Source organism: Pipistrellus hanaki, assembly GCF_964339955.1.
Source record: "Pipistrellus hanaki genome assembly, chromosome: 3".
NCBI classification, from domain to species: domain Eukaryota; kingdom Metazoa; phylum Chordata; class Mammalia; order Chiroptera; family Vespertilionidae; genus Pipistrellus; species Pipistrellus hanaki.
This window is the reverse complement of record NC_140505.1, coordinates 54,940,975-55,013,063: the sequence shown is the minus strand read 5'-3', so window position 1 is coordinate 55,013,063 and position 72,089 is coordinate 54,940,975.

Genomic DNA, 72,089 nt, shown 5'->3' with positions numbered 1-72,089 from the left:
AAAATACATAAAGAAATACCACAAATTAATACCAAATAAAAAAAGATAAATATGGGCAAGAGTGAATAAGCACTTGACCAGTTTACCCAAATAGCCAATAAAAATATTAAAGAAACATAACCTTATCTGTCATTAGGGAAGTGCAAAAGAAAAGCACATGGTATTACTACACATGGAGAAAATTGCTAAAGTTAGGAAGATAATATATTGATAGAACCACTTTGGAAAAGTGATATGTAGTGATACTGGACATATGCATTTGAAATCAATAAAAATAGTTTTTAAAACCAAAAGGTAATTACTAGAAATACATTGCTGGTTTTTGTAATAATTAACCAAAAATTTGAAATTAAGAATTTCTATTACTTTAAATTCACTTGAAAATTTTTGCCAAATCAAGAATCAACTTAAGTTCAGAAATTCTTATTCAAACTATTTCCTAGAACTATATTAATCAGCTCAAAATAAGTGTCATTTTTTGTGTACTAACTAAATGGCACCCTTCTTACCAGATGCTCAGTTTTACATGCATCATCTGACTTAATACTTACAATTCTGTAAAGTAGTGATTATTATACTTAACTTAAAGATGAAAAACACAAGGTCAAAAAACTTTGTCAGTTTTGTTTAATGTCACATAATTAATTAAACCCTGAAGCAGGATTAGAAATCAGTCATTCCAATAGTAAATACTTCACTCTTAAAACTGCCATACTCTGCCATCTCTTGTGGGTTCATCAATGATAGTAATTACCCTATGAGTAACTCTTTAGGTAAAATTTCAGTTGATAGAATAATTACCTTGAGCATTGTTGTCACTATGAATAAAGTTAATCAAAAAGCCCCTTGAAAAACCTTATATTAATATATGTATAATAAGGGTTAATAAGAGACTACACTCACTTATGAAGCATTTTTGCTTGATACTCCTGAGCTAGGCACTGTAGCTATGATAATAAACAGATTCCTATCCTCAAAAGATTTATAATCTGGTAGCTGAAGGATTAGGTAACAATTCAATTAATTTATTTTAAATTTAAAATAATTTGGCCGAAACCGGTTTGGCTCAGTGGTAGAGCGTCTGTCTGCGGACTGAAAGGTCCCAGGTTCGATTCCGGTCAAGGGCATGTACATTGGTTCCGGGTGCATCCCCAATAGGAGGTGTGCAAGAGGCAGCTGGTCGATGTTTCTCTCTCATCGACGTTTCTGGCTCTCTCTCTCTCTCTCTCTCCCTTCCTCTCTGTAAGAAATCAATAAAATATATTTAAAATAAATAAATAAATAAATAAATTTAAAATAATTTGACTATTGATTAATAATTAAAATAAATCCATTTAATAAATTCCTATGTGGTTATCACACTCTCCTGGGGTGACACCTTCACACCACAGCAAGCGATCACCAGGAGGCTGTGTGCATGTCCGGGTGGGTGGGGACTTGACACTGCATGCATGGCATGGAAGCTGGTTCTGTGGCTCTGCATGGCGAGGCCTGGGGTTCCCATGGAGTGGAGGCAGGACACCCAGCTTCAGCCTACCTCTTTGGGGCAATCTACTGAGGAGCCCTGGATGGGTAGGCAGGGCCTACCTCTTTGGGACAATTGATTGTGGGACTCCCGCACTATGAGAGGGCACAGGTGGACCCCCCACCAAGTGCACGAATTTTATGCACCGGGCCTCTAGTGAGTTATAACCAAGAAACCTACTTCCTCTGGTTCTGTATTTCCTCCTCCTCCCCATGTTTTAAAAATAAGGAGGTTTATATGAGTAAAGCAAAGCATGTACCTTCTAAATATAAAAGTACATATTTTAAACAAAGGTGTTACAGGTACCCTGAGATTCTGGCCCATTAAATTGCATCCCTTTGAGGAAGAATGGATACTCCCTTGTCACTTCAAAGGTACAGAGATGTCTTCATGAAATGTGACTTATCTGACTTGGAGGCCCGATTGGGAGTAAGAGAGGAAAGGACACAGGGATACAGAGTCAAGAAAAGGATGGATATCTGCAGAGAAAGTCATTTCAGGGGATACATTACCTCTCCACAACATACTGCTTATGATATTAACTTGCCAGAGTTATAAACATTATATTGTATTATAAACATTATATTATAAACATTAACCAAGTTTATCTTCTGAAAGAAAAAGTAGTCCTTAACACGAAACTAATAAGAAACTTTAAAGTCTGGGGATGGAAGGTTTCCATATATATGCTCATTTTTCAATTAAAATGCCTGAGATCTTTGCCTTTTGAATGCAACATATGGGAGACTTCAAAGTGAACCCATTATAAAATCAGGTAATTGACTGAGTCAGAGTCTCTCTCTCTTTCTCTCTCTCTCTTTCTCAGACCATTTCAGTATTAGGGAATGAATATCCAAAATCATTATAAAAGCTGAAGCAAACTTTAAGTAAAACATAGTACTTTCACCTACAAACTAACACTATTATTAACTTCTTTTTCTGTCTAAGGAAATATCAGAGTTATGATTGTGGCACTATATTTCGAAGTACCAACAGGAAGTACATTGTAGAATGAATTAATCTGGGGCATATTTTTACTATTTAGAACAACCTGGTTTCAGTAAATGTCTTGTTGAATTAAGTTATTGATGAATAGTTTAGTGTGTGTTTGGGCCAGAATTTAAACATTGTTACTGGTGAATATTGACAAAAAGCCTAAAAGTAAATATTAATCAAAGATAAATAAAGCCACTGAAACCGGTCTGGCTCAGTGGATAGAGCATCAGCCTGTGGACCGAAAGGTCCCAGGTTCGACTCTGGTCAAGGGCATGCACCTTGGTTGCGGGCACATCCCCAGTAGATGGTGTACAAGAGGTAGCTAATCAATGATTCTCTCTCATCGATGTTTCTAGCTCTCTATCCCTCTCTCTTCCTCTCTGTAAAAAAATCAATAAAATATATATTTTTTAAAAAAAAGATAAATAAAGCCTAAAAATATCCTAAGCAGTCATAATACTTATTATTCCCAGCCTTTGATTATTGGATTTCCAATAAAAATACTACCTATCTGTTATGTAGATCCAAGCATCAACTGTCATTTATAATTTTTTAAAATTACAATTTACATTCAATATTATTTTGTATTAGTTTTAGGTATACAGCATAGTGGTTACACAATCATATATTTTACAAAATGTTCCCCCAGTATTTCCAGTACCCACTTGGCATCATACATAATTATCACCATATTATTGACTATACTAGGGGTCCGGTGCATGAAAATTCATGCACTGGAGGGGGGTCCCTCAGCCCAGCCTGCCCCCCTTTCACATTATGGGAGCCCTCAGGGGCAGGAGGTGACCCAGCGATCAGAGGAAGGTGATGCCCATCAAACCTCTGCTGCTGCCACTGCCGGCAGCATAAACCTTGGCTGGCCCTGGTTACCTGAACTTCGGGCAACCCTGGGCAGCTGGGAAGCCGCCATCGCAGACTTGCCTGCACCTCAGGCTGACCCTGGGTATCTGGGGAGTTGAGGGAAGTTGGAGACTTTGGAGTCAGGTGAGCGGACCAGCTGGAACCACTTGGAGGTGGGCCTGGCCTTGCCGATTGCCTGCTGCCCCTGCAGGGCTGAGAGGACTTGGCATCGCCATCCTGTGGCTGTGGGCACTGCTGTCTTTGAGGGCAAGATAGTCAATTTAGCATAGTCCCTCCTTATTGGCTGTGTGTCCCGCAATCTTTGCAACAGTGTGAAGGTCAATTAGCATATTCCCTCTTTATTAGGTAGGATTATCTGTGCAATACTTTGCATGCATGACTATTTCGTAACTACAAATTTGTACTTCTTAATCTCTTCACCTTTTTCACCCAGTGTCCCAACTCCCCTACTCTCTGGAAACTATCAGTCTGTTCTCTGTATCTATGTATCTGTTTCTGTTTTGTTTAGATTGTTTAGATTCCACATATAAGTACAATTATATGGTATTTCTCTTTCTCTGAATTACTTATTTCACTTAGCCTGATACCTTCTAGGTCCATCCATACTGTCACAAATGGTGAAATTACATTCATTTAAAAGCCAAATAATATTTTATTGTATATATTATATGTACCACCACTATTTTATCCACTCATCCATTGATGGGCACTTGGGGTGCTTCCACTTCATGGTTATTGCAAATAATGCTGCAAAGAACACAAAGATAAATATATTCTTTCAAACTAGTGTTTTGAATTTTTTATGATATACTAGAGGCCCAGTGCATGAAAATTCATGCACTGTAGGGGGGATCTCTCAGCCTGGCCTGCCTCCTCTCACAGTCTGGGAGCCCTCAGGGGTGGGAGGTGACTCAGCAATCAAGGAAAGGCAACACCCCATCACACCTCTGCTGCTGCCACTGCCAACAGCACAAGCCTTGGCTGGCCCTTGTTACTTGAGCCTCTGGCAGCCCTGAGAAGCTGGGAAGCTACCATCTGAGGCTTGCCTGTGCCTCAGGCCTACCCTGGGCAGCTAGGGGGCTGAGGGGACTGGAGGACTCTGGAGGCAGGTGTGCCTGTTGCCCCTGCGGGGCTGAGGGGACTAGGGGCTGTCATCTTGTGGCTGTAGGTGCCACCATCTTTGAGGGTGGGACAGACAATTAGCATATTCCCTCCTTATTATCTGTGGATACCGCCATCTTTGTGATGGTGTGAGGGTCAATTAGCATATTCCCTCTTTATCAAATAGGATATCTAGAAGTGAAATCAATGGTCATAAGACAGTTTCTTTTGTTGATGTTGTTAATCCTCATCTGAAGATTTTTTTTTCATTGATTTTTAGAGAGAGTCAAAGGGAAAGGGAAAGAGAAAAATATTGATAGGAGAGACACCTTGACAGGTTGCCTTCCACCTGTGGCCCTACCAGGGCTGGGGATTGAGCCTGCAAGTGAGGTACATGCTTTTGATCAGAATGGAATGAACTCTAGGAACCTTTAGTCCATTGGGTATCTGGACTAATTAAAAATGGCCCTAGCCAGTTTGGATATCTGGACTAATTAAAATGGCCCTAGCCAGTTTGGGTATCTGGACTAATTAAAATGGCCCTAGCCAGTTTGGCTCAGTGGATTGAACTTTGGGCCAAAGTTCAATCCACTGAGCCAAACTGGCTAGGGCCATTTTTAATTTTTTTAGAGAACTTTATAATGCTTTCCACAGTGGCTACACTATCCTGCATTCTCATGAACAGCACAAGGGTTCCCATTTCTCAACATCTTTTCCAGTACTTGTTCTTTGTTGATTTATTGACAACCATTCTGAGAGGTATAAGGTGATTATCTCATTGTGATTTTAATTTTATCTGATGCTTTGTGATGTTGAGCTTCTTTGCATATATCTATTGGCCATGTCTATGTACTTTTTGAAGAAGTGTTTATTTAGGTCCTCTACCCATGTTTTAATTGGATTGTTTGTTTGATTGGTATTGAGTTATATGAGTTCTTTATGAATTTTGGATAATAGCCCCTTATCTAAACACCAACTGTCTTTAAAGGCCACTAAATTTAGAATGAGTGAAATATTAAATTTTTTAGCATGCAACTGAAATCATGAAATGTTCTTGTAACACTTGCTGAATGTCTAAATTAATTTGACTGAAGAACATTTAATGCTCTAGAGAATACTCTACCAAATGTTATATTTCCAGATAAAATAAAATGTTCTGTTCTTCATTATAAAATGAGCATTTTCTTATAGGAAGCAATTTGTTATTGTGTCTGCACTAGACCACATTATTTATTGACCTCTAAGTACTCTATAGCAAAAATGATACTACACTTTAAAAAAGACTTGAATATGATATAAACTCTTATTCCTTTTAAATTATAACTTAGAAAAGATTTTCCTTAAGGTGAATTTATGGAAAATAATAGTTAAAGGTTGAATTTCTTTAATGCCCAACCAGAATTACCATTTGTTTTAGTAGGAAAAAAATGTTTTGCATCTCACTCCCAACTCCTCCAAAACAAAACACAAACAAACAAACAAACAAACAGAAACACACTCTTTTGCTAATTCAACAAACACTAGTTTTTATTCAGCTGGAAGAACTACTTCAATGGTTAACATGTGTTACAATGCAACTTATTATAGCAATCTGTCTTCATTAATGTGATTTAACTAATATAATTAAATTAATTTAACTTAATGTAGCTGCTTACCTGCTCTAATATGTCCTTTGGGTGCTACTAAGAAACTTAGACTTAACGTACACTTATAAACAAAACACATACATGATACCCTGAATTTCTGTAGTGCTTTATATTGCAACATTTCCCAAATAAAATAGTAAAGACAAAAATAAATCAATAAGCAAAAGAAGTTATGTCAGACTCAATGAACAAGTTGGCATCCAGGAAATCTGATAAAATAATGTATGTGTCTATAAATTAAAGCACTGGACTTTGAGAATTTAAAGCTTGCAACACCTCCACACTCGTGAAAATGACCAGGCTCTAGTTTTGAGCTACTTTTTATGTTGAGGTAAAGGAAATTCTAAAAGCCTCTTGCTCAAATTCTCATAGCCCAATACATTGTACTGCATGACTATACTCAGCCAGGTGGGTTTATTTTTAAAGGTTTGTTTAAGTTATAATGAGTGTTAATCTCCCTACTTTTCCAATTTAACAAATTAGTTATGTTTCTCTTTCACCTTAAAATCCCATAAATAATATTACAATATTTAAAGTAAGAAGCTTAAGAAAATTTATTATTCACAATTTGTATTATTTTTCTCTAAATTATCATCATATATAATTTGGGAGAGAGTGGTGGGAAAACGTTGACTCTATGTGTAAATTTCAATTCAAAATAATATTCATATCCCTGTCTTTCTCCAGTTACCATGCTCTCTCCAATAGCCTTAACAAACAAAATTAAATATATTTTCTACATTTATTGATTTCATCTGCCTTTCCATCCTTAACCTATCCAATGTGACTTTGTTCACATCACACTATGAAAAATTATCTTGTTAGTATGACTAATGACTATTCATGTGACTCTCTGCTCCCAACTTGATTTACTTTTAGCCGTTATCCCCTCATTTGAGCCTTCCCTCCTTCTTGAAATCCTCACATGTTTTGCTTTCCAGAACACTATACTCTTCTAATTTTTCTCTTTCCATGCTGTCTGTTCCTTAACTAACACCTTCTTCTCTACTCAAATTTATAGGTAAACTAGAGGGCCAGTGCATAAATTCATGCACCAGAAGGGGGGTGTCCCTCAGCCTGGCCTGCACCCTCTGGCAGTCCAGGAGTCCTCAGGGGATGTCTGACTGACTGCTTAGAGCTGCCACAGAGGTTGGAGAGGCTCCTGCCACTGCTGCTGAGCTTTCCAGCCATGTGTCTGGCTTCTGGCTAAGTGGTGTTTCCCCTGTGAGAGCACACTGATCACCAGGGGGCAGCTCCTGCATTGAGTGTCTACCCCTTGGTAATCAGAGCATGTCATAGTGACTGGTGTTCCACTGTCAGGTCAAAACCAGCTCTCTGACATCCCCTGAGGGTCCCAGATTGTAAGAGGGCACAGGCCAGGCCAAGGGACCCCAACAATGCAAAATCAGGGCAAGGGAGAAATGTGGGAGGTTGGTCAATGGGGAGGGACTGTCTGAGGGCTCCAGGGCATCTCCAGCCTGTCTTGCTCTGTCCTGATTGACTGGACCCCAACAGCAAGCTAACCTACCCGTCAGAGCGTCTGCCCCCTGGTGGTCAGTGCATGCACAGCAAGCAGTTGAGCACCTTAGTATTCATTACCATATTATGATTTGATTGGTTGAACAGCCAACTGGATGACCAGACACAGCATATTAGGCTTTTATTATACAATATAACATAGCCTATACTTTTCTCTTGAAGATTCAACAATTTCTACTGTCTATAAATATCTTTCCAATCTGTCCATTTCTCTCCTTCCCTATTTTTGTCACATCAGTAAAAATCTAATGTACTCTCCTACCTTGGAAAACAGAACTTCCTTATTGTCCTACCATATCAGCTTTTATTCTTTTACAATTCATTCTTCACATTTATAGTACATTAAAGCATTAAAATGTCAATCTGATTATGTCACTTCTGTTCTTAAAAAATCTTTCATTGATGTCTCAGTGTCCTTAAGAATTCCAAAACCCTTAACATAATGCATCAGATATTCCATAATATGGTGGTCTCTTATTTCCCATTTGATTTGTTATATGTGCTAGCTATATGGCTTAAAAATAATACAAATAAAGTGCAGGAGATGATATCGTTCAGGTAGAAAGAACACCATGTGTAAAATTTTTATGGTATGAGAATAATTTCATATAAAGAACTGACAATTAAATATCAGCATTTAAATACTAGGTTCTGAAATACTTGATACTTAAGCCTAAACTCTTGTTAAGTCTTGTGGATGAATGGTGCTTTCAGCTCATACAAAAGTTGGGGTCATGGAAAATTATAGACTGGGTGAATATGAAACATATGTAGTATAATGGTTAATTTAAAGTATCAATTTGCCTGAGCCAAGGGGTGTCCAAACATTTATTCAAACAGTATTCTGAATGTGTCTCCAAGGTTATTTCTGGAGGAGATTAATATTTAAATCAGTAGACTGAATAAAGTATTATTCACCCTAATGTGCGTGGGCCTCATCTTGTCAACTAAAGTCCTAAATAGAAGAAAAAGGCTGAGTGAGATTGGCTCTTCTTGCATCATGACACTCTCAGCTTGGAAATGATAACATTGATTCTCCTGTTTCTCAGGCCTTTGGACTTGTACTGTGGCTACATCATTGGCTGCCCAGGCACTCCACTTTGTGAACTGCAGATCTTGAAACTTCTCAACTTCTATAATCATATGAGCCATATTGTTATAATATCTCTTTTTCTCTTTCTTTGGGAGATGATAGATAGATAGATAGATAGATAGATAGATAGATAGATAGATAGATAATAGATAGATAGATGATAGATAGATAGATAGATAGATAGATATCAATAGATAGATAGAGATAGATGATAAACAATAGATGGTCACATACCTCATAATGACATTTCAGTCAACAATAGGCCCCATATATGATGATGGTCCTATAAGATTATAATGAAGCTAAAAATTCCTATTGCCTAGTGACATCTTAGCCATCATAACATCATAGCATAGTGCATTAGATTACTGTAGTATTCAGCACAGTGACATCTTACTGTGGTTTGTAGCAACTTTGTTTGTAGCCAAGGAACAATAAAATATACCATATAGCCTAGGTGTATAATAGGCTATACTATTTAGGTTTATGTAAGTGTATTCTATGATCACAAAACAGTGGAGTTGCCTAATAACATATTTTATAGAATATGTCATTGTCATAAATCAATGAATGACTGTATCTAGATATATCTTAAGCCTTATTGAAAATTGCTTTTGAGTCTTAATATCTAATATAATTTTTTTGCCTAGGTTTTGGAGTTGCTTGGGGTCCATCATCCCTGTTTTTCTAATTTATCTAGATCTATCTATTATTTATCTATCTATCTATCTATCTGTCTATCTATTATCATCTATCTATCTATCGATCTATCTAACTACATATCTATAATCTATCTATCTATCATCTATCTATCATCAACTATCCATTTATCCCTTTGGTTTTGTTTCTCTGAAGTACCCTGACTAAAATAGATTTTGTATCAAGAAATGAGGTGCTTCTGTCACAAATATCTAAACACATGGAAGCAATTTTGGAATGGGATAATGGTTATAGCCTGGAAGAGTTTTGAGGTTTATGTTAATAATATGAATGTTAATGGATATTCTAATGAGATTTCAGACAGGCCTGAGGAACATTTATTGGAAATTAAAAGAAAACCACACAAACAAACCTTGTTTGAAAGAGAACACTAAAGGTGTGGCTAAGCAGCCATTTGATGAACAGATCATGGATGTAACTCATGGACTTAATCAGCCCTCTCAAGAGAAGCCAGAAATAGATATGGAATTATGTCAATAAATATGCTGCCAGTTCCTAACGGGGACACAGAAAGTGGGAAAGAATGAAGGAAGGCTGTTGGACAGGAATAGAACATAGAAATATTCAACTGCAAATGTATGCTATTTTTCAAAGAAATGGAAGAATGATCCTAATGACACATCAGAGATCATCAAGGCTGCTACTCCATCATAGGCCAAGGCTTTCAAAGGGTGAAGCTGAATGTGTGGAGCCACCCTCAGAGCTATAGAGGTGATGTTGCCAACCCAATTGGTCTGGAAAACACAGTATTAAACCAGAGAATATTTTCATTTTAAATTTAATTGATTGAGTTTAGAAAGAAACAGGGGGAGAGAGAGAGAGAGAGAGAGAGAGAGAGAGAGAGAGAGAGAGAGAGCGAGAGAGCACTAATTTGTTATTCCACTTATTTATGCATTCATTGGTTGATTCTTCTATGTGCACTTACCAGGGATTGAAACTCAACATTGGCATCTTGGGACAATGCTCTAACCATCTGAGCTACCTGGCCAGGGCTCAAACCAGAAAGGATTAATCTTGAGCCTTAAGTTCTAATGACATTTGTATTGGACTTGCTTGGGACCCCTCACTCTTTCCTTCTGATTTCTCCCTTTTGGATTGAGAATGTTTGTCCTATGCCTGTCTCACCATTGTATTTTGAAGCACATAATTTTTCTGGTTTCACAGGTTCACAGCTGGAGGGGAATTATGTATCAGGATGAATCATACCTTGTCCATGTCTAATTTAGATGACATTTAGATGAGACTTGGGACTATAGACTTTATTATAATTGATGCTGGAATAAGTTAAGACTTTTGGGGCTACTGCAATAAAATGAATGTATAGTGCATGCAATAAGGAAATGAATTTGGAGAGGCCAGAGATGGAATGTAGCATATTGAAATTTATCCTCCCAAAACTCCAGTTGAAGCACTGAGCCCCAAAATGACCTTTCTGGAGATAGGGTCTTTTTTTAAAAAAAATCTTTATTGATTAAAGTATTACATATATGTCCTTATTCCCCCATTACTCCCTACCCCACCCCCCTGTTGTCTGTGTCCATTGATTAGGCTTATATGCATGCAGGTTGAGATAGGGTGTTTAAGAGGTAATTACGTTAAAATGAAGTCATGAGAGTGAGGCCCTAATCCAATAGGACTATGACCTTATATAAAAATTCTCTCTCTCTCTCTCTCTCTCTCTCTCTCGGTGAGGACATAATGAGAAGGCTGTCTGTAAACTAGAAGAATGTTCTCACCACAATCCAATCATGCAGGCACTCTAATCTCAGACTTCCAGCATCTAGAGTTGTGAGAAATAAATTTCTATTGTTTAAGCCATCCAGTCAATGGCATTTTGTTATGCCAGCTGGAGTAGATGAAAACATACAGAAAATAGAGGCTAAACAATATTGCCACAGTGCTTACACAGAGGAATCTGAGAGCTCATGCTAGAGTTTTGTCCTCTATTGGTTGCAAATAATATACCAACAGTATTTTTTATTGCTTTATAATGCATTTTTAAGTTTTCAGTACATTTTTCTGGTAGCAATGAGCTAAAAAGAGGTTGCATGTTTAATGAAAAATTAAACACCAAATTTTTATTTCTCAAGATAGTAAATGATGAATGTGTAACTTGCAAGAATTATTTGTTGACATTTACTACTCACTATGATGGATGGTACAGAAGCAGCTACAGAAGGTATGTTTGTGTATCAATGCATGAAACATGTATTATCATCTAAATCAAATTGCCTGTTATTTTAAATTAATAATGTTTATTTTGATTACACATTTTCTTGAACACATTTGAAGCCTGAAATGGTTGTGGCTAATGTATTGGCTTTATGATCAAAAGACCATCAGAAACAGTTAAAGGATCCCAGGATAACACCACAGTCATTAAATGCTACAGATAGAAAAATAAGTGAATTTCAATAATTTTTTTCATGCAATTCATGAAATAAATGAAAAACCTTTGCAAGTTCATTCTGCTAAAAGTGAAACATCTGCTATTATTGTAAATGTTATTGCAAACTTGATTAAGTTCAAAATTGAACAGAAAATTATTTGTTTTTGTGGCAATTATATGAATGCAATACATGTGTGACAGAGCACAGTACTTTGACAAAAACAATATTCTTACCAAATTAAGGAATTTATGAGGCAGAAATTTTCCTGTATCAGCCATAGTGTTCATATAAGTAATCATTACATTTTCAAGCAGATAGCAATATCTACTAATCAAAATAGAACCTGCACATGTCACATTTTACAATATTGTTATATATGCCCCCACATAAACTGTGATGAAGCAGATGTTGCTTTAATTACAAAATGCTTGAGCAGAGCTGTACATTCTTTCTCACTTTGCTGCTCAGCATTATTTGTATTTTAGAAATGTTTGACCTCTGAAGAACTACTTTGAAGTCAACTTAACTCCTACAAGATAATTAAGCCTTTTTAAAAAAAATTAAATCAGCCCCCTAAATTTTGGTTGCATTTGCTCAAAATCAGTTGGATAATTAATAAAAGTGTTTGACCAAGGGGATTTCAAAATTTTTAGTGTTCAGACTTTTAAAAATTGCAGTCAATGTAACTAAATCTTACAACCAGGTAGACACACATTTGTCCTCACAAAAACAAATATAGTTGTTATAATAATCTGTCAATTGACTCAAGTCAATGCATGGCTCTTTTTTTTTTTCTTCTAGGGCAGCATTAAGGATGCAGTGTAGAATCAAATATTGTGTTAACTGTTGTATTAGTTATCTATTTCTGCATAACAAGTTACCATCAAGCTGAATAGTTTAACACCATAACAATATCTATAGTGTTTACAGGTCAGGAAGTTGGAAACAGCTTGGCTGAGTCCCTCAGGAGATTCTAGTCAAGGTGTTGATAGAGTTTCGTTCATCTGAGGGCTTGACTAGGGCTGAAGGATCCCTTTCCAAAGTGGCTTCCTCACATGATTGGCAGGTAGGTTCTGGCTGTTGTCAGCCTACTTGAGTGGCTCCTGGCTAGAGTGAGCAATTCAAGAAGAAAGGGAAAAGTGACAGTGCCTTCTGTGATCTAGTCTGGAAGATCTCACACAGTCACTTCTACCACGTTCTGTAATCACACAGATCAACCTTGGTTCAGGGTATGCTGGGACCACACATGGGTGTGGATACTAGGAGGTGAGGATAATTGAAGGCATACTGAAGTCTGGCTACCAAACTGGTCATGTCCCTCTTTATCTCTTTTAATTAAAAAGGCATTAAAAAACACACACACAATAAAATGCCAGTGTTTCAATGAACTAGTTCCACCAGTAAAATGAGCAGTCAAATAAATTATTTAATTATGATTCTTACCACTTTGTATCCTCAAATGTCTCCAAGTTTTGACAGTAACTTATACATTTACCTTAGCCTTAACTTAAAAAGCATTTCTTTCTTGAGATTTTTTGTTTATTTTTTTGTTGTTGTTTTGTGTGTGTGTGTGTGTGGGGTGGGTGGGTGTGTGTGCTTTTAAATTTTGTTTTTACAGGGGTAGATGGCAGGAATTTGACTCCCTGTAGGACTATGGTATGTGCTGGGTTTTATTTTTTCATTTACTTAGTTTTAAATCCTTGCCTGAGGATATTTTTCCATTGATTTTTAGAGAGAGTGGGGGAGAGAGGGAAAGGCAGAGAAACATCAATGTGAGAGAAACATATTGATTGGTTGCCTCCTACACAAGTCAGGACCAGGCCCCAGGCCAGGGAGGAGACTGCAACCAATGTACATGCCCTTGACTGGAATAGAATCTGGGACCCTTTGGTCTGCAGGCTGACACTCTATCCACTAAGCCAAACCAGCTAGGGCTCTTTCTGGAGTTTTTAAAAAATCCATCCCATAATCAATTAATTTCTTCCTTTACACTCTCCCTTTGTATCTTGAACTTCCTTTACATGACATTTTTTAACATTGTCTTCTCTTTAAAATGGAACTTCCAGAGAGGCAAAACATATTTAAAATTAATAAACAGATTGAAGGCTATTCTAATGATCAACATTATTATAGTGTTTGATCATTATATTTAATTTGTAATAACAAAATATGTAAGTAGAGTCAGTCAATTAAGATGTCAAACACAAAACCCTTTACTTATTAATTTATTTACTCAGCCTGTGTACTGAGCACCACTGCTGTATGTTAGAGGCTCTCCTAGAGGCTGAGGATTCAGTACTTGGGGGTATATATAAGGGTCTTTCTCTCATGAAGCTTCCATTCAGAAGGAGGGCAACCAAACAGAGCAAAGAATAATTCCAGATTGTGATGAGTGCTACATGTTATAAAATGTCTTACGGTGATATGTAGTTCCTGGAAGTATTGGGAGAAAAGGCTGCTTTGGACTGCTCTGTGCAGGTGGCATTTGAGCTGCGATTGAGTTAGCAAGGAGTCATCTACTCCAAGGGCAACAAGCTCTTTTTCAGGAAGGGATCGTACATGAACTGTAGAATAAAGAATCTGTGTTAGAAATGCCCATGTACTCGAATAGCTAGACATATTAAGTCAGATCCAATGATGAGAAACATTCTCAATGTTCTCAAAATGCATTTGATTTTCTTAAATGTAAAAGCATGTCTCTAGATTATTGCTGTTGCTGTTATTATTACAATATTATTACTTGTCTTTATACAGTTGCTGTTGTCTGGTGAATACAAATGTGGTTAACTGATTTACTCACGAGGCACTCTGTAAATTCAAGCCATCTGTGAGTGCTTAATAATATGTTAATACATGCACCTAGTTGTGTTTCAGCTCATAATAGAGTATGAATCATCACATCCTTAGTTCTGAGGGCTTGCAGAAATCCTTGCCTTTTTCCTGAAGTCGTTCTGTATTCAAACTCCTCAAGCAAATAAGATTCTGATATAAAAAATACAGCCTTAACTCATTCACTTCAGATCATGTTCTTAAGCTGATGCTTTTGACACATGTGTTCTTTACCAGTGGTCGACACATTACTTTATAAACCAACTTTGAAATGGTTTTTTGCATCGGAATGAACAGAAACTTGAATTTTAGATTGCTGAGTATGCATTTGGGTTTATAAATCTTGATCATGTCAATGTTTGCCCATAAATTCTGCCCTGTAAATTATTAAAAATAAACAATATTTGGTTGCATTGGGTTGTGCATATAATTTTATTATTCTAAATCATTTGTTCTTTAATCTTCTCTAAATATTACATTTATTCAAGCACATTTGTACATGGCTCATAGTACTCTGCACAGCACATATATTTCTGTGAGATCCTGTGTAAATCTAACAATTTTAAATTGAATTATTTTCTAAAAGCATACAAAGAGCTTAAATTTTAAAGGAATCCTACAGAATCATTTTTTCTAAGTAAGAGTCTTTTTATATAGTAACTTATCACTACTATTCCATCTGTAAGGAGGTCAGGTTTTCATGGACCAGGTTTTCTTAGAATACATGCAAACACATCACATTCCTTTTCCACAGACACTGCTCTACTTTAAAAAGCACTGCAATATCTGCATGCAATCTGTAATCACCCAACTATTTTAGAAATGATCAAAGATGATGACAAACAGACTCTGTATCTATATTATTCATGAAACAATGTCCACAATATTGCTCTTTGATCTCTGGCCTTTTATAATTGACGTAGCATCTGGATGGCCTCAGTATTGCATGCCAAGAAAGTCTGTTATGCTTTCCTGGATTTGCCCCAATATTTTATGGCAATTTATACCTTTCTTGAAGTTGAACTATAGTGTCTTAAGATTATTATTTTGTTCACACTGTTTTTGCTCATAGTGCTTCCAATTTGACATAAAACAGATACTTCTTAATAGCACATAATAGTGCAAGGAGCATGGATTTTAGATTCCAAAAAATCTCTGCTTAAATAAAGGCTCTGTTTCTTATAAACTGTGTGATCTTCAGCAGTTTATTTACATTCCCTGGACTCTGATCCCTCATCTGAAAGTCAGACAATGATAGCTCGTAGCAATTTTGTGTTGATTAAAGGAATTAAGTGGTTACTATCATTGCTATTAGCAAATGGTACTATTGCTTGAGATATTTTAACACCATTCTTTATATATATGTAAATATAAATATATCAATATATATGCAGGGTGGGGCAAAAGTAGGCTTACAATTGTAAATAGAAGAGTCTTTAAGACTAATACATTACTAGAGATAAAGGTGAACATTTTATTAGTTGTAAGTATGTGAAACTCAGGGATTATTCTTGTATTATTATTTATTAATTATTGTATTATTTTCACAACTATCAACCTATTTTTGCACAACTTTGTACAGTGTGTGTGTGTGTGTGTGTGTGTGTGTGTGTATCTTTTTTCCAAAACATGCTTGTCCAAGGGGGAAAAAATAGATAGTACCACACCAGAATTTCAACCTTCAATTACCTATTAAACTTTTTTTTCCTGAAACTTAAACAAAAAAATAGATGTGTTAAAATAAATATAATTTTTAAATGAGATCATCTTAATATATATGCTAATTAGCTTGGACATCTTTCTGGACGACCTTCCAGATGAAGCCAGGTCTTAAGGTACATACTCTAAATTCTAAATACTTTAGCATTCTCTCATCATTTGAGATACTTCATCTTCCTTGGACAATAGTTTATCTCAGGGTAAACCAATGTGGCTATCTTAACTTAATCTAACTTATAACCTCTTCCATGAGTTTATAAATGTCAAGATACTGCTGTCAATTCCCTACACAACATTTCACCACAAATATTTGTCTGACCTTGTTGAGAGGCTAGTTCATATTTTCTCATTGTAAGGAGTCCTGTAACCATTTTTTTAAGGTATAAATCCTGCATACTTTACTATTTCAGAACATAAACTGATGCTAAAGACAACTTTTCCTGTTGTATTAAGTAATAAAAACATTAAAATGAGAAATAAAAATAGCTTTGCACTGAATGAAAATAAATTTAAAAATATATGTCAAAGAGGTAAATTTCAAGAAAAGCACAACCAACAAAAAATAACCCAAGAAGAAAGAAAATCTAAAACTATTAGAGGAATTTTTTCTTTAAAAATTTTTGCAAAAACATCCAAGTGTAAATGATCTTTTATATTCAAATATATTCTTTAATAATATTAGTTGAAATTTGAACTTTTAATTATAGGTAATATTCTATTAGTGATTGTCTATTAGTGGAATATTTTATAAAAACACACAGTTACAATTACAACCAGTACTAAATCAAGTTAGTGACATTTTTTTCTTGATTTTTTTCAGTTTTATAAAAATTAACTTGGTTACAAAATAGTTATTTATAAAGAATATTATTATGTCAGTGTGAAACCAACCAATAAAACAAAGTTTAAATAATTAGATATATATAGGTAAATATGTGTGTTATTTCTTTTTGTCCTAAAATTATTTGTTCATATGTTGAGAAATCAGTTGTTTTGTAGATAAATTTGTTTAAAAATTTGTAAAGAATTTCAAGTGAAGTAAAACAATATTAAGTCAACAACAGCAACAAGATAATGTCTGACAAAAAAGTATAATTAAAATATCCATGTTACTTTTTTATATTTTAATTTTTTCCAACATAAGTATATATCAGAGTTCAAAAATGGAAAGTTTTCACTGTCCCATTACATCATTTCTAATTTTTTTTTAATTCTTACTAAAAATAATTTAGTTTATAGAGGAAGGGATCGCATTAAAAAGTATTCATTGCAGGTGTCTAATACCCTGAGTGAAAGACAGATAAGTTGGAGTAATAAGAACTTCTCTTTTAAATATATTGTTAAGATAGAAAAAGATAAGACTGAGAATGATATTCATAACACATACAAGGTATTACTAATATGGGCATTATATTCAGAACTAGTGGCCCTATGCACAAAATTTATGCACATTAAATGAGAATTAATTAGAGGAAATATTTTAATATTGTTATTTGCCCTTTATAATAAAAGTGTCAGAGATGAAAGAAAATTAGTAAAATGTGTATGAAAAATCTCCCTCCTATCAGAGTCTGGGGCATGCTAGGGGACCCAGAGTCAAGTTCCCACACACTGCATGTGCCTTGAAATCAAGCAAGACCCAGATCAGGCTGGCCCCACCCACCCCTGTCAAGCCCTGCTGGGTGAGGAGTGCAGCCTCACATCCCCTGGCCCCCACACCAAGGCAGGAGTATGGCCATGGCCACGGGTCCCCTGGCCCTGGTGAGAGGGCACAAGGGCATGATGATCATTTGCATATTAGCTCTTTATTATACAGGACAGTAGGGAATTCCTAAAAATCAATAAGAAAAGAGTAACTCACAAAGGAAACTGGCAAAAATCTTAAACAGCCAATAAAGAGGGAATTCAAATGGTCAATAACTATATAAAATTAATGCAATTACATCTACAATGAGAATCCTACCAGTATCACTAAATGAAAAGAACTGACAATTCCAAGAGTTGATGAAGATATACAGACAAAAAGAATTTTACTCCAATGCAATTGGCAGAGTAAATTGGCATAACCACTTAGGGAAAGTTGAAGACACACATTTTCTATGACCCAGCAATTCCACTCCTAGATACACCAATATCTGTGTAACAGTAGTTTATAAGAATATCTAAAGCAGGTACAACGATATTCACAGCAATATCATTCATAATATCTGAAAACCAGAGTCCACTTAAATGTCCATCAATAATGGATTTACTAATTTGGCTACAATGGAATGCTCTATAGGAATAAAAATAAATATACTATAGTTATAAAGAGCATGGAAACATCTTGAAAAACCAATGATTAGCAAAAGAAATTAGACATTAAAAACAATTGTGTGATTCTTTTCATTAAAAGCAGATTAAATTAAGTTGTAGTTCTGAATAATGCCTATTTACTTAGATGAATGAAGGAAAGTAATAGAAGATTTTCTATTAAAGTCGGGACAGCATTTTTCTTTGAGGAGGACATGGGAGGGGAAGGGAGCATGGGGAAAATCATTTGTTGGCAGTCTTTTGGCGTGGGTTTTTGCTTTATAATAAGTCAATGAGGTGTATATTTTTATTTTGTATACTTTATGTGTGTTTTATTTTACAATATAATGTGGGATTTCTTATTTTTAAAATATTTTTATTGATTTCAGAAAGGAAAGGAGAGGGAGAGAGAGATAAAAACATCAATGGTGAGAGAGAATCATTGATTGGCTGCCTCCTGCATGCCCCCTACTGGTGGGGATTGAGCCAGCAACCCAGGCATGTGCCCTGACTGGGATTCAAACTCTGACCTCCCAGTTCATAGGTCAACTCTCAACCACTGAACCTCACTGTCTGGACTGAGCTTTTTGTTTTGTTTTTTGGTGTTTTTTTTTTTGTTTTTTAAAGAAAGAGCTGTTGCTAATATTTTTTTGGCTTCCATTTCTTGGTATTATTTTTTGTAACACTAGCTGAAAGGTAGAGTGACTCCAGCAGCCATGGCAGTGGAGTTTTTATGAAAACAACAATTAACTCATCAGTCAACAAAACACCAAAACCACAACATCTGGAAGTCATCAAAGTACAAATCAGCTCTAAAGCTCTCTCATTCTTGCAGAATGCATGAGACTTAGAATACAAAAATATACAGGCTTCTACCACGTGATGTCCAAAGTACTGGTGCATTCGAGAGAAAGATCTTACAGGATTTCATTTCAAAGCATACTACAATCCTAGCTAGACTGGTAGAATGTCTTGTGAGTTCCTCAGCTGGCTCTGAGGCACTGTACACATAGCTATACATAACTACAATCCTAAACAGTGGAAGATGGCACACTTTGAAATGTTAAACACTGCTTCCTGGTAGAATAGAGTTTCTTTATAGGGTCTTTTAGTGAACCATGAAAGAGTTATTGATTCCATTCCAATTTAATTTGTAAAGGAACTGGTACCATTCTCTTGCTACAGCAGAATATAGTTCAAAAAATAGGTTCTGAATTATTCAGTGTCCTTTCTGATCTCCAATAGCTTTTTCTTTATTAGTAAATAATTTTCTATGATTAAAAACAGCAACTCTAGAATCCCTAAACATATTCTCTCTATAATAAAAAAGTGACAATAATAAAAACAATTTAAAATTGTGACACATATTGGATATTCATGAGGAAAAAAAAACTAAAAAAAAACTTAGAAAGTGATTGTACTTTAAGCAAAATTTAATTTATTAACAGTAAAACACCAAGGAAACTACAAAAAATAATCAGGATGGCATTATGAAGACAAAACAAAAATGCTCTACAAGTGTGGAAAAGAAAAGAAGATTTTTCGCAGATAAATTAAAAGTACCCTGTTTCCAGTTTTTGTAAGCCAATAGTTCACTTCAATATTTTTAGACAAGGTCTTTGATTTATATCCAACAGTGGAACAAAATTTCTGAAGGGAGAAAATAGTAATATTTCCAGTAAGAAAGAAATCATTTGCCTAGTAAATGAACAGATCAAAACACAAAGGCCCTTTGGAAATAATGACATAAGCTAAATTTTGTTTTAATGTTTAAAAATGTAAAGAGTCAGGCCTAGTGTGAAAAAAATATTGTTTTTACTATCGTGGGCTAAGAAGCATATTCAATAGCAGGAATGGTCAATAGGACTCAAAGAATGTCTTCTACTTGATAAAAACAGGTCAGTTCTTCCACAGTCATCCTGGGACCTCCCTTCTGCTAGGCACTCAACTCCTGCCCTCCCTCTTCTACAGGGTCCCTGGCGAACACTGCTTATGCTCCTCCATCATAGAATTTCTATGCTGCCCCAGTTCAAAAATGTTTTTCATGAAATAGGAATATCTTTTTCCCCCCTTAGCTTTGTTCAAATAAAGGGCAAATTAAATTTATACATTCTTTTTTATAAATGGTGTTAACCATAAAAATCAACATGGTTATATTATTCTTTCTGCCTATTAGGCCCCAACCAATATTTCTAGCTTGATATTTTCTCCATTTTCACCTTTGGAAGTCTATTATTACTCAACCTAAGTGGATGGCTAACCCAGTCATCTTCCAGTCTTGCACTTAAGTGACTATTAGGATGTACTTTATGAAGTTTGAAGTGACCCTCTATTTCTTCTCATATAAAATATCTATAAGATATCAGTAACTGTCAGATATTATTCCTAGGGAAAAACTACTGCATTTTCTCCAAGGTCATAATTGAACTAAAGCATCCAAGGGCACTGTTCTTAGACTGAATTCTATTTTTTTCCTGAAACGTATAAAACAGGTTTGATAAGCCTATAATTCAGAACCCACTTACAAACTTACAGGAAAATTATATATTTCTAAGATTCCTGATGAAAGAACATAGGTCAAAGGCAAAAAGGAAACAGGGGCAAGAAAAGTACAAAGTAGGGGGGGGGAAATCCCTGAATCTATCTTGATTATAGAATAAAATTTTTGGAATTCTGAAGTGCTCTTTTAAAAATTTCTAAGGGCATGCCTTCATAAGCTAGTACATGTGGGAGCTAAGCTTATGGTGAGCACTTCGTGAACATAAAATGGACTGGATTTTGAAAATAAAATAAATTGGTTGGATATCTCTGAATGTCCATGTTAAAGTCTAGCAAAGGCTTCCAGAAGCTGATTGGTTTAGACACATAGTCCTCTGTGAATAGCATTTGATCTCACATATACACTGAGTGGCCAGATTATTATGATCTCTAAATGCATAATAATCTGGCCACTCAGTGTGTGTGTGTGTGTGTGTGTGTGTGTGTGTGTGTGTGTGTGTGTGTACTAGAGGCCTGGTGCATGTATTCATACATGGGTGGAGTCCAGCTAGCCTGTCCAGAGGAAGGGGACATGGATGGTTGGCCAGCTTGCCTGCTGGTAGAGGAGACAATTTGCAAATTTGCCATTTATTTTATAAGATATACACTGAGTGGCCAGATTATTATGCATTTTCTAAATCATCGGAAGCAAGTGAATCTGAATTTATTTAAACTATTTGGGGAAGGAAGGGTTTCTTCAAATGTTTTTTCCTCTTTTTCTAGTTTACTCATTATTTTAATATGAGTTAAATTAAGCCATCAACTATGACACTTATTCACTCTTCACCCCCTCACCTTAGTCCCTACCAAACCAATGCACTTCTCTCATCTAGGTCCACCCCTTCCAAACAGGGGGTGGTTAGACTCCTTGCCAAGGCCAATCTCTCCATCTTTACCCTTGATAACATCCATTTCATATCTTTAAGAATCTTACTCCCTAGATGTTCTCCCTTGTTCTTGCATTTCCTTCTTTTCAACTCTGCAAGCACTTTTCTCTGGGATTATAAAGTACTCAAGTTTCATCCTTAAAAGAAATGTCCTGGCTGCAAATGTATTTTCCATCAATATACTGCACTGTTTTCCTTTTCACTTTCAAGTTGAAAGTGAAACAATTTTTGCTTCAAAAATCAAAAAACAAACACACAAACAAAAAATTGCTTTCTGAATACCCAACTATTGGCCACTTTTTTATACCCTTTTTTACATTAACTACATGTATTTAACTACCTTCTTAAAACAGTCAACTCTTTGTTTTTGTTATTTGTTTTATTTTATATCTTCTATCATGTTTCATTGAGAGTGTCTTTTTAGGCTTTTTAAAATTCTTGTTTTAGAAAGATAGGATTAGGAAAATGATCAATATCTTCAAGTTCATTTGAAAACTGTTAGTTTTGTATGAGACTGATTATACTATTCAAGATGTGGAAATGAGACCTTTTGGGGGAAATCCTCAGGTCGAATCAGGTGCTCCTGTGAAACAATTATTCTTTTTGAAAATATATATGCTTTCCTTGTTTTAGAAGGAGAGGGAGGGAGAGGGCTAAAGAGAAAGAAAAAAAAAACATCAATAAGATAGAAATGTCATTGATCAGCTGCCTCCTGCATGCCCCTAATTGAGGATCGAGCCCACAATTCTGGTATGTGCCCTAACCAGGAATTGAACCAGTGATCTTTTTGGTTCATGGGTGTACATTTAACAACTGAAGCCACTCCATCTGGTCAACACTTATTCTTATTTCCCTAGTAAAGTCACCTGAGAGATGCTTGTTTCAGCAGGTAGTTACTGTCATCTGGATGTGGTGTTTGATGCTTTGAACTATAGTGCTTATAATATTATTTTAAAAGATCAGTTCATTCCTATTCCTATTTTCCCATTGGAGTTTGAAATGACCCCCATTTCCTAGGAAAGAATCTGAAAAAGTATTTTAATCATTTTTCTGAATGCTAACAAGACCAGTGAGTAATATTTCCATGCTCACAATCCAAAGACTCCATATTCCTCAGCTGAGATCATTCCATTAGATGCAACTGCTTTCCTGAGCTGTTGCCTTCTGCAAGGGGCCTAAGAGAACCTGGCCACAGTTTCCCTGTCTATTCGATTCATTCCTAATGCCAGCCTAAAAGTAGCACTGTAATTGCACACCACAAGGCTTGTCTGTATTTTACTCTAGCCTGGAAATTAGCCAAAATATATGCACAAAATTTGGGCTGGTCAGAAAGCCACAAAAGATGAAAATTTACACTCTTGGCAGCCATGACAGCATTGCTGGCTTTAAAGTGCACACTGTTCCTTCCAGCTGGCATGACTGCAGGCCAAAGTCTCACTGGTTTCCATGAACTTCTACTCCCACCCATACATCAAGGATGGGACACATGGAATTGAAAATCACTAGCACCAAGAAAAGTTACAGTTTGAAGTGTCCAGTATTTTCATACTTTGCAAACATTATATTCTGACATTTCCATATTTGAAAAAAAATGTTTTTAAGTTCATATTAATCTTAGTAGTTAGTCATATACAAACTATGACTTAACTAATGACAGATGCACTTTCACACGGTAGTGCCCTGAGTTAAATGATTTCACTGAATAAAATAAATGAGTAATTACAGATAGACAAAATGTTACATTTAATATAAAGTGAAATATATATTACAATATATTAAAACATATATTACATATATATTTAATGTGCATACATCTGTCCATATGTAATATACTTGAAATAAATTAAAATTATTATGTGGAAATAAAGATAGCTGCCAAAATTTTTCCTAAAAAACATACTTGGTTTCCATGACATTTATGTTTTGGCAGCCTTGTAATAATAAATAAAACTCTAAGGGTTAGAATGTTATTCAAAGATAGCCAGTCTACAATTTATTTCAAAACAAAGGAGTCAATATAATTCCTGTGAATTTCATTGTCTGCTGCCAGAAAACCTATTTATTTATAAATAAGAAAGGCTTAGATATGTTGCCTCTTTAAGAATCACAGTTCTTATTTGGAACATAAGACCTTGTAAGACTTAAAAAAAAGATCCATTCTAAGTACAGCTGGCATCCTAGTTCACCATTAGGGAACTGTGCTGGAATAACCCCAGGGCTCCTTGGTATATTGGAAAGATGGTCATGAAAGCACATTTGAGGTTTCCTTGCATTCTCAGAGGTTTGGGGGACTGTGTTTAGTTATTTTTAAACTTGAGTTGGCTTGGTGTGATTTACATATTATGAATTAGATACAGCTGTTCAAATAATAATTTAGACTTACACTTTAAAGGTTTTTCACTGCAAAGATATGTCCGCTAAATCTGTTAGCCTACCATAATATGCCACAGCAATTAAATTAGAACCACAGTTTAAGTACAAAAATAAAAGGTCGTATCCATCTCTGACCCAACTCTCCTAGGTATACTTCAGAAGACCAAGACGTTTCCCAAACTCTGCTCAAGTGTGAGCCTACTTTGTATCAGACATTACCTAATAGGCTGTTAGTTGGCTCCCACGGTGAGAAAATGTTATATGGTTTTAAAACTGTACTTAGTATGCATCACAATTCGGATATACTCAGTCTCAAGTTGCCGAATATATATGAAACCAGAACTTCGCCACCAGTGTGCTACAGTGTTCCATAAATGGATGGCTGGTGGCTGGGATGCTAATTGTAGGTACAGCGATAGTGTCCAGGAAGGGCTGCCTGTGGCAATGAAATCCATGAGCTTCTTGTCTCTGAGAGGATTCTTACCTGTTTACTCCAGTGTGCCATATAAATATGATTTTAGATGTGGTCATAATGTGTAAAGATTGAAAGTACTATCTCAATAATGGACAATTTTCACTAAATCAAGACATCTTTCCAGAATTCATCCCAGAATTGGATCAAGCGTTCAATAATGTCATCAAAGACTCAATCTCATTTCTTTTTCCCATTTTATCATCTCAGCATGTTGACATTTGTCCTCAGGCATGTCACCTCATGATTGCAAGATGGCTGGCAAAGCTCCACAGTTCATAATCTCAAACAAGAGCATCCAGAGCAGGAGACAAGGCAGTGGTCAAAAACAATCTTTTTGTCATGTGGCCTTGTCTTTTATAAGTGCTCTACCACACTTGTATTGATGAAGGGTTGCTTTTGTGTGCACCTTGGCAAAGAGGAATAGGATTGCCATGAATGGCTTGGACAGTCTTGAATTATCAATGGGAGTGGGTATACTGTCCCCAGAATAGAAGAAAACAGGAGCACAATTAGCAAGAAACATAACAGAATGACTGAGAGGTAAGCAACCTTTGTGACTTGGCTAGAGATTAATTTTAAAAAATGAATCAATGCTTTTTTTTTAAAATAATTTTAAGAGCCACACCTATTTCAAATTAAAGTGAATATGTAATTTCTTAAGTCTAACTGACCTAATCTCAAACCTTGAAACACACCTGCTTCAAATTTTTATAACAAATTTAGGGTTTTTATTAATGTATAAATAACTTTCTGATATACTGTTATAGCCACAGCAGTATTTGCAAAAACAGATATGTGATAAAAGACATATCCAAAATATACAAAGAACTCTTAAAACTTAACAATAATAAAACAAGCAATTCAATTTTTAAAACTAGGCAAAGGTTCTGAACAGACATCTTAGGAGAAAAAGAATATATGGATGACAAACACATGAAAAGATGCTCACATTTTTTTTTGTCACCAGGGAACTACAATATGGGATAAAACTACACACCTATTAAGATGAAAATTCAAACTAACAATATCAGCAGCCAGTGATGATATGATCTTCGTTTCTAATATCATTTACCAACAAAAGAATTAAGACTTCTTAGAGAACTGTATGATTCTATAGCTGGGACTGGGCATATACTAGATGTGACTGAGTCACCTGGAAGTGCCAAAAAGTAAGGAAGTGCTCAAAACACAAATAACCACAATGGTAGGGGGCATGTTAAAGGGACAAAGGAACCAACTAAAAGAGTTTCCAATAGCCAAAATCACAATAATTTGATCTGCAAAGCAAACTAGTATTAGATTATAATGCAAAGTATAAACTAAATATTCTGAGTCCAAGAAACAATGCAGCTTTATTTTTGCAAACAGAAGTATCTCCTTTAAAATTGTATTTTTGAAGGCACACATGGTAGGGTAAAAGGGAGAAATCTTTCTACCTATTATATTGTTCATATATTGTCAAGTAATATCACATCTATATATATAAAAGCCTAAGCGATCATTACCACTGGCTGACTGGCTGGTAGCTATGACACTCACTGACAACCATGGGGCAGATGCACAACATAGGAGCTGCCCCTTGGTGGTTAGTATGCGCCCACAGCCAACCTCTCACAGTCAGCCAACTTCCTGGGTTCCTTCCCCCAGCCAGCACCCATTGGCCCTGATTGCCAGCCAGGTTGAGAGACCCCACTAATGCACAAATTCATGCACCAGGCCTCTAGTTTTAAATAATATCACTTTCAGCTCCATAAAATGTTGTGTGCACTGAACAGCCATAACTAAGGTACAAGAGCTAAGTGTGTCATACATTTTCAGTAGAAATAAAAGATTAGGTCTGCTTTTTTTTTTTTTTTTTCTTAAAAGACTGTGATGGAATGAATTAGATAAAGATCTTTCATGATTCATCCCTCTAAATTTGGTGACCTTTACTCCCAGAGAGGTTGCAGGCCACTTGTGAGCCAAATGTAACAGAAAGAAATGAGGGTGGGGCAGGATGGGGGATGGGGCATGAAGGAATTGAGAGAAAAAAAAGAAAAAAAAGAAAAGAAAAGAAAGAAAGAACTCATGGACACAAACAATAGTGTGGTGATTGATTGCAGGGATAGGAGGGGATGGGTAGAGGTGGAAGAGGATATAGGGGGATAAATGATGATGGAAAAAATAAAATAAAATTAGAAGAAAGAAGAACCAACAGCCCAGAACTGCAGTCAGGATGCCTTAATTCTAATCCTGCTCCTTTTGTTATTCAAGCAGCAGTTTCACCTGAGCAAATATTTTAATTTTGCTGAGTTACTTATTTGAAAAATAATGTATTTTTCAAACAAATGGCACTAAAAAATGCTGTGAAATTGCTCCCTTCTTTTGAATAGCAAAGGCTAGGGACAGGTCACTTGTTTGTTCAAGGCAGGCTGAGCTAACCTCTGACCTCTGTGCAGAGCATGTGAGCATCATGGTTAAAGCTGTAAGCCTGGAGAGGCCACAGCCTACCTGGAGGGCAGAGGAAATGATCCAGAAGCAATTGTTTCCATATGCATTTCCAGAGCTGAGAAACAGGAGTGCTTTGGTGCTCCAAAGGCGGGAAGAGGAAGCAATTTATCCTCTTTCACATTCTTCAGAAAGCTTCCAGGGGAGTTCATGACCTTGGTCTACCAAACACCTTTCTGGGTATTGATTCTTGAAGGGGACTCAAAAGCAACCTTAGGAGTTTACAAGCAACCAAACTTTTCATACACAGGTTTGACAACTTCTGTTTAAACAGAATTTGAAAGAGTAATTTTGCCAATGATATTATTAGACAACACATATTAATATCATAAACAATGACATGTGTGTAGTTATCACATTTTGCTTAGGCACAAGTAATGAACATCCTGGTAATAATATTAGAGGCTTTGCCCATTGTATTAGTTCAATCACAAATCAGCAGGTAAAAATTAGTAATGCCTTTTTCTTCGTCCATTAAAAAGCATATAATGTCCAATCAATGTCATATCTAACACACATGGGGAACATTCATTTTCTGACTTTTCTTTATTTTCTTTTCCCAGATACAGGTTCATATCTACCCACACCCTACCAACACAGAGAGGAAGAAAATTGAATTCCCACTAATGATATATACCTTATTTTCCGGCGTATAAGACGACTTTTGAAAAGAAAAAAAGTCAACGAAAATCAGGGTCGTCTTATACGCCGAGTATATCCCGAAAAAAACGTCTCGATATGGCGCTAAACGAATTTTCCAACTCGATCCTGCACCAATCACTGCAAGGCTGCTCAGACCGCCTCTCTAACTCAGCCAATCCAAGCAGGCTTTTTTTGCATGCAAATTATACATGTTCTGTACCCGAAGCTACACTGTGTTCTAGTAAAAAACCTGCTCAGATTGGCCAGAGTCAGAGAGGCGGTCTATTAAAAAAAGAACTGGTGTTGCCTTGGAAGTGGGGGGTAGTCTTATACAGCGAATATAGGCCTAAACCTGTTTTAACTGTAAAATTAAGGGGGTCGTCTTATACGCTGGAAATACGGTATATTTTTTTAAATTCTCGCATCATAACCATAAATGTACACACTAAAAATGATAAGATACTTGTAGCCATGGGTGTCTGCTGCCCTCTGATATTTTTCTCTATCCTTCAATTACATTGGCTTTTGATCGCCATTGGGAAATACATTTTCAGTGGTGCCTGAAGCCAATAATTATGTTCTTCAAATGATGTGCTTGAAATGCATAGCTTTTCCCTTCTCACCTCTCCAGCTGCCACCAAGGTTTCTCACAGTTCCTGTCTCTGGCTTAGTTTTGTGGGCCTCACATAGCAGCAAAGGAACAACACTATCCCTTCAATTTTGGAGGATGTGCAAATATACCACCTTGAAATATAACTAGAATGCCCTATTTGGCAGAGTACAAATAACGGATACATAACAATAGTGTTGGAGGCAATACAACATGTTTGGTTTTGCATAAATGATTAAAATTGTGGCTTGGTTGTTTTTAAGACTAAATGTATATCAGTAGGGAATGCACACACACAGTGACTTTGTTTCTTCAACTACAGCTTGAGAGTGGACTGCTCAGTGTCATATTCAATATAGGAAAGGATATTTCAGATATATAACGATATATATGTGTGCACATATAAGGGTTTTATTTTCTTATCCACTCAACCACTATTTGTTTTTTGATTGGAGCATTTAATCCATTTGCATTTAAAGTAATTGTTGATATTCTTTATTGCTGTTTTATTATTTATATTTTTATCTTTTTCTTCTTCCTCTTCATAAAGAATACCCTTTAGCATTTCTTGCAATACTGATTTGGTGGTGATGAACTCCTTTAACTTTTTATTGTCTGGAAAGCTCTTTATCTGTCCTTCAATTCTAAATGATGGCTTTGCTGGGTAGAGTCAACTTGGTTGTAGGTCCTTGCTATTCATCACTTTGAATATTGCTAGCCAATCCCTTCCGGCCTGCAAAGTTTCTGTTGAGAAATCCATTGGACAATCTTATGAGAGCTCTTTTGCAGGCAATGAATTGCTTTTCTCTTCCTTCTTTTAAGATTCCCTCTTTTCTTTAATATTTGGCATTTTAATTATGATGTGTCTTGGTGTGCACCTCTTTGGATTCATCTTGGATGGGACTCTGCACTTCTTGGACTACATGTTTATTGCATTCACTACATTAGGAAAGTTTTCCATCATTTGTTTCAAATAGACTTTCAGTTCCTTTCTATCTATCTTATCCTTCTGGCACCCCATGATGTAAATGTTGGTATGCTTGAAGTTGTCCCAGAGGTTCCTTAAACTATACTCTTTTTTTACTCTTTTTTATTTTTGCTGTTCTGATTGGTGTTTTCTACTTCAGATTGGTGGTTTGATCATCTGCTTCATCTGTTCTAACATTGATTTCTTCATTTATGACTGGTTATTTTTGTGTTCTCTCTCTACATTTTTATGTTTTCTATCACTTTGTTGACGTTTTTACTAACTTCATTGAGCATCCTTATAATCAGTGTTTTGAACTCTGCATTTGGCACATTGTTTGTCTCCATTTTATTTAGTGATTTTTCTGGAGTTTTGTTCTGTTCTTTCCTTTGAAATGTGTTTCTTTGTCTCCATATTTTGACGACCTCCCTGTGTCTGTTTCTACATATTAGGTAAAACTACTGTGTCTCTGAGTCTTGGTAGAGTGGCTTATATAGTAGATGTCCTGTAGGAGACAATGGCACAGTCTCCCTGGTCACCTTAGCTTAAGTTTTCTTAGTATACCCTTTGTGTGGGCTGTGTGCACCCTACTGTTGTAGTTGAGCTTTGACTGCTATTTGCATATCAATAGAAGGGCCATTTGGCTGGGAGGACTGGCTGTGATTATGGAGGAGGAGCTTCTGTGCAGCAGCCAAACCCACAGAACAGAATGTGTTTCAAGGGGATTCTGCTGCTTGATGATTCTGCCACTTGAGTGAGCCACTCATGGAGGTAGTTGCTTGATGCCCCAGCATGGTCTGAAACTGGCCACCACCAGATGTGCTGGCTCTGAGGCCTCTCAAGAGGTGCAGGCCAAGGTTAGCCACCACCTGTGCCTTGCCCTGGGCCAACTGGCATGATCTATAGATCAATATGTAAATGGCTGCTATTTATGCTGGGCTTAGAGGTTCCTGAGAGAGGCCAACCTACAAATTAAGGCCACCTGTCACCAGTGCCAGGCCTGAAGCTGCTTAACAAGAGGTATTGGGTATGCTGAGGCCAGATGCTGTGTGTTTGGGTTTTGGGAACTGTTGAGAGATTTTAGGAAATCCCAAAGCATAAAACAAGACAACCATCTGTGTGTGTGTGTGTGTGTGTGTGTGTGTGTGTGTGTGTGTGTGTGTGTACTATATATATATATATATATATATATATATATATATATATATATATATATATTAAACAAAAACAGTGTTGGGTCTCAGGAAGTCACAAGGATGGGGCCCGAAGTGTTATAGGGCTCAGCAAAGGAACAATGGCCTCTGCCAGCACTTCCATCAGGAAAATGCTTCCCCTATAACTGTTATTCCAAAGCAAGACAATTCAGCTTCTCCCCATATGTCCCTGGCAACTTTCAAGCTGCTGCCCCAGAGCTGGCGCTCAGAACAAGTGAGTCGGAGTAGGTCATGAGTGGGCCTTTAAGAGTAATGCCTGGGATTCCAGAAGCCCTCCATCTCACTCAGCCATAACCTCCACTAGTTTTCACAGCCAGAAGTTATGGGAACTTCTCTTCCTGGCACTGTAACCCTGGGCTGATACACCTGTGGTGGGGCTGGGACTCCATGTTCCTCAGGGTGGATTTCTGTAGTTAATTTATCCCTCCTGATTTTTAACTGCCATATATGGGTGTGGGATCAGACCATTCAGTCTTCATCCCTCAATTAGCCTCATTGTGGTTTCTTCTTTACATCCTTTGTTATAGGACTTCTGCAAGATTTCAGGTGGTTCTGAATGGTGGCTGTTCTGTAGTTTAGTTGTAATTCTGATGTGATTGTGGAAGGATGAGAATACTGAATTTACCCACTCTGCCATCTTGACTGGAAGCTCCACACAATTTTAAACAGATATTACTCAACTTCAAAAAAAAGAAAGTTCTGTAGAAATTGAAAAGTGATATGAGCTTAAGCATTGCATTAAACAATTATACCTCATAAGGAAAAGGGCGCTATGAGAAAGAACAGTATAAAATTATATAATGATGGAAACAAAAACCCCACAGAACTGTAATATTCTAATAAGTAGTGCACACTATTCCAGTGCGTTGTACAAAGTAAATGCCTTCTTTGGGGTAGGGTACTGGAACAAATCCCAAAGGAGCAAGACTTCACTGGAGAGGACAAGAACCTGAGAGGGTTCCCAGGAATGATTCGTTCAGAAGGCCACGGGTTTCCTGTGGAGCTCCTCTTAACCCCTGGCCTTCAGAAAGAGATATAACCAGGTGTAGCATTTTATACTCTTTAATAAAGAAAAGTCCAAGCCTTTTAAATATATTTTAAATAAGATGTTACTTTCTTAGATTGAGCTCACCCCGTACCATTCAAGGTACATTGTTTTCTCCAGAAAACAGACCTGAAAATAGGGCTGCTGAGAAAAGAGGTAATAGGGACTGACAACTAGAGAATTGAATTGCCTTTAGTTATCAGATGTCTAGTTTTTTTCTTTTTTTTCTTTTAGTGGGTTGGTTCTTCATAAGATGAGAATTATATGTAGAACTGGATAATCAATTGAGAATAGGAACAACCTTATTTTGTTGGAATGGTTCTGAAAAAGAACTGTCAGTTCTACTATTGGGGGTGGGGAGTCTTAATAGTAAGAGACAAATTTAAAAGTAATGATACAAGATAACATTAATTGAGAGATGACTGCAATTTGTATATGTGATTTACTTGAGAAACAGTCTTAACTGCTTCATCAGCTCTCTATTCAATACCTGAATTCAAGTACTTAAATATTATTTCCTTAAGTCCTCAAATATTCTTAATCTCTCTCTCTCTCTCTCTCTCTCTCTCTCTCTCTCTCTCTCTCTCTCTCTCTCCTTCCCTCCCTCTTTCCCTCCTTCTCTCCCTCCATTCCATAAACTGTCATAATGTGATATTGAAGCTGGATAAAGGCACTTTCTACTTCCCTAAAGAAATTCAGAAATATAGGTTCCTATTAATTAAATAAATAAATTAGTCATGCTGTGCTATTAGATATTTTCTATATGACTATAAGCATTAGCCAGTTGGTCAGGGGAAGATGCCACCCTCATCACCCAGCTGCTGCTATCTCTGCCAACCACCACAGCCACCAAGGTGTTTTCATCAACACTGAGTCCACTCCCTTCACCATGAAAAATTTTTTATCCTCACCTGAGGATATTTTTCCATTGATTTTTAGAGAACGTGAAAGAGAGAGGGAAAGACAGAGAGAAACATCAATGTGAGAGGGGCACTTTGATTGGCTGCCTCCTGCATGAGCCCTGACCTGGGCTTTGGCCAGGGAGGAGTCTGCAACATAGGTACATGCCCTTGATCAGAATCAAACCCGCACCCTGTGGTTCACAGGCAAGGCTCCATCCACTGAGCCAAACCAGCTAAAGCAGGATATGACATTTCTTAGCCCCTCCAGCAGCCAAACTTCATTTTTTCCTCCAGGTGGAAGAACCCTAGATCACCTTCTTGGATTCTTATTACCCAAGTTACCAAGAATACTGCGAGTGGCATACAGGGTGCTTAGCCAATGAGCTGTAAGAAAAGGTGTTTCCTCACACACAGAGACGGGACTGCTGGTGTGTTGTCTCCCAGCGAGGGCAGGCCCCTGTGTGTTGTGTCTCTGCTCCAGGTCCATATGCGTATGCAGCCTCCTACTGAGCTGGTTGTGACTGTTACCCCATCCCAGCTAATTTACATATTACCTCTTCATATACATATATATAGATATTATGTTTCATTTCTTAAAGAATAAAAAAAATGCAGTGCATTCATTAATATGCTAGCTTACTAAAACCTAAATGCAACCATTATGTAAAATTGCTTTAATGATTTGAAAGATACATTTTAAAAAATAAGCTTTTCTTTGGGTTCCATTTAAAATGAACCATCATTGTTTTAAACATAGGAGCAATATAAATTAAACTGCATAGTATATGCCAAAAGTGAAATTTCAGAGAAAATAATTTCAAAAGCTTTTTTTTGCCTTTATATTTTTCCTTTGAGGAAAGTTTTATTTTTTTTCTGGAATTTTAACTATTTCATAGACTTTATTCTATGTTAATCAGTGCATTTTCACTAGCCAATCTCAGTTACACAAGAAATTAGGAATGTAATTGTTCAAAAACACTGAAAAATCCAAAAGGTTGGGTTATGTACTCAAATGTGATGTCACCAAGTCTCAAACTCTCTCTCCCTCTCTTTCACCCACACACACACGCACACACACACACACACACACACACACATATCATAGTTGTACTTATCTTCTCTTAAAATCTTATTGTTGTGAGTATTATCAGTTTCTCTTCTTCACTCCCATTGCCTCCGCCCACCTGGTTCCCATCCCAAATTATGCCTTTACTGCCCTATTGTCTGTGTCCAAGGGCAATGTATATATCCATATAAATTCTTTTAAAAAATATATTTTATTAATTTTTTTACAGAGAGGAAGGGGGAGGGATAGAGAGTTAAAAACATCAATGAGAGAGAAACATCAATGAGCTACCTCCTGCACACCCCCTACTGGGGATGTGCCTGCAACCAAGGTACATGCCCTTGACCGGAATCAAACCTGGGACCCCTCAGTATGCAGGCTGATGCTCTATCCACTGAGAAAAAACAGTCAGGGCATGCATATAAATTCTTTGGTTAATGTCTTCCTGCCCCCAATTCCCCCTTCCCTCAGAGGTTCATCATTCTGTTCCATGTTTCCATTCCTCTGGATCTATTTTATTCATCAATTTAGTCCTACTTATCTTTCTATTGATGTTCGTCTTAGGAAAACTTGCCCAGATGCCAGGATTGGCTAGCAAAGTGTGTTTCCCAGAACAAGTTCCAGATATTATAAACAGGGAGAAGGATGGTTGCAAATAATCAAATTTAAAACATGTTTATTAAATCAGAATTAATGGTCTTCTTTACCATAGGCTTCTCTGAGCCTTGAATACAGTGTAACACTCATAACTCTCCAAGAGGGATCAAAATCATACCTGCAGCACTTTCTAAGTTAACTGCCCACAGAATCTTTTTCTTTTCCCTTTTACTGAGGCAGATCTGCTAGCACTAGTATGACAAGGAAATAAATAAGAAAGCATATAAAACACTCTCTCAGCTCAGTCTCTGGGGCTTGGTTCCATGCCCCCACTTTCTTGGTTGCTTGCCTTATTCTTTGAGGACAGCTATGAATCCGAATTAGCATTTTAACAATGTCACTCCATAACTTGTGTGTACACTACAGTTTGAGAAACAGTGTCTTATAACATTTTGAAAGGGTCATTAAAAATTACTACCTAAATAGGAAAAAAAAATCACCTACTGTGTGGTTTCCAGAAACACTTTTCTGTGTACATTCTATTAGCCCCGCCATTCTGCCATGGGAAGAACCAGAATAGCTCAGACCAGCAAATTTATCCTTGGTTTCTGTTTCCCTAAAGTCACGTCAAATTGAGTGATCCCTGAATACTACTCTGTCTTTTGAGGCCTCTTTAAATGGCCAGTTATAATTCATTCAGGAAATAATCTCCAGGCTGTCGTCTTGTTTCCTTTGTGATTGAGCATCACTCTGCTTTTTATGTTTAACCTGCATTCACTCCAGCAGCATTTTATTTATGGATGAACTGAATTTCCAGTCTTAGGAAGGTTTCTTCCCCACTTTGTGAAATCTGCCAGCATGCAATATGCAAATATAAACATTCAGACCTGTCAGGTGGGGGCTAGGCATAGCATAAAGAATTTGGTGTTGGTGCCCTGCCTTGGAACACAGCTGTCTTTACTTCCTAACAGTTCAATGGACAGCCCTGCCTAGCATTGTTATTTATTAGGATGTGTTTGTATGCACACAGTAAACTACAATTTCTGGGAAATCAAAGAATCTCACTGGTTACCAGTCTAGTAACTAACATGGCTCTCAGTATAGCGTGAACACAAAAAATAATGGAGCAAATGATATTATCCTCTTCTCATTCTAAAACACAAAGAATTACATTATACAGAGCGAAGAAAAGGTCAAATTATTTTTAAGTTTACAATACATGTGACCATAACAAACTCAAAAGTCTTTTGATGGTACTATCACTTTATACTGGGGGAAAAAGTTGGAGATAGTAGAGACATATGCTCGAAAATAAAGAGTGGAGAAATAAATTTGCTAATTGCTTCTCCTTGACATTTAAACACTGACTAAGTAACATTACAGCCAGGTAGCGAGGTAAATAAAGCTCTGGGAAATATCAAGTTTTATCTTTTCAACTATATTTCCCTCTCATTCTGAATCACATTGGAGAATCAACATAGAATTCAAAGCACAAGTGAGTCAGCAGACTTCAAATAAAAACACCCACCAGCACTGATGCAAATCTCAAAATCCTGAGCTAATAAACAAGGTTTAAAGGCCTTAATGGCCTTCAGCAGCTGGGAGAGCATAAGGGCGGTGGAAGAAAAGAACAACTCCCCTTTCCCATAACCCTGTTTTCAAATAGTTTCCATTGCTGCCCACCCACTCAGTAAATTTCCTAAGAGCTTGCTGATGGGATGGACAGGCATTAAGAACTCCCCAGTGCAATAAAACTCAGACAGTGATGAAATTGGAGGAATAAGGAGCAGACTCTCCACAAGAGGTATGTGACATTCACACTTGTAGAAGGTCTTCTGCCAGGTAAACTAGCCTGGAGAGCAACCAGCTGGAGCTCGGCTCTAGTCACACATCTCACAGTGACAGCACTGGCTCTGGGCTACCAAGGCTAAGCCATTCACAGCTGGAAAGAGTGTAAACCAAGCATACAAGGTAGGAAGGATTCCTGAGAAATCCTCTGCTTTCATTAATTTTATCTTCCAGACATGCCCTGTCCCCATAACAGGTTATCCTCGTAGCCTATCTAATCACCTCCAAGCATCCATACAAATCCCAAAGACAGTCAGTGGGTGTTTTCATTGTCCATATTCCTCCTGAAATGCTCCTGAAATCCTGCCTAGGTCTCAGTATCTAAAAAACTCCAAAATCCTGTTGCTTTTTCTGAAGAGACGTTCTGAAGAGCGGTTCTCGCTTCTGTGCATTGGGGTTCCAGAAGGATTATCTTGCTTTTCTGTTCATTAAGGTCAACTCACTTTATGTTCAACATCATTCATGACTAATATGTGCACAACTGTGTTTGTGATTCACCCTGGAAGAGGTAGGACAGGAAAGTAATACCCTGTATTCATATGGCATTTATTTTCCTCTATTGATATCAAGGGGATTAAACAAAATTATCTCATTTCATATTCTAACATTCCTGAGAAAGTTCCCCCCCCTTTTTTTTTCAATATAGGGAAGATCTGAACCTGCTCTTGCTGCAAATAAAATTCATAACTGGTTTTACTTGTGTGCCATCTTCCCCCATGTGGGCTCACTCCCCAGCCAAGCCAATTCAAAGGACTAGACATAGCTTAAACAAATTTTTAAATATTTGTTCTTGCTGTTGTTTCTCAGGATATTTTGCCCCTTTATTTTCTTTTTTGATTGTTTGTTTACCTCCTGTCCCCTCCCCCATTTCAGATTCTAAGTCTCTCTTACTACGAACTTCTGAGCATTGCCAGGCTTTGGCACCTTAGTCCTCCAGCCAAATGGTACTTACTATTTGTGGGGACCCTATCTACAGTGTGACAGATGTTCAAGGCCACTCTGAGCATGGGAATCCTAATTAGTGTTCAAAGCTAAAATGCTAATACTCAGGTGCAAGAAGTAAGGCCACAGTAATCTGACAATGTACACTGTGCAAGTGTGCCCTTCTATAACCCAAACGACGAATGGAACTATTTTGGCAAAAAGCCTCTTTGGTCTAAGTTAGTATAAAGTATGTTACTGACCAGGCAGCTGGTTAGTGAGGTTATAGCTCTAAGGATGGCTCCTGTATAGCTCCTATGTAGGAGGCTACTACTACTTTATGGTAAAGATGTATTGTTACCTACCTGGATTAATAACTGTATAGGACTTCACTTTGAAGAACTGCTTTGTCTAATAACTCCTGTCTTAGCAATGGCTACTTGGACTACAATAAAGACTCTCTTATATACCCCCAACTTCTCATGGCTTCTCTGTCGAATACCCAGTGTCCAAGGGGGTCCAGTCCCTGGCAGAGGCGTTCAGACCTGACAGTTGGCGTAGTAGAGGAGGAGTCAAGGAGTGAGTACTCCAACACTGTTCCACTGAGATTCACACATTGAAATTCAACACCTAGAGCTAATGAGCAAAACCAGTTCTGTAGAAAGGAAGAAGAGCTTTAGAGACTTTGTTTGTTTTGAGGGTGTTTTTGTTTGTTTGTTTGTTTGTTTGTTTTGGTGTGTGTGTGTTTGTGTGTGTGTGTGTGTGTGTGTGTGTGTGTATTTAACTATAAAAGACCTTTATTAGAGAACTCTTAGTCTTTTTAAAGACTTTGAACAATTACATTTTAGACCTTTTCAACCAGTGAGGGGACAGCCTGCTTTGGTTGTCTGGTGAGTGCAATAGCAGGTCCTGCTGGTAAAGGCCACACTTCACTCTCTTAAACACCACATTCTTTTTCTTCTAAATTTTGCAAATTGTTGTTAGCCACCTCAGTGAGTTCATATGAAGGATTAGGTCTGGTTACATCATGTCTTTTATTTCTTAGACTTTATTCTGTTTGAAAATGACGGCCTGTGGTCAGAATGGGGAGAATGTACAGGAGAGATTACTTTCTTTCCTTGTTTCTTTATGTATATACTAGAGGCCCAGAGCACAAAATTTGTGCACGGGGGGAGAAAGGGGTGTTCCCTCAGCCCGGCTTGCATCCTCTCCAATCTGGGACCCGTTGGGAGATGTCTGACTGCTGGTTTAGGCCCAATCAGTCAATGAGACATCCCTCTTCCAACCCGGGACCACTGGTTCCTAACTGCTTACCTGCCTGTCTGCCTGATCGCTTCTAGCCCTTCTGCCTGCTGGCCTGATGGTCCCTACCTTGCCTCCCTGCCAGCCTGTTCTCCCCTAACCACCTCTGCCTTAGTCTTAGCCTAAGCTGCAGTCTGATTTCCCTCTGCAGGAAGCAACCTGGCTTTCCCCATTACCCTGCTTCTGCTGCCACTACTGGCCTGAGCCTGGGCCCTTCATAGCCACACTTTAGCCCTTCACAGCCACTGGAGCTTTGTCCGGAAGGACATCTGGAAGAGGTCCACCCTAATTAGCATATTACCCTTTTATTAGTATAGATTTATTTTATATTTTCCATCGCTATTTATACCCTCTATGCCCTCTTCTACCTCCATCCTCCTCCACATCCTAAACCACCACATTGTTGTCATGAGTTCTCTCTCTTTTTTTCCTTTTTATTTTCAATCTGTGAGTCATGCAGACAGAGAGCTTGTTATTGTAGAGTAAATCACACACACTATTTAGTAATGTTTTTTAAGAATTATGCCAAAACCGGTTTGGCTCAATGGATAGAGCGTCGGCTTGGGGACCAAAAGGTCCCGGGTTCGATTCCTTCGGTCAAGGGCATGTACCTTGGTTGCGGGCATATCCCCAGTAGGGGGTGTGCAAGAGGCAGCTGATCTATGACTCTCTCTCTCATCAATGTTTCTAACTCTCTATCTCTCTCCCTTCCTCTCTGTACAAAATCAATAAAATATATATTTAAAAAAAAAAGAATTAGAGTTGCTCTAATTCTGACTGGGAAATCAGTTAGTTAGAGTGTTGTCCCAAGGTTGTAGGTTCAATACCCTGTCAGGGAACATACAAGAATCAACCAATGAATGCATAAATAAGTGGAACAACAAATCAATGTTTCTCTCTCCTGTCTTCTCTCTCTCTCAAGTCAATTTAAAAATTATCACCAAGGGGAAAAAAAGAATATGTCCTGGAATCTTTGAAAATAAGATGTCTAGCCTTGTACCTAATATCAATAGGTAGAGTTTGCACTGGAAATATATAGCCTTGATTTCTGTTCTGCCACATTACTGTGTATTATTAGACAAGGTAACTTATCTCTTTAAGCATCAATTGCCTCATTTATAAATATAACTAGCTATATACATATTGTGGAATCATTTTGGGGATTAATAACTGTTTAAAAGTGTAACACAGTGTGAGATATTTAGCAAGTTCTCAGAAATAGTAACTATTATCAAAATCACCCTATAGCTTTTATTCTCATGTGTTAGTTTTATAAGATGGAACAACTAGATTGGGAAAACCTGCACTTGCAACTGGGTCTCACTTATCTGTTTATATTTTTAATCATATGATTTATCACATGGTTATGTTAAATCAAGGGACACAGCTGACATGAATAGATAAAAAGAGATTAGAGATCAGAATCCCCAAGCTGAGTTGCTTTTGAGGACCAAGCAGGTAAAATCTGAGTGTAAATTGAACCAGATGAAACTAAGATATGATGGGACTTACGAATGTGTGCTGTAACTAATGGAATTCAACTTACCTTTCTTTTTTTCTTTGCTGGCCAAATAATGCCTGCAGTGTCTCTGCTTGCAGCTCCTTATAGAGCAGGGTAGTTTAGATAATCTTTTTTGATTATGATCCACAGTAAGAAATAGATTTTAAAAAATCACAACACCACATGTGTAGATATCTAAAAACTTCTCTAAAACACTTCTTGAAACATGTGAATCTTACTGATATTGTGGTTTATTGATATTCTCTCTTCTATTCTGGTTCAGTATAGTCCACTCTGTTTCTTTAGATTCCTTCCTAGCTATCCTATTCAAATAAAATCCTCCAGAGCTATTTGTATTTCTAGACACTAATGGATCACCACACACAGTTATGAAACTCTGGTTTATAGCAATAAATTTAAAAATAAAAACTGTGACTTGCCCTAATCAATAAAAATTTTTGAAATAAAAAAGCATAGATAGATGTAGATACACATATACTGCTATTTATGTTTATTAAATGTTAAGACAACTTTTATCTTACTTTTTAGATAAAAACGTAAATATAAGTTATATAATTTTCCTAAGCATCCCACGTGCGAGGTCTAAGCTTAGCTCCCAGTTATATGACATTGGGCCAGTGGATTAAATTCTCTAAACTTAGAATGTATCTGTAAACTGGGAATGAGAGCATACATCATATAGATTTGTTGGGGTAATTTAATTAAACATTGGGTTTAAAGCAAATAACATAGCACTTGATCTGCCCATAAATAAATAATGTTATTTTTAAATTAATATTAATTGGAAATTTTTCATTAACTACCTATTATATGACTATATGCCAGACACTGAGAGAAGACAAAGAACAATAGAGATAGATATGATGATGAAGATGATGATAATGATAGTGATGAAGTAGAAGAAGATAGAACATGAAGATTTAAGAGACTGTAATCTAGTAAGAAAGCTAGCTCATATAAACACTATAAAATGAGGCAGAGTATAACATTATAATATGCCTTAATTAAGACATATTTCACATGCTATCTAACAGTGTGAACAAAATATTTTTGACTACATGCATATTCATGAATGAATGAGTTCCAGCTTTAGCCATTGCCCTATGACCAAAAGTAGTGACATACTGAGAGAACATGAACACTCATTAATACTGCTTGGCCATCTAAGATAAAAAAATAAATGTGATTATCAAATTTCCCATAGTAATTTTTATTTTATTAAATGTGTGCATTCCCAAAACAATGGTTACAAGTGAGAATCAGAACTCTTTTTTGTTTTGAACAGATCATTTCATGTGCATCATAAAATGGAGAGGAAATAACTGCTACTAAGCTTCTTTTTTTCTTCAAATGCATCAAATTAATTTAAATGTTTTATAGATAAATCACCTTATAAATCAACAGACAAAACTATTATAACTATATTTCTAATTTTTTTTCACATAAATAGTAAAGGGCCACTTAAAAACATATGTTGATTTTATCTTCTCTCTCTTACCATTTCTTTTATATTTTAAAGCCAATAAAAATCTCCTTAAACAGGTCTCAAGTTATGGAGAATGTGGAAAAGGTTTTCAGATTTACTTTTTTATGCAGTAACTTATGTTTTATCATTCATAGGATGCAGCCTATAAGGTGACACACTGTAGCCAGATAGAAAAGTGACATTTTTCAATTGCTATTGACTGTAGTTCTGTTTTTATTAACCCTCTTGCTGGTAAATATAAATGCAGCTCTGTGGAATCAGATGTGAAATGATAACTTTCTTTAGTGCCATTCAGGCAATGGAGAATGATTTTCCACTTGTGGAAATATCATCTAGGAAATAAGCTACATAGCAATTTGTCAAAAAAAGAAATCCATCACCAAATTTGATCACACTATTTGAGAGTGAGGCATGTACGTAGTTTCACAGTTACCATTTGACCCTTGCTGTCCCCAAGATTATCAATCTTCCTGTTTCTTTCACTCCTTCATTCTCTCAGCCTCTTTTCTTCCTTTGCCAAAGGAACTAGCAGCTGGGTGGAGTGCATGCAATAGCTTTCTAATCTGTCCCAAATATTTTTAATTCTATAAAATAACAGTGTAAGGTTGACAAGGTAGGATCTATATCTCTGTTCCATCAGAGAGGAAACCGAAAACACAATTAAGTGACTTGTCTAAGGTCATGCAGCTAGAAAGAGGCACAGGTGTGGATAACATCTCTTTCTGAGTCATTGCTCTTTGCAATATTGAGGGATTGGGAGGGAAAAGTGAAAGAAGTCATAAAAACCGAGAAGAGTTAAGCCTATGAATATTGTTTCTGCACTTTTTTTATGACCTAAGTCATTATACTTAATTATTTTTAAGTAATTAATCTATTTTAGAAAGTATATCAGTTATCTATCACCACAATAATGCTGTGTAGTAAACCTCTCCCAAACTCAATGACATAAAACAATAAGCACCTATTTTTGCCTTTGAGTTTCTGGATCAGCTGGGTGATTCTTGTGGTCTCAGATGCGCCTACTTCAGGTGGCACTAATGATTGTGCCTAGGTTACTCCCATGTTTTAAAATTGATTAAACATAGGGTTTGTTTAGAATAGTATCAGCTCTGACAACTGGATTCTCCTCTCTATGGTTCTCAGTATCCATCAGATTAACAGGTCTTGATAGAAGGGTGCCCAGGTTCCAGTGGATTGAGCATTAAGGCAGTAAACCTTTTTAGATCAAGGTTCAGGAGTAGAACACTGTCACTTTCATTGCATTCAATATGGCAAAGAAGATTGAAAGGGCAGCCAAGGTTCAAAAGACGTAAAACAGACTCCACCTCTTTGTAGAAAGCACCTGGGAAGGCACATGAGCATTTCTTTAATTATTGTCAGCTGAATCCAGTGGCATTGGCAGAGCCACATCCTGGAAACGCACCTTGCCAAAGGCAGGAGTGTTGTCACCTTGACCTTCAGCCAAGATGTCAGAGGGTGGGTTTCATTATCTAAATCCAGCCAACCACCAGGAATGAATACTACTCGGGCCCACACACAAAAAAATGTACATATTCTCCTTTGTCTTGACCTTTAGTAAAACTTCCTGGGTTTTGCTGTATAAAATAAACACATTGAATTGGCTCTAGGTCCCTGTCTCTCCATCAGAGGACAGTGATCCTACCCGGCCCCAGCTTTTTCCTTCCGTTTCTATGTCTGTCTCTTTCTTTCATTTTCTCAATCCCCAGCAGCCCCTACTCAGGAACCAGACCACACTTTAGCTGTGCTGGACATGGAAAAGAGAGAAATATTTACACTTCTTAATGATAAAAGCTATAAAGTTTCATTTCAAGGAGCATGGCAACAGAGTGGGAGGTCATTGGGGCCACTTTTACAGTCAATCTAATACAGAAACAATCTTTTATCATACCAGTGAGCAAGGCTTTGGAGAAGACAAAGGTGACTATACTACTCCCTTTAATATGTGGGAGTTTACAGTCTGGTAAGAGAGAAAAACATGTCAAAAGATCATTATGAAAGGCATGAAAATGAAAACCTTGATCTACAAAACTCAAGAATGTAAAACATGTAACTTTATTTTTAAATGTAATTTTTTCTCTAACCAAATTTAATGTGTCTTGAATCCTACTTTACTCTATAGTCATATTTGATCAAATATAGGTAACAAATCAATTCCAAGTTTCCTAAATTCATTTAATGCCTTCTCATTGAGGTAAGAGTTAATCTCTCTCCCCTTTGTCAATAGCATCAAGGGACCCCAGCCTTGCTCTCAATTGTCTCTCATTTTATCTGTGGAAATGTAGTATTCCATATGGTCCTCATTCTGAATCCTTCCTCATTCCCTAATGAATTTGGGCCTAATTACAGGCAAATTTGTGTAACAAGGTCACAAATGTTAGGATACACATCTAGTGACCTGGAGATTAAATAAAAGATACATTTTATTTAGCACCAATTTTAATAAATAAACGTTCATGGATTTGATTTTGAAATAAGCACATTTCAGAATGAAAAGGATTCCTATTTTTAGAAACTAAACAACATTTCATATGGAGAGAGCACTGAACTGGGAACTGAGAGATCACGAACACTAATTAGCCATGTGGCTCTAGCAAAATGTTGCTCCTCTGGCCTCAGTTTCTTCATTTCTTTATTGAGTGAATTGGACTAGAGAAATATTTCAATCCCTATCAGCATTCAAATACCACAGTTCTTAGTAAATTAAAGAGTCATTTGTGGCATTAAGAAGAAAGATGGAGAGAAGAAGAGAAAATCAAAAGAAAACTGATAGATCACAATGTAGAGAGTACATCAGAGGATGATTTATTAACCTAGCTGAGCTAGTAGTGGTTGAATAGTACATATTTTAGTATTACATAGGGTTTGTAATATTAGTGTTTGTATGAAAGAAACATTTTCATAGAACACTGAGCACTAATTATAGCATCAATATTCAATTGCAAGTAACATACCTCATTGTTATTTTATTAATGATGTCTATCTATGCTCTCTTCTCCAATGTTAACATTCTTGTCAACATCTAAAATATGGAAGGATAAGAACTCACTTTTAGATTCCCTAACAAGAAGTATAACTGCCAACACATTTCAATTTGAAATATTATTATTAATATTAATTTATAATCTGGTTAGTCATAAATTTTCCAAATTGATTTACAATCATTGAAATGATCTCTTTACTGACAATGGTTACTTTTTTCAATACTGATAAATGTTACTTATTGACCATGTGATGGATTTCTCAATTTTAATATTATACAAGTATTTCAAGAATATTCAGTAATTCTTCATACTTCATCTAATTCGTTAGAATCACCATAATTAATGATGATCCTAATTAATTAGGCCATGATTAATGCAGATTTAATGTAATCATAAGTAAATAAAATTTCTAGCTAAAACTTTTCAAAAACAGCTTTGGGCAGAGGACATCTAATATTGAAACTGATGTGAGTTTGCTGCTTATCATGAGCTGCCCAATAATAATCTCGTGTTGAAAAGCACTAACCCTAAGGGTTTTTTGTTTTATAACCCTAACTTTGGAAACAGACTATGATTGCTCATGCTTTGGTCTCAATTATTAAATCACACTACCCCATGGCTTTCAGACTTACTACTTTTAAGACTCTGTGGTACATTTTGTTCAGTCTGCTACCAGCACCAACCAAGCTAAAATAAATACATAGATAAATAATTATTTAAAGGCATATAAAAGGTATAAAAGCTAAATATCATAGTCCTTACTGACCAGTTTTGTAAATATATTGTCTTGTCAAGGATGAGGAAAGTCAGCTGCAACTTACTATTTCTTCCATCAAGAAAAAGTAATAACTAGAATATTGATGCAGCAAATGGAAAAAAACATTTAACTGACATGCAGCATTCTTCAAATACGAAAGAAGTAGACATAAACTCACACTCTATTCCCCACTTTTCTCCCCTTCCCCCCAATAATAACAATTTGGAAAGGGACCAGCTATTGCCATACAACTAGCAGATCCTATATAATAAAGAGCTAATATGCAAATGGTTGTCATGTTCTTACACCATCACACCATAACAGCTCAGACATTCAAACTGGGAAGAGAGGTATGGGGATCAGCCAGGAACAAATGAGCTTGCAAGAGAGGAACAGGAACCAGCTGCAGCCCAGAGGGACAAGCTGCCTGCCCTGCACCAGCTGCCCTGGAGAGTGACAAGCCACCCAATCTGTGATCCCGGGCACCATCAACTGGTGCTGTGACCCAGGAGAGGGACAATCTGCCCTCCCTGTGGTCCTGGGTGCCAGCACCTGGGGCTGAAATCCAAGAGGGACAAGACATCCACCCTGTGGTTCCAGGCGCCTGTGGCTGTGACCTGGGTGAAGCCGCCAGCCCACAATCCCCTGCGGCTTGGGCCAGCCTGGATGAAGCCATCCTGGGTCCTAGGTGCCTATGGCTGGCCAGAGGGAGGGAAGTCTTGGTCTCAGGTGTGGAGTGAGGCAGAAGCAGTTAGGGGTGATCAGACCAGTAGGAGAGCAGTTAGGGGCAATTAGGCAGGCAGAGGTGGCTAAGGGAAATCAGGCAGGCAGGCAGAGGGATTAGGAGCAATCAGGCAGGCAGGCAGGTGAACAGTCAGAAGCCACCAGTCCCAGATTGTGAGAGGCAGTGAGACATACCCTAAGGGGTCCCAGATTGAGGAGGTTGCAGGCTGGATTGAGGGAACCGCCCCCTCTGTGCATGAATTTTGTGCACCAGGCTTCTAGTATTTAATAAATGTCGGGCAATGATGAGTTATATATTAAAAACTACTGTTATAAAAAGTCCCTCCTATTCCCCAATAAAACAAAACACAAGGAGCTCCAATTGTGCAATCGATTAGCGTGCGGTGCTTATAAAACAAAACATAACACATCAACCCCCCAAAAGACGTCATTTGTTCTGACTTCAAAACTTTATTTATCTAACCCTGCCTTTATCTTCTTTTTTTTATGTTTGTTTCTCTTTCCTTCTTATTCCTCATAATTATTTTGGCTACATGATGCAGGGAACCAAAACCTAACATTGTCACTGGTAATAAAATGTAAAAAGAGCTGGCTAACTGAAACCAAACATTTGTTCCCTGGTAGTAAAATGTAGAAAGAGCTGGCCAACCTTGATGGCTCTGAATGGTCGGAGCTATTAACTCATTGTCTAATTGAGATAGTGGTGGTTGAGGCAACTTTAATTTGTTAATCATATATAAATTCTTGTCTATTTTCTGTTGTTGGAACTTCCCACCTAAGAGATGTCTTTGTTTCAGAATCTCAATAAAAGGAATGGTAAAAGGCCAGAGCATTGGGTTAGTCTTCCCACTAGAGGGGAACTTCCCGCCTGGCCTCCATTTTCCCAAATTAACTCTTTTCCAGTCTCTTCATTTTAGTGTGCGGCCTTCTCCAGAAACCAAACCCTGAGTGGGCCCTGAACCACACTGGTCCTGTTAAAGGATCCCACACACTGTAATGGTCTCAATGTTTGAGTCTGTTGGGAAGCTCAGCCACCCCAAACCTACAAGGAGCTTGAGTGCCATAGGGACCTACCTCTGTTGGTACACAGGGCAATCTCCTCAGAAGTTTCTGCTGAGAAGGGACCCACTGATGAGAAGGGGTGGTTAGGTAACAGAGCTGAGTCTTTCCATGGATAAAAGGATGTAATCATACAAATTTCCTCAAAAGTAAACTTGGTGTAAGTAGGTGGGTGGCGCATCCTTCTCCCTATATCTGTTAGTGTGGAAACTGCACATGTAAAAATGTGTTCTTTCACAGGTAATGACCTTTGAGGGCCAGTTGAAATTCCCTGGACTTCCAAGGTAAGCAGATTGTCTGTCTCTCACATGTCGTTAAATGCCCAACGCCATATGGTCTGATAAAAGAGAGTTCTTAAGCAAAAATAGGTTAAGTAAACCATAGTAAATTTTATATAATGGATTACAACAGAACTATAAATACTCATGAGGTAGAAGAATATGTATTGGCATGGGAAACAGTTACTTCTAAATAGCAAGGCTCCAAAAACTATTGATCCAAAAATGCACTATTTTGGTCAAAACTATAATAGACCCATGAGGTCATGTTTTCTCTTATCTAAAGTATACCATCAATAGAGAGAAACCAAGATGGCGGCATAGCTAAACACCTAAGAGATGTCTTTGTTTCAGACAACAATTTCAAAACTACAACTAAAGACAAAACAGACATCAACCAGAATCACAGGAAGGCTGGCTGAGTGGAAATTCTACAACTAGAAGAAAATAGAAAAGCACACTGAAACTCAGAAGAGCTACAGGAGGCAGAGGTACTGAGATGCATGAATGGAGAGGACTGGCAATAAAATGCTTGGCTGGCTTTCTCAAGCAGGAGGGAGACAAAAGCTCCTGACAGTGCTGAACTCCAATTCCAGGTGAGACTCTGGGGACCCTGGACTGTCAGAAAAGAGAAATCCACATTGAGATTCAAAGGTACTGCTGAAGGCAGATGTACCAAGGCACGCGCACAGAGAGGGCAGGCAACTGAGTGTGCAGCTGGCTTTCTCAAGCAGGAGAGAGAGAAAAGCTCCCGACAGCTCTGAACTCCAGTTCTGGGTGAGACTCTTTGGTCCCAGGCTCACTTGGGGAGAAACTGGTCTGTCTGGAAGTAGGCAGAACTCAAGGGTGGCTTTCTCTCAAAGGTGCTTGCAGCGATTACCATGGGACACTAAGACACAGGGGCCTATTAGGGCAGGGATGATGGGGAAACAATGCTATTTGCTCCGCTCTGAGACTCCTCCCCATTCAAGCTGAGAACAGAGGTTTTTGCAAATCTTGTCTCATAAGGGTGTCTCCAGCACAGAAGTTCTCCTAGCATAGATACATCTGATCCTCACAGCCAAATGGCCTGGAAGTGAATTCCTCCCAGTGATATCAACAACAATAAAGGTTTAACAATAAAGGTTTAACTACAACAAGACTGTGCACACAACCCACAAAGGGGTGTACTTAAGGTGTTCACCTCAAGTAACTGGGAGGCTGAGCCATTGGGCCCTTTAGGACATCTAGAACACAAAGCTACTCTGTCAACTCAGGGAAGTAACCAAAATGTGAAGACAGAGATCACAAATGAAAGACATGGAGGAAAGCAAATGACTGGATATAGAGTTCAAAACTATGGTAATAAGGTTTTTCAAGAATTTTCTAGAAAAGGCTGATAAATTTAGCGATATGAAAAAGGACCAACTATAAATTAAGCATACACTGACTGAAATAAAAAATATTATACAGAGATCTAAAAACAGACTAGAGGATTGCAAGAATCAAGTCAAAGATTTAAAATACAAAGAAGCATAAAACACTCAACTGGAAAATAAAAAATAAAAAAGAATCCAAAAATATGAAGATAGTATAAGGAGCCTCTGGGACAACTTCAAGCATACCAACATCTGAATTATGGGGGTGCCAGAAGAAGAGAGCAAGATACTGAAAACCTATTTGAAGAAAAAATGACCAAAAACTTCCCCCACCTGGTGAAAGAAATAGACTTACAAGTCCAGGAAGTGCAGAGAACCCCAAACAAAAGGAATCCAAAGAGGTCCACACCAAGACACATAATAATTAAAATGCCAAGAGCAAAAGACAAAGAGAGACTATTAAAAGCAACAAGAGAAAAACAGTAAGTTACCTACAACTGATTTCTTATCAGAAACTATGCAGGCCAGATGGGAGTGGCAAGAAATATTCAAAGTGATGAATAGCAAGAACCTACAACCAAGATTACTTTACCCAGCAAAGCTATCATTCAGAATTGAAGGGCAGATAAAGACCTTCACAAATAAGAAAAAGTTAAAGGAGTTCATCACCACCAAACCAGTATTATATGAAATGATGAAAGGTATTCTTTCAAGAGGAAGAAGAAAACAGTAAAGATAAAAATTATGAACAACAAATACATATCTATCAACAAGTGAATCTAAAAACCAAGTGAATAAAAAAATCTAATGAACAGAATAAACTGGTGAATATAATAGAATCAGGAGCATAGAAAGGGAGTGGACTGACAATTCTTGGGAGGAAAGGGGTGTAGGGTGTGCGGGAAGAGACTGGACAAAAATCTATACACCTATGGATGAGGGCAGGGGGGAGGAGGAGGGTAAGGGCAGAGAGTGGGGTGGGAACTGGGTGGAGGGGAGTTATGGGAAGGAAAAAGAGGAACAATTGTAATAATCTGAAAATAAAGATTTATTAAATTAAAAAAATAAAGTATACCATCAATGTATTCTATGTATTTTTTTTAATATATTTTATTGATTTTTTACAGAGAGGAAGGGAGAGAGATAGAGAGCTAGAAACGCCGATGAGAGAGGAACATCTACCAGCTGCCTCTTGCACACCCACTACCAGGGATGTGCCCGCAACCAATGTACATGCCCCTGACCGGAATCAAACCTGGGACCGTTCAGTCCGCAGACCGACGCTCTACCACTGAGCCAAACCGGTTTCGGCTGTATTCTATGTATTGATTATAAGAGTTACTGTAATTTAAGAAAATATATATAGAAGTTTATGCATTTTAGAATCAAGGTATAGTACATTATCTGATAGAGTACATGTTAATGTTTTTATGTTGAATGGTACATATACATTGTAATGGATTTTATATACATTAATAAGATGTGGTGACTTGTGTATGATGTATATTAAATAATATGTACTATAATTATATTATTTCTTTGTTATATGTTATTTAAATGCATAGTACACTTTTTATAAAGACTGGGCACAAAATCACATTTGAGGGTTTTTTTTTCTCTTACCTTTTTCAGTGTTCTGACTTTTTTCTGTTTTCAGTAGGTATTACTTTTATAATTATAGAAAAATGTTTAAACTTTTAAAAAATCATAATAGTTCCACTGTTAAATAAATCAAACAGCCAATACGTCTGCATTTTTTCTCCTCTGCTGATTTTCTATTCTATAAAAATGTTTTAAATAATTTCTATTCTATAAATTAAATAAATTCTATTCTATAAAATTTTTTTTAAATAAAATAAAAATGATGACAGTGGGAGCACAGCCTAATTCTCTCCCTTGGAGAAACCCCTCTGGGTCTGGCATGCTGTGTGCACAGAGCCTTTGTGGGAAGTGGGGAGGCAAATTTGAAACAGGCTTAGTGGCCAAACTTAGCTGTTTTTTCACAAATGGAGCCTGAGGACTGCCATGGTTGGGTTCACGGCCACACCCTCTATGTGGGCACTGTCACCCCTCCCAGAATGAACAGTTGGCTGTCAGATGGTCAGTGACAACAATGCAGCAGCTGCTCCCTGGCCCTGGCTGCTGATCTCAGACTATGACCACAGTTGTCTGGGAAGCTTCTGAAGGACAGTCAGTCACATCTCTTCTCAGAACACACCTATAGGTCCACGTGGGAGAAGCTGGCAAGGAGCCTGATCATTACCGCCTGTCCTTTTAGAATGAGGGCAGCCAGTGTGCCCCTCTTCAGACAGAATGTTGGAGGCCAGCTGGTCCTCCATCATCTGCATGGTCTACATCTCCTTCCTTGTTCACTTTCCCTTCCATCCACTGGTAAACCCACATCTTCTTCCAAATGGTACCTTTCTTACTTGACATTAGGGTCATCCTGCCTCTTCTCATGAATCAAGGTAATTTATGGAGGGGAGAGAATAAAGGTGGACTTTAAAAAGAAAGGGGGTGAGGCTATTTAATCATGCTGTTGAGCAAATATGTAATTTCAGCATTTGGACTATTGATCGAAAAGGCTGGTCTGACTTCCATTGCACTTGCTTATTGTGCAAAAAAGTATCTCTGAAATGCTTATTTAGCAGGATTAAAACTAGAACCACGAATTTGACTGCCTGCATCCGATGGCCAAGATGGAGCTTGGTCAAGCAAGGCCAGGTAAGAGACCCACAGAGGTGGAAGGATTTCAGAAGTTCTACACAAGTGGTTGAAGAAGGCAAATGTCCAAGTCCAGAGGAAGCAGCAAAAGGCAGGCACTGGCAGATCTCTGTACATTTGACACTGACATTGGGCATCTGCCTTCATTCAGTCAAGGGCAGAGATGTAGGAGTTAGATGCTTGATTGCGAGTACACAAGGAAGGTAGTAGGGAGCGAAAAGTGAGAACACCTGACCCAGGACAGCAGAGGAAGACTCAAAGCAATTGGCAGAGGCCCGCCAGGGGTCCTCAAACTTTTTAAAGTGGGGGCCAGATCACGGTCCCTCAGAGAGCTGGAGGGCCGGACTATATGAACTACTAATCCCTACTGTAACACCTTGGCTGTGCTCACTGCCCAAAAAACCTGGCGGGCAGGATCAGACTCCCCTGGGGGCTGCATGTGGCCCACGGGCCGTAGTTTGAAGACCCCTAAAGGAAGGGCAAAGATTGAGAACCTGGCCAAAAAGACTATAGGAGAAGGAAAAGAACAGAGTGGCCATTAGGGCAGAATAGTAAAAATAATTTCAAATGAGCAAGGAAACTACTATTTTTTTTTTTCTTTTTTGCCATTAGTATGAATCTGGGGTATGAGGAAATGTTTTAAAAATAAACCAGGGAATGCTCTGGCTGGGTGGCTCAGTTGGTTTGGAGCATTGTCCCATATAACAAAAGGTTTCAGGTTCGCTTACCCAGTTGAGACAACTGATCAAGTCTCTCTCACACATTAATGTCCCCCTCCCTCCCTCTATCTTCTTTCTTTCTAGTCAATAAACATATCCTGGGATGAGAATAAAAAATAAACCAGTGAGTAACTAGAAATGTGTCATAGATATAAAAGCTCTCCATCTCTGAAAAAGTCTGAGGAAAGGCCCACACTTGAGCTCTTGGAATGATGAATCAATTCTTCTTACCTGTCCACCTCTCAGCCATGTGGACAGAGTAAACAATTTGCATAGACTGAAATTTGAGGAACATAGGTGGTATTGAATTCCACATTAAATTACCCATGATACTTGCCATATTTTTTCTTTCTGAAGTTTACATCTCTGTTCAGAAAACTCTGTTAAAACAGCTGTTTCAAATTTCAGATGTTCTAGCAATACTGATCAGTGGGGGAGGGGTTGAGATGCTTCTGATTTTTTTGCTTCAGTCCAATGAATAAAAGCCATTGGACATAACCTATTCAATCTATTTATGGGTCCTGTGGCAGAAAATAAAATTACATACTTTTTTTTTTTAAAGCCACAACAATATTTACCAGGTAAATTGGTAAATTATATAGTGGTTTTCTTTTTTAAAAATCTCTCAGAATTTTTTCTGCAACCTATTGTCTTTCCACCTATAACCTCACATCTAGGGACCTAAAACAGATATTTCTTGAAATGTTTTATTTTATATCCATTAAAAAAAAAAACATTGCTTATTCATGATGCTTTACCCTTTATGCAACTGAGTTGCCTGAAGCAAGGTAAGTATAAATGTTCTAACCCACATTTCAGGCTGAGTTTGAACTTCAATGCATAGCTGACCCTCTGTGTTTAGTAGTAATCACGTCTTACCAGAGTTTTTCAATAAATGAGTGACATTCTCCTATAATTAAATCCCTTTGGTTACTTTGTATAAATCTCTGAAGCTTTCTTCCCTCTTTTGCCTTTTCCTTCATAAACATTTTAGAAGAAAATGCCATGGAAACACATTGCTTTTACCATGGAAAATACTAATTAAAAACTTAAGAAAAATGGTTATTTCCCTATACAAAATTAATAATGATTAATAAATTCTTACAATAGCTGTCTTACAATAGAAACTTAGTCTTAATGGCCTGTTAATCTGAGCATCATAAGAATATTTTAAACTACTACTATATATCTCAGGATGGTAATAGAAATCTAAGTATTATATCAATCTGCCCATTATTATAATAAAGTAATATGAAAACTTATATAAAATAAAACTAAGAGCCAGATGTATCAAAAAGTAACACTGTTTATTAAGGGTTTGAAAAATGTTAAGGCAGAATGGTGTTCAAGATCCATATATCCAATATGCAGTATCATGAACTGTGAAGTGCTGATAGAGATGGTATTATATCACCATTGGAATGGAAATTTTCTAGTGACACCTGGAAACTTTAATGCATCAAAATATCACAATAACAAAATGGTTCATCCATGTAATGATTAGATTTTCATCCACAATCCAAAGTTTTCTTGTGGAATGAACCTAAGAATGTTTGCATGTACACATCAGGATATAGAGACAAGTAACAATGATAAAAAGTGAGAAAAATAGTTTTTCAAATGAAGATGAGAAAATGAAACTTTTTTATTATGCAGTTTCCAAAGGCATACAGCAGCAATTGTTATCGCTGTTGGTATAATATGTTATCATTTTAAAAATATTAGGTATATCTCTGGTATCATGCCAAATGTTAGGTGATTTCTTTCTTCAAGAAAGTAATAGCCAACATAAGTTTTATGACTTGATAGAAGTGTTTAGTTAATATTTATTACAGAATTTCTAAAAATTAATTTCTACAATAGTAGCTTGCTACATATAATTCATAACTTCAGATGAGCATAAACTGTGATACTATAATCTTATGATAATTTATTTGTATTTTGAGCCACAATTTCACTGGGTGATAGAAAATTAATTTTTTAAGATTTACATAGTCTTGAGGCATTGGACTTAACAGGTACAACCAATGATGTGTTGGTCAGCCTACTCTCTGGGAAAAAATTAAAAAAAGAGCTTGGATATGAAACACAACAGAAAATTATTATTAATATTTTTAAGTATTTGCCTAATCTGTGCCCTCTTCTGTTAAGGTTGGTTCTGGGTACTCTAAGTAAATGAATACAATGCACACATAGAATGCATGTATGCATATATATGCTAAGTTAATTGTTTCATAACTTTTATAATATAGTCATTTATCTTTGGAGATCATTACTTACACCTCCTTCTTGATACAGGAGTCTCTCTTTCCATGCACATTACAAATTATCTCCCCTCCTGTACTTAAATTTAAAAACTATATTAGAAGATCTAGTTAGAAAAGAAATCTAAATATTATATGGAAAAGAGTTCTGAATGTTGAACCTCTCTATTATCCTTCTTTGGTTCCAATCCTGGTGAATGTAGCTTTCTGGTGCCCTCTCATTCTAATCCTTCATGGAATAAATATTTTCTAACTTTTAACTGTTTATTATATATTGCTATTTTGATATTTGCCCCTTTTCTGAACCCTTCTTCAGGAACATTTTTTTTTTTTAGCATAGAAGACAGAATGGATAGTGCTCAGAATGTGATCAACTAGCACCAAGAAGCCTAAAGGTACAAGGGGAATCTTTCCTCCTTTGATTTGGATTTTACATTGCTATTAATTAGCATAAATTTATTTATATCAGTAATTCCTACTCTTAAATTTCGCTACACTCCTAAATCATCTACAGGGCAGACCCACATAGGATAGTGAAAGAGCATGGGTGCTGGGGTCTGGCCAGCCTGGGCTCTAATCCCAGCAATGTCACTTGCAGTTTATTGAGTTATCACTTATTTAGCCAGTCCTAGCATCTCTGATTAATAGAGGCAGTTCTAGTGAAAGTAGTTGGTACAATGTGTGCATTCAGTAAATATTCCTCTCCCCACCCTTTTCCTCCTAGATTTTACATTTGTCCCTGTCAGAATCACTGAATTTTATCTTGGGCTTGGCTCACATGTGTACATACCAGGAATAGCTTGGAATCTCCATCTAACTCTTGTTCACAAGTCATTCAGGTTAAATCAACACGCTTTGTTGTAAATGCACTGTGCGCAAAGCAACAAATTACTGCTACAGGTAATGAAAGGGGTGGAAAAGGGTAGTTTTTAAATATAAATATTAATGAAGTATAGTCTCTATCCTCAAACAATCTAGAAGCTACTGGAGGATAGCTCTATGAAAATAACAGACATAGTGTAAATATAACAGAGGTATGTGCAAAGCTGTGTAGGAAGTGAATTTGCAGGAGGAAGTAAATTTGAATATAGTGGGTATGTGGGGGAGGTTGTTTTCAAATGGGTCCTTGAGGGGTGAATAAGAAGCAGGGAGAAGGTACTGTACTGGAAGAAGCAGGAGCATAAAAACAGAGATTGAGTTTAAAATCTCACCAAAGAGTGGGAATATATTGCATATTTTTGTATCATAGGCTGGAGAAAGGAAGGGCATGTGCCATCTTTCTGTTGATGCTCAGACCTAAATTAGCCTCAGTCATTATGTTTGGAGAGATGAACTGAAGTCATAAGTCATGAGGGTTAGAGAGTGGTTTTCTGATGATACTTAAAATTAATTTTTGATTCTCCCCCCTCAAAAAAAAAATCAGCTGTGTATAGTGCAAATAATCTCTAACAGCTCTATGCAAACTTTGTTTTTTGATTGTTTTACATCTTTGTATCCATGAATCTCTCAAGAAATTTGCTTAATTTAAAATGTTATTTTTTTAAATGTTATTTAATTGTCCAGTGGGGATCCTATTAAGCTGGCTCTTTATTTCCTTTGAAATAATTGCATTATTTTATGCACTTCCTTACTTTCTAGCACAACAATATTGTCTAGGCTCTTCTTATTCCTTCCCTGCTCCAGTCTTAAAATAGGATATGGCTAGTGAAAACTGGTATTCAGAAACCAAAGTCTAGATTATAAAAATGTTCATTTTTACTGGAGTTCCCTTGCTTTTTGGCCTTTTCCACTGACCTAGTAAAGAATTGTACACCATGATCAAGTGTAATTTATCCCTGGGATGCAAGGATTGTTCAACAATGCAAATTAATAAATATGATATACCACATTAATAGAATGAAAGATAAAAATGACCTGATCACCCAACAGGTGTGGTTCAGTTGGTTGAGCATCATCCCATGGACCAGTAGGTTGCCAGTTCAATACCTCATCAAGGAAAATCCCCAGGTTGTGGGCTTGATCCCCAGTTGGGGGCATGCAGGATGTTTCTCTTTCATCAATGTTTTTATCTCTCTCTTTCTATCCTTTTCTCTCTAAAACTATCCCATGTGCAACAGCCAACTGATGTTTCTCTTTCATCAATGTTTTTATCTCTCTCTTTCTATCCTTTTCTCTCTAAAAAAAATCAATGAAAACATTTTTTTTTAAATGTTGTGATAATTTCAGTAGATGCAGAAATCATATTTGACAAAATAGAACATTCTTTCATGCAAAAAATGCTCAACACAATACAGGCCATATATGACAAACTCACAGCTAACATCATACTGAAAGGGGAAAACTGAGACCTTGTCCTCTAAGATAAGAAATAAGACAAGGATGCCCACTCTCACCACTCTTATTCAACAGAAGGGCTTCATCAGATTTATGATTTAGCCCATCCCTTTCTCTCTAAAAAATTGACTGCCGATCCCAGGGATTGGGCTCAAACATGCAGTCAGACATCCCTCAAGGGATCCCAGATTGAAGAAGGCCCAGGCTGGGCTGAGGGCCCCCTCCCCCCATACACAAATTTTGTGCACTGGGCCTCTAGTTCTTTATATAAAATCATATCTATAGAAAACAATTTTATGTCTTTCTTTTCCATTTGGATGCCTTTTATTTCTTCCTCTTGCCTGATTTCTCTGACTAGAACTTCCATCCCTGAATACAACTGGCAATCAGATATGCTTCTCACAATGTGGGACTACTGGCTTCTAACTGCCTCTGCGCTAGCCTGTTCACTCCCAACTGTCCCCCCCTGCTGGTGTGGTTGCCCCTTACTGTCCCCCTCTGCTGGCCTGGTCACCCTGTACTGGCCCCCCTCCCGCTACCCTGGTCACCCCACACAGCCTGCTGGTTAGCTGTTTGGTCTTCCCTCACTAATGCCCCTGCTGGCCTGGTCACCCCACCCATGCAGCCTGCTGTTGGGTTGTTACTGTGAGGGTGTGATTACTAATTTGCATGTTACCTTTTTATTAGTACAGATATCTTAAAGACCCCATTAAAACACTTAGACTAATCAACAAATTCAGTAAAGTTTAAGATAAAAAATCAACATACAGAAACCAGTTTGCGTTTCTATACACTAACAACACCTGAAAATGAAATAAAACTATCCCATGTGCAACAGCATCAGAAACAACAGACTACTTCAAAATAAATTTTAACAAGGTGAAAGACCTGTACAGTAAAAAGAACATGACTTTGATGAAAGAAGTTGAAGAAGACACAAATGGAAATGTATCTCTGAAACTTGGATTCACCCTGGACAGTAGTACATGATATTTTCAGAGAAGAGAATGTAGAGTGAGAAGGCAGATAGGGCCAATTCTTGGCAATAGAATTAGTGGAGAAAAAGGAGATAAAGAAGGATTCTTTAGGAAACTAGATAATCCAGGTGTGTGACACATCATGAAATCAAGTAGAGATAGAGGAAGGGGAACGTGGCAAAGGCAGGCATGGAATGGTACAAGGAGTGACAGTGTTCCTCCTAGTCCATATCCACATCTTTGTCACCTCTTTTTCTGCTGGGCTCCATAACCAGGCCAATCCACAATCATAGGTCTGATGAAGCCCTTCTGTGCATGCTAAATTTCCTGTTTCTCCACCGCATTAGGAAAAGAAAACCCAAAACTATATTTCTTCCCAGGGGAAAAACACAACAACAGCAACACAAAAACTTTTTTCCCAGGAAAAAAATTTTCTCACTTAATCAGAACTAAGCTTGTTTACTTAGCTACTGGACACTTTAAGTTCTTGAAAATTCCTATTTAACAGCAAAATAATTTTTTTAAAAATAAGTCAATGGGGCTATATTAGATAAAAACTTCTCAGTTCATCTTCTTATTTGGTCATTGTTTCCCAATAACAATATTTAGTCAGCCCCTATCTGGAGGTTAATGTTAAACATTAAAGTGAATTGTGTGTGTGTGTGTGTGTGTGTGTGTGTGTGTGTGTGTGTGTGTTTATGATTTCACAATTAGGGACTCTGAAGTGTTTGTAACCTGCCTGTCCATGAACTTTCTTTTCCATGGACAGCCCCTAGATACTATACACCCAAGGAATATTAGGAAAATAAGAATCACTGTGCCATTTCATTATTACCTAAACCAGCACCCAATGCCTCAACACAGAACCTCTTTGGTAAAGTATCCTGAAATGTATAATTTTAACTTGAATTTAGAGGGAGTTTAGCTACCCATTTCCCCTTTTCATATAATTCGTAGCATCAGCAATCTCAAGTATGCCTGGAAGCTCACAGAGGGAAAGATAGCTCTGCTGTTCTCTCCTAAAGGTAGAAGATTAAAGGTTGAAACTGAAGGGGAAGGTTGAGTAAGAAAAAGAGAGGAAACAAAAGACCAGCTGGAGTTTCCTTGAGCAGAGAGATGTGACCAGGACTGTTTCCACATGAACACTGGGACCATCAGGGAAGAGAGGGGGTCTTGGCTTCTGCCTTTCAGATCAAATAACATACTCTCATAGAAAAGTCAAATCCAGTGTAATATCATGGGCTCTGGAGAGGCAGGGTAAGATGAGGAGCCCATCCTCCTTCAGGAGAAAGCCAGAAGGGGGCATAGGTAAGCTGACTTGCCATGCAGTGAGAATCAGTAACAACCCCTTTGCCTACAGAAGTATGTGCATTTTCTATAAAAAAGTCTTTTTCTCAGAGGGAAAAAAATGCTCTCATGTTAAGTTGTTTCAGGATGGCGTTCCAGGAGATCTTAAAGAAGGAAATGGGTTCTTACAGTGACATCATCTATCTTCATAAATGCAAAGATTTAGATTTAGTCTCACATGGCATGAGTATCTATATCGAAATAAATATAATACCATCATTTGTTAGATGTATAACTACCCTATAAAATGTCTATAAGTAAATTAAAATCAAGTTGGAGGGGTATAAAGAAAATGAAACTACACATGGTCAGTTCGGTGCTCAGCCCCTTCGATGTTTTGACCAGGAGCCTTCGGAGTGAATGCTCATAGGTGAGCAACCTTGCAAAGATTGCTGCCCTTAATGAGCATGCTCAGCATTTCAGAAGAGAATGTAGAACTAGAGTGACCTTGTAAACTGAAGCATTAATAGAAGAGGTTCACAGAGGACAATTGCCACATAATACACCTGAGAAAACAGTCTTTGCACAAGTTCAGTAGGCCAAGGTTTGACAAATTATGAGTTAGACTGGAGAGTAAAACATGGTGGGTGACAAGTTTGCTTGTATCTGCAGGGAAGCCCTATGCATAGTTTAAAAATCAAACATGACATTCTATTTTTAAAAAATCAGTTAGTCCAGCCATTTTACCAACAAGGTTTATTTTGTTGGTAAAAAATAAAACTGAGGAGAATTTTAATGGTCATCTAATAGAAAAAAGTATTTTAGGCAGTGGTAGCAAGCAGTTCTCTTGCTCCACAGTGGATAAAAAATCAAAGAAAAATGGTTTAAATAACAATAGCCTGAGAGAGATTTATTTTCGCCTCCCTTCTCAGGCACACTTGAGAAATTCACTGTCTTTTTATGAAGCTCAATTACCTATTTGATTAATGTACATGTATATATGTGCTAAATGCCTGTCCTGGTCATATTATTCAAGGTGATTTTTTAAAGCCTGTCATATAATACTTAACACAACATTACTTGCAATTAAACCCTTAATATGGTCTTTGAATGTTGTAATAAACAATATAGATTGTCCTGTCTTGTAGCTGGTGACCATTGGCCAGGTGTTGAATCTCATTCCCCAAAGCAATCCACTCTGTTTTTAGCTCAAGAAACTTTAGGCTTCCTTGTATATCGATTTAGAGAAAGAAGCCTGATAGAATATTAGCTCCCATGTGAATGAGTTTGCTTTCATGATAAAGTACTTTGGGTTAGGCATTGTTGTCATTTTTAAAGTGGTTATAGTCTATTGTGAAAATTAACTTTTCAGGATCTAAATTACACCAAGTATAACAGTATCACATTCTCATGTACTATAGACATTATTTTTTATTTGTTATGTGTATATTACAACCCTAATGTAACTAATTTACAAAGTTATATATTTTGCAAATTTAAATGTTTTTTTTTATGGATTGGTTTAGAGAAAGAGTAAAAGGGAGAGAGAGGGAGAGAGAGAGAGAAACATTTACTTATTTATGCATTCATAGGTTGATTCCTGCATGTTCCCAGACCAGGGATTGAATCCTCAACCTTGTAATATCCAGACAATGCTCCAACCAACTGAGCTACCAGGCCAGGGCTTGAATGCTTTTGAGATATTTGTTTGTGTAAGGACCCTTAAACTGTGCATGAGTTGTTCCAGAATGGCCTTCCAGGAGATCTTAAAGAAGGAAATGGGTTCTTTTGGTCTGCAATAAAGTTTTTTCAAGTTAGTACTTTGGTAGGGAGATAGAATGTGGAAAATCTGTTTAGCTCTGTGTTTAGTCTGTTATTAATAGTACAAATATATTAGATGGATATGACTGCTGAGACTATATAACTGATAGATCATGGAATCATGGTGTGTAGATAGATAGGTGAATATATGAGATAGATAGAGGTTTTATAAATCTTCCTCTCCGAACTCTTTATTGCACCAACAAGTTAGGAAGAGAGGCCCAGAGAGTCCAAATTGCAGATTTGCACTTAGCCCAGGCTAGACTTTACAATGTTTTCCTGTATTTGTAATGGGTAGTGTTGCAAAAGACATTACTACTTAATGATGCTGGAAAGTAGAGATGCACCAACTTCTTTTGTAACTTTTCATCTTTTTACCAGAGTAAAATAATTATTTTAAATTAATAATACAGTTCTAGCTTTAGGAATTGCTACTATATTTTAATCTACAGAACTGACACCTTTGAAACTTTATAATGGAAATTCTAACAGAGGTTTAAGTTACCACTGTGAGTCTCTGCTATAAAACCATCCATGCAAAGAACATGGTTCATTTATCCACAATGTTATAAACATTGGCCTTAAATTAAATCTTCATACAATTTAACAGGATATAACAGCCTGATTTATTTGTGATATATATGACATAATCATAAAAACATCAGTGCACCAGATCCAATGTTTTGCATCTTAGTAATTCTTTAAATTATTTTTCATTTGTCATTTATTAAAAAAGTCAAAGTAATTTCACATGACATCAATATGCATAGAACACAGTGTATATAACAGTTAAACTCTTCTAAAATATTTCTTGTAACCAACAGTAATTTATTAAGTAATAAACCAGGAAGCTCATTAATGCAAAACCATTCATTTTCTTCTTTTAATATTATGAGAGAGATTCCATTTTAATTTCAAATGTGAATGGTTGATATAAGAGTGCAATTTTTTACTAGTAGTTACAGACTGATTACATTTTGTTTATGTTAAGTAATTCTCAAATTTTAATAATCTTTGGAATGTTACTCAGCATTCTATTAATAATAATAGTGTTCCCAACAAATGTTTGAATCTTAAAATGTATCTGATATTTGCCAGGTGAGGTTTGAGGCTTTTGCAATAGATAAAACACGCACTTTGCCCTCAAGGTGCTTTTGGTTTAAGTAGAGACAAACATAGACACAGATAAATACCAGGAGTTCTCACTATCACAATGGTTGAAGTAGAACATTTATTATCTAGGAGATTTTGGGACATACAGATATTACTCATTGTGGCCTCTTGACATACTGACCTGCTTGTCTTCACATTTTGACATGCAAATTCCTCTAACAAATGTTTTTTAACTCTCTGGCCCAACCCCAATGCTCCTACCACATGCATCCATGTATGTATAATACTAGTATTAATGTCAATAACTTACAGATGTCTATCATTTGGAAGGTGGTACTCCATAAACATTGGTCTAATGAGTTATCTTAATTGACTTGCTTTGGCTGAAAAGCAGGTTCTCAACTATTTACAAAATGTAAATTTGGTAGAAACTTTAGTTGAGGAGTGTTTCTGGCAGACTTATGCTCGCCAGAAAATGAAGTATATAACAAAATGATATGAACTGTCAATGATTGCCTGACCTATCAATGAATGAGTCTACCTGTTCCTCATATGTAGAGAAAATGCAAAGATCAACTATATTTAAGTTATTTAACTTCTAAAATTCAATGAAACACCCTCTTCTGGTAACCAGATACTGTACAGCAGGTTCCCAGGCAGAGTAAACAAATAAAGTAAATGATGCTAGTTCTTTGATTCCATCACCCCCTCTAGACTCATTCCCCACTCCATAGTTTATATACACATATCTGAAAAGTCTGAGGAAATGAGAGTTAGAAACAGAAGATGTGTATGGCCTCCTTCTGGGTAATCCTGGTAATGGAGACAGTGGATATGATTGGAGGTTGGAGATAATTGTGAATATATTGCTTCTTCTTTCCTGGTATATGCTATTTAGCACAACTCTTGATCCAGCTAGACCTATTGGGCAATAGGGAAGGACAACAGAAAGAAGGTAGAATGACAGAGCCAGGTGGAAGAAGGCAAAGAATATTCCATGAGTACAATGTGGGAATTCCAAGTTCCTATAGACATAGAGTGAAGTCGGGTATTAGCTATGAGAGTAAATTTATTTGTTGTCACCTTAAAACCTGCCCAGGAAGTCAAGGAGACCTAATGAATAGAGCTCTGATTGGTAGAAAACTCATGGTTGGCTGGTAGGGAGAATTGGAGTGGTCAAAACAACCCAACCCTGCCTTATCAGAAATATTATTTCCACATTAGTTACTGAGGAGGTCCAGATGGATGGAGGTTTTAAGAGTATCCAATGTGCCTCATGAGAGAGCCAACAATAGGATCCATCCACACTAAGAGGGGCAATTATCAGGGTCTTAGAATATGGGTATCAACAGAGCCATAGGACACTGCTGGGTTTTGGCCTTGCCCTTTCTATAGCTGTGTGCAGCTGTGCAATAACACCATACAACCTAGGAGAAGAAGCTTTGCATTGAATAGTACACACAATAATAATGCCTAATTTAAACTAGATTTTTTTGGATTACACAGCGTTTACTAAAATTGGAGAGCCTGACTAGCTTACTGTAATAGCAGCTGGAGCCCAAGAGTCAAAGGAAGCATGTCGGGTGCAAACTAAAGCAAACTCCTTGTTCATAAACATCTGATTTGTGAAAGTAAAATGTATTCTTGTTACATGCCAGAGGACTATTTATTGTTTTACTTTTGGAGTATGTGGGAATCAATTACTTGGAATAAAAAGATTAGGGACAGAGTTCCAGTTCCTCAAATCTGGGGGGAGAAAAACCCAAGATAAAAATTAAGACTAACTAGGGAAGGATATGCAGCTGTGTAAAATATGAAATATTATTTTGTATTATAGCTTTTCCCACTTAATCCTCTCACCATCTCACTGAGCTCTCTCAAATGAATCCCAAAGGCTTATTCACCTGCCCCTGCAGATGCCCCTCTTCTTTGCAACTTGTTCATACTAATAATTGTGAATAACCCCTATGGAAAGAGAAACAAAATGGGCAAGAACCATTCAATATTTAAAGGATATCTGCAGAGCCAGTGTTTCTGTGAGGAGAGAATGAGGAATTGGCTACAAGCTGGGGAAGAAAAAGAAGGAAATCCATAGGGGAGGATGAAGAGACATCTTTATGGCCCAGGAAATGGAAAACTTTGGTTGAGAGTTCCAGAGAAATGAATCTGGGAGCTGACTCAGTGCCAAGCAGTATGCAGAGCCAGCAGATGGAGAAGCATTTTTATTTTTAACAATTCTCAAAGACACTTGTTCTGAAAATGTGATCCCTGGACCAGCAGAAGCATCTGTAAACTTGTTAGAATGCACATTCTTGGGTCCAACGTATGATCTACTGAAGCAGAAACTCTGGATTAGACTCCAGAGTTACGTTTTAATAAAATCTGTTGGCAACGCTGATACACACTCAAGTTTGAGAACCACTGCTCCAAGATGAAGAGTATTGATGATAAAACATCTCTTAAATACTTCACTCTCATCTTTGGAATTTCTTCTGATCTACTGAATTCTATCTACAAATGTTGATGCTGGTTTTTTCATGAGGTGACTAGGAAGTGCCAACTAAAAATACTGGACAATGGTTAGAACTCATTCCTCATTTTTTTAAAATGAATATTTTTAAATATATATATATATTTTTATTGATTTTTAGAGAGGATTGGAGAGGGATAGAGAGATAGAAACATCAATGATGAAAGAGAATCTTTGATCAGCTGTCTCTTGCACACCCACACCAGGGATTGAGCCCACAACCACCTAAAATAAAACCATGACCTCCTGGTCATAGGTCAACGCTCAACCATTCAGCGAGGCTGTCTGGGCTCATGCCTCATTTATGAATGGCTCTAACTAGTTAAGTGACTAAAAAATATCTCAGGATTGCAGTGGTCTAGTTATGACACCAGGGATAACAACCAAATGTGAATAATGATAACCATGTCATAAATGCCAGCTAGCCTAAAGATACCAGTGATTATAAGACATGTGAAAGGTGATAAACATGAGAGATGTTAAAACTTTTATAAAGCATTTGAAATGATGAATTATGACAAAAGAGAAGAGCAATATATGCAGTTACAGTGATAATTAACATAGACAAGGTAATACTAGTAAGGAAATAAAGCAGGCACTAGTGCACTAGGGAGAAGACCCAGTTCTAGAACAGAAAGTAGGACATATGTTGAGAACAACACCCAAAATGTTGGGATACTGGCTTCCTTGAATATAGATCCTGGGCACCTGAGGCCAGGCGTAAGGCAAATCTATGATTGAGAGGTTTATGGTCTGTTTGTGGGAATTAGAAAGATCTATTCAAGTCTGTGCACAATACCAGGGGAGGGTCAATACACCCAGACATTGGCATGTTGGGAATGGGAGGCCACTAAAGACTGAAAGAATGAAGGAGGTCATCCAGAGACACCATGAAGTATTATTACTGCCTTCAGAATTATTTCTTCAGATTGCATCATCTATCTTCACTTGGGCCCAGATAATTGAGAGTATAAAGGTAATGTATTTTTTATTCTGCCTGTGCAAAGATTTATATACCTCAACTGTGGTTATGGGATTATGATCACAGTTGCATATATTGAGAGTAAGGGCAGTGTCTTAGTCCCTTTTTGTTGCCATAAGAAAGTACCACAGAGACTCAGAAGATGGAGGCTGGCAGGACAGAGAGAGTGAGGGAGTAAAAGGGGAGTATGTGAATGTGTTGTGTGTATATGCATGTGTGTGTGCGGGGGGGGGGGGGGGGGGGGTGAGCAAGAGAGAGTTAGACCCTACAAGATTCTCGGGCACTGTCAGACTGGGCTCTCTTGGAATGGGGAGCCCCTGCTACTACTGTGGGCATTCCCGGGTGGCTGATGCTGGCACAGAAACCATGCCATCTTGAAGGACAGAGCTGCTGTGACTAGGTTCCCAGTCCTACGACCACCCAGACTGGCCTCAGATGAAACTGAGACCCTACAGCCAATCTGGACAAAGACCTGCTATCATAGTTGCAGACTCAAAGACACTGACTCCACCCATACTGGTCTCAGGCTACTGTGAGTCCAGGAGTGTGTTCCCCTCCCACATACCCACCTCAGCAGCACAGATTCCATGCATCCCAAGCTGGGCCCATTACTGTCAGCGGATGTGGACCCCTCCCGGACCTCATCGGCAGCATCTCCCAGGCACCCAGCTGGCCCCCCTGATTGTCAGCATGCATAGACCCCACTGGGATTGCAGCAGTAGCATCTCCTAGGCACCTGAGCCAGCCACCTAACTGTGGGTACATGTGACACTCTTGCCAAGCCTGCCATCACAGCTCAGGCCCCACACAACTGGGCACCTAGACTCTTCAGTAACAGCAGAAATGGGGAAACAAAACAACCCCCAAAGGAAAGAAAAAGAGGACTCTCCTCCAAAAGAAGCAGGGGGGGGGGGGGGGGGGGAGAGAGGACTAAATGAAACAGAGGCATGTAATATGTCCAAAAAAGATGTAATGGTTCATAAATCAGATGAATAAGAAAATCAACAGCCTATGTAATGAAACAAGAATAAATAAAAAGTGATATAGCTACAATAAGGAACATGATGAAAGGCTTCAAGAGCAGACTAAGAGAAGCAGAGGACTGAATTAGTGAGCTACAAGATAGAGCAAAGAAACAAGTCCAACCTGAACAGCAGTTGGAGAAAAAAGTTAGAAAGCAGGAGGAGAGACTAAGGGAGCTTTGGGATAACATGAAACAGAGTATAATATGTATAACATGAAACAGAGTATATGTATATGTAAGGGTGCCAGAAGGACAAAAAGAGCAGCAAGGATTAGAGAACCTATGTGAAGAAATGATGACAGAAAAAATTCCCTGACATGGTGAAGCAAAAAGTCACCCAAATGCAGAGAGTAGCAAACAAGATGAACCCCAAATGACCCACCCCAGTAGTTCCACTTCTAGGAATATATCCCAAGAAAACAGAAATACCGATCAGAAAGAATATATACACCCCTATGTTCATAGCAGCACAATTTACAATAACTAAGATTTGGAAACAGCCTAAGTTTCCATCAGTAGATGAGTAGATTAAAAAAATGGTGGTATATCTACACAATGGAATCCTATGCTGCTATAAAATAGAAGGAATTCTTAACGTTTGCAGCAGCATGGATGGAACTGGCAAGCATTATGCTAAGTGAAATAAGATAGTCAGTGAAAGATAAATATCACATGATCTCACTCATTTATGGAATATAATGAACAACATAAGCTAATGAACAAAAATAGAACCAGAGTCATAGAAGCATTGAACAGACTGTCCAATCTATAAGGGAAGGTGGAGAGTGAGGGGTAAGAGATCAACCAAAGGATTGTATGTATGCATATGAGCATAAACAATGGACACAGACAGGGAAGTGGGGGTGAGGGCATATGCTGGGGATGGAGGCAGCTGGGGATTGGTCAATGGGGGGGAAAAAGAGACCTATGTAATACTTTAAACAATAAAAAATTTAAGTTTGTTTTTTTTGTTTTGTTTTTGTTTTTTTTAACTACCATAGACTGGGAGGCTTATACACAGCAGAAATTTATTTCTCACAGTTCTGAAGCTGGAAGTTGGAGATTAGGGTTCTAATATAAGCTCTCTTCCTGACTTATATAGCCTGGTGACTTCTCATTGTATAACCACATAGTGAAAAGAGGGTTGGTTAATTAACTAGCTCTCTGATCTTTTCTAATAAGGAAGAGAATCCCATTTATGAAGGTTCTATCCCCATCATCTAAAAGCCTCAACTAAACTCATCTCCAAAATACTCCCACATTGGGAAATTGGTTTCAGCACATAAATTGGAGCATATTGAGTCCATTGCAATTAGGAATACCGTGGAATATAGGTATTTTAAAATTGAAAATGGGGGTCAAGAAAGTGTCAACTAAAATAGGTTTGAATCTCTGACTGAGGAACTAAAACTATCTTTCCTAAGTATCTAACTTCAGTTTGAGATATCTGTATCTGTCTTTTTATTCTCTCATGGGGCACATCATACAGGGCATAATTTTCTACTTGGTCACATGTAGGAGGTTTTTGAGGCAGGTTTATTATAATTACATCTCCTCACTGTTAGCTTCTGAGAAACCCTAAAATGTTTGAATTTGAAGGTCATACTCAACTGCATGAAAAATTAAACCATTTATATTCCAGATAACTCCTTATTAAAAATACGCAATATAATTCTTAAGAGGATTTTTAGGAGAACTTTAGAAAATTTTTATTAAATATTTTAAATAAATAAAGTGATCCCATATACTGAAGAGCTAATATGCTAATTAGACTGATGGCAGAATGACCTTCTGGAACGACCCTCTGACAACTTTCCAGAATGGCCAGTGGGTGAGGGGTGTGGCCATGAGGCCATGAGGCAGCCACGGCTGGGAGGGCCGAGGCAGCTGGGGCTGTGAGTGCTGAGGCAACTGGTGCTGCAAGGACCTACTCTTGTACGTATTTCATGCAATGGGCCTCTAGTATAAAATATAAAATTATGTTAATTAAATAAGAACAGTTAAAACCTATCTATATCATAAAAGGCCTGTGGTCCTGATGCTGTTATGGCGTCACAAACAAACAACTGGTCATCAGGAGGTGCATGGAGCACCTCTTGCGGGCTGGGACTCTTGGCTTGCATGGTGAGGCATGGCGCGCATGGGGCTGGTGGAGGGGACGTGTGGCAAAGAGGGCACAACAAGGTGGGCGGTGGATGGGCGGAGCCAAGCTGTGAAGAGGGCATGGGGGATGGGCACCAAATGGGCAAGGGAGGGGAGCATGGTGCGGGTCCCCAGGTGGTGAGAAGAGGTGCTCCCACCTCAGAGAGAGGGGTGAGAGCACATGCGGCAGGCAGTGGGTGGAGGCAGCGAGCACATAGGGGAAGGGTGTGAGCTGGGAGCATTGTCGGGTGCCAGCAGTGTCCATGGAGAGTGCGAGGTATCTCCGGGAGGCAGACAGGGCCCTAATGGCAGGACAGGGCCCTAATGGCAGGCTAGGTCTTTGGGACCCTACAGGCAGACACTTTAATCATGCACTGAGCCTCTAGTAGTTAACATAAAATAGGAATCATATTCAGCATGATTTATATTTTCTTAAAAATTAATCCCATGCTATGCTAAGCATGGATTGAGAACAACTGCACTAATAAGACAAAACTGGGCCCACATGGAACCTATCAAAATATTAAGCATATTATTCCAAATGAGAGTCCTCAATGGCTAGCTATACTTGGCAGCAACATCTTTCTATAGAAGAAATATTTGTAATTCTCAGTTGGTTGGTTATGATTAACCAATTACTTTTTTTTTTCAGGGCAATTTTACTTTTCTAGCTCTGTGTCTAGTGACATGCTCTGTGAACTTTGGCCAGAGCATACCTTGCTGTAGGGTTAGGTTGGTGGAGGCCACATATGACCTTCTTGCTTTTAGGAATGGTGTGGCCTTGGTGAGAGTCTCTGAAGTCTGTCTGTGTTCCAGTCTCAACTCTCCCTCTCATCTATCAGTTTTAGCTTATACATATGTCCTCCAGTGATTTTAAAAATGTTTAGAATTTTTCTTTTTCTTTTTTTTTTAATTTAAATTCTTCATTGTTTAAAGTATTACATAAGTCTCCTTTTTCCCTGTTAACCTCTCTCCAGCCTCCACCACTCCCCAGCATGTGCTCTCAGCACCCGTTGTGTCCATTGGTTTTGCTTATATGCATGCATACAAGTTCTTTGGTTCATCTCTTACTTTCTCACCCCCCACCTTCCCTCATAGTTTGGACAGACTGTTCAATGCTTCTATGACTCTGGTTCTATTTTGATTCCTCAGTTTATGTTGTTCATTATACCCCAGAAAGGCATGATATCATGTGATATTTATCTTTCTCTGATTGGCTTATTTCACTTAACATAATGCTCTCCAGTCCCATCCAAGCTGTTGCAAATGGTAAGAATTCCTTCTATTTTACAGAAACATAGGATTCCATTGTGTAGATGTGCCACCATTTTTTAATCTACTCATCTGCTGATGGGCACTTACAACGTTTCCAAATCTTAGTTATTGTAAATTGTGTTGCTATGAACAAAGGTGCATAGTTTCTTTCTAATTAGTGACTCTGTTTTCTTGAGATATATTCCTGGAAGTGGGATTAATGGGTCAAATAGAAGTTCCATTTTTAAGTTTTTGAGGAAACGCCACTATTTTCCATAGTGGATGCACCAGTCTGCATTCCCACCAGCAGGGCATAAGGGTTCCGTTTTCTTCATATCCTCTCCAGCACTTGTCCTTTGTTGATTTATTGATAATAGCCATTCTGACAGGTGTGAGATGGTACCTCATTGTTGTTTTGATTTGCATTTCTCAGATGATTAATAACTTTGAGCATGTTTTCATATGTCTCTCAGCTTTCTGTATGCCCTCTTTTGAAAAGTGTCTATATATGTCCTTTGCCCAGTTTTTAAATTGGATTATTTATCTTTTGTTAAGTTGTATTAGTTCCCTACAAATTTTAGAGATTAGAACCTTATCTGATGTAACATTGGCAAATATATTCTCCCATGCAGTGCGCTTTCTTGCTATGTTGTTGATGGTTTCTTCACTATGCAGAAGCTTTTTATTTTTATGTATTTCAATTTGTTTATTTTCTTCTTAGTTTCCATTGTCCTAGGATCTGTATCAGTAAGGATATTGCTATGACAAATGTCTGCTATTTTGCTATCTATGGCTTCTTGTAGGATCTTTATGGTTTCCCATCTTACATTTAAATCCTTTATCCATTTTGAGTTTATGTTTGTGTATGGTGTAAGTTGGTGGTATATATATATATATATATATATATATATATATATATATATTCCAATTTTTATTGAAGAGACTGTCTTGATTCCATTGTATGCTCAAATATTAATTGAGTATAATGGCTTGGGCCAATTTCTGGGTTCTCTGTTCTGTTCCATTTGTCTGTATGTCTATTATTGTGCCCATATCAGGCAGTGTTGAGAACAGTGGCTTTGTAGAATAGCTTGATATCTGATAATGTGATCCTTCCAACTTTGAACTTTCTCAAGATTGCTGTAGCTATTCTGGGTCCTTTTTTATTCCAGATGAATTTTTGGAGAGTTTGTTCTAGGTCTTTGAAGTATGCCATTGGTATTTTAACGGGGATTGCATTGAATCTATAGATTTCTTTGGGTAGCATGGACATTTTAATGATGTTGATTCTACCAATCCATGAACCCGGTATATTTTTACATTTGTTTATGTCTTCCTCTATCTGTTTGTTTCCCTCCCCCCCCACCGCCCCCGACATTCTATAATTTTCTGAGTACAGATCCTTTATCTCCTTGGCTAAATTTATTACTAGGTACCTTAATTTTTTTTTTTTGCTGTAATGGTAAATAGGATCGTTTTTGTTTTTGTTTTTGTTTTGTTTTTTAATTTCTCTTTTTGTGAGTTCATTATTGGTGTATAAAAAAGCCATAGCTTTCTGGGTGTTAATTTTGTATCCTGCTACGTTGCCAAATTCATTCATTAGTTCTAGAAGTTTTTTGATGGAGTCTTTAAGGTTTTCTATGTACAACATTATGTCATTGTGAATAATGACAGTTATACTTCTTCTTTTCCAATTTGGATGCCTTTGATTTCTTATTCTTGTCTGATAGCTATTGCTAGCACTTCCAGTACTATGTCAAACAGGAGTGGTGAAAGTGGACATCTCTGTCTTGTTCCTGTTCTTAGGGGGAACGGTTTAGTTTTTGCCCATTGCGTATAATGTTGGTGAAGTTTTCTTTTCTTAAAAGAAATGATAAAAATATAAAAATCTGCTGAGTGAAAAGTAGTTTATTTCTCAGTAGGAAGACAACTTCAGATAAATTGGACATTTTGAGAATACTGGCAAGATGTAGAATGGAAAAGGGGAAATAATATGGTTCTGGAGTTCTTGTCCAGGGTAGTGATTCTGCCACCCATTACCCAAGCACATTACATAATCTCTCCAACTGTTTCTTCTTCTATATAATGGAACTCCTAACTGCTACCTTT